Source organism: Microtus oregoni, unplaced genomic scaffold, assembly GCF_018167655.1.
Source record: "Microtus oregoni isolate MIOR12 unplaced genomic scaffold, Mior012 000042F_ref0000377, whole genome shotgun sequence".
In the NCBI taxonomy this organism is placed as follows: domain Eukaryota; kingdom Metazoa; phylum Chordata; class Mammalia; order Rodentia; family Cricetidae; genus Microtus; species Microtus oregoni.
The window spans coordinates 10,251,449-10,323,537 of record NW_024543209.1 but is presented as its reverse complement, the minus strand read 5'-3'; the positions used below and the strand labels follow the sequence as shown (position 1 = coordinate 10,323,537).

The 72,089-nt window shown below is 47.2% G+C and overlaps 1 long non-coding RNA gene across 1 annotated transcript; it reads right to left on the bottom strand.

The window, feature by feature from the left end:
• Nucleotides 1-43,524: 43,524 nt before the first annotated feature.
• LOC121433932 lies at nt 43,525-53,303 on the bottom strand. Its single transcript, XR_005972378.1, has 3 exons — nt 53,229-53,303; nt 46,108-46,279; nt 43,525-43,720 (listed from the first exon to the last, which is right to left on the bottom strand). It is a non-coding gene; the product is annotated as an uncharacterized LOC121433932 (long non-coding RNA).
• Between the last annotated feature and the right edge of the window lie 18,786 nt (nt 53,304-72,089).

The following is a 72,089-nucleotide window of genomic DNA, read 5'->3' as shown; positions in this document are numbered from 1 at the left end:
GAAGCCCGAGCTGTCAGACAGTGTCCATTTAACACCCTCCAACAGCTGTTAAATGGGATAATCACCTGTTTATCCTCATGTCACTAATTCAAATGCTAATTGCGCTCCAGACTCCCGGCTTAGGCTCAAGCCAGACCAGGTGTGCTGCTCTGGGAGAAGCTGCTCCAGGGTCATGAGTCTCCATGGATTCATTTCCAGTGACCAGATAAAACGGGGCAATGCATGCACATACGTGCGCGCACAGACACACACACACACACACACTCTGCTCATTACTGTGAAAAATTTGATATGACCTAAATATCAAATTACACTGGGGTAAAAAACCATGGAATGTGGTATTATGCAACCATTATAAGGATGTTTATGAATATGATTAAATAACAAGTAAAAGTACTTGCTTTTGTTGAATGGGGAAAGCAATATGCAAAACTATTACAGACTAACCAAGATAAACAGAAAGAGAAAACGGCCTGGGGACACAGATCTCTGGTGTTGTCTAGAGGGTGCATGTGGACATAATAGTTTTGAAACTAAAAAAACAAAATATCAATTTAAAGTATTAGGTACTAGGGAGATGGCTCAAGGTAATTGCTGCAAAGCATGAGGACATGAATTCAAATCTGAACACCCATGTAAAGCCAGGTGTGGCTGTGTGCTGTGACCCCAGGCATATGCCAAGCAGATAGGAAGATTGCTGGGTCTCTTATTGGCCACCAGTTTAGATTCGGGTTCAGTGAGAGACCCTGCCTGGGGAAAAAGAGGGAGAGAAATGGCTCAGGGTTCCTGATAGGCTCCCTTGTCCTCCGCACATACACGGGTCCTAATACTCATATGCATGCACACGCAACACACACACAACTTAAAATAGAAATAGAAAATTAAAATGTTGACTAAGAACTAAGACAGTTTTAGAGCCGGGCGGTGGTGGCGCACGCCTTTAATCCCAGCACTTGGGAGGCAGAGGCAGGCGGATCTCTGTGAGTTCGAGACCAGCCTGGTCTACAGAGCTAGTTCCAGGACAGGCTCCAAAGCCACAGAGAAACCCTGTCTCGAAAAACCAAAAAAAAAAAAAAAAAAAAAAAAAAAAAAGACAGTTTTAGGACCTGGAGATTGCTAGTTTACTAGTGTTACTAGTTTCTGTTCTCATGGACTTTGCATTCTGGAGGACAACTTAGTAAATCTTGTTAGTGATAGTCTTAAGAAAGGATGCTCCTACAAAGGCTAGTGGGGAGGAAGGACCAGAGACTTAGCTTAAGTTGGGTCATGAGGAAGGAATCCTCACATGAAAATAAAGCAAAGAGAAGCCCCGGGGAAAGTCGTCAGATGAGAGTGGGTTTGGTATTGTGAAAGAGCAGGCCTGAGGGCCAGACACTGGTGGCGCATGCCTTTAATCCTAACATTTACAAGGCAGAGTCAGGCAGGTCTCTGTAAGTTTGAAGCCAGCTTGGTCTACAAGAGCTAGTTCCAAAACAGCTAGGGCTGTTATACAGAGAAACCCTGTCTCAAGAAAAGGAAAAAAAGAAAGAAAGAAAAGAACAGGCATGAAAAAAATAGTAAGCGAAAGGGGGTTGGAGATAAGAGGGAGTGAAATGAAGCTCAGGGTTGAGGGGAGTGCAGAGGAGAAAGGGAGGTAGCAGTAAGGAAGTACTGTGGGGGCACTGTGCCATGAGAGGGCTAGGATACAGAGCACACGGGACGACAGCAGAGAGATGGAAGGTAGAGTTGGCATATCGTACTCGTGAGCATAACTTAGGGTGAGAAAGTTGAAAGACACACGCACATACACACGCGCATGCATGCACGCACTCACATACACACACACACACGCATGCACGCACACACACACAATTTACATATCTCTTGAATTGGGAACTTCAGTAAATGCATTTGAAGTTCCTCTTATTGAGCTCACAATGCTTAGTGAAGGAAGTTTGTGGTGGAAAACTGTACGTTTGATGTACCTACTGATTTCCTGTCTCCATGGGGATGTCAGGTTCGTAGCTCTGGAGTCGGGGCTCTAGAGTCAGGGGTGACTCGCATGTTGAAGATCATCATAGTTCATTTCACTCCACTGTAACAAGACGCCAGAGACTGGGTAATTAAGTTATTTCTTATGTTCCTAGGGGCTGGGAAGTTCAATATGAAGGGGACCCTACCTGATAAGAGCCACCAGCTGCGCCACCCTAAGGTAGAAGGCGAAAGGGCAAGGACCAGGTGAGAAAGACTGGAGGAGCCAAATCAATGCTTCTGAAGCTCCCTCCGCAGCACCGGGCATTCATTCCCAGGGGCAAGGCGCTGTAAGCTAATGGCCTCTTAAAAGTCCCATCTCACAGGCTGCCAAGATGACTCACCAGGTAAGGGCACTTGACGCCAAGCCTTCCAACTTGAGTTTGACCCTAGGACCCACATGGTGGAATGAGAGCATTCTCTCCTGCCAGTTGCCCTCTGACCTCCACACAGGTGTATCCATGCATTTCACAGGCAGACATGCGCACAGAGATAATAGATTTTTAAAATGTGAAGAAAAGAAGTCCTGTATCTCATTGCATGCGCTGGAGATTAGCTTCCCAACACATAAGTTCTAAGCAGCACACTCAAACTACAGCAAAGGTATTGAAAGTAAGGAAATCATCTCGAGCACTGGTTCTCAACCTGTAGGTCACAACCCCTTTGGGAGTCACATAGCAGATACCCAGCAGATCAGATATCGACATTATGATCTATAATCACAGTAAAATTACAGTTATGAAGTAGCGATGCATTTTATAGTTGGTGGGGTCATTACCAACTATATGTAAGGTTGAGAACCACTGATCTAGAGAAAGCACATAGAGAGACAAAAGACACCTCAGAACAGCGTTGGAGGGCAGCTTCAGGAAGAGACTGGAACGGAAGGAGAGATGAGGGGATATGACGCACCAGCACCAGGTTTAAGACAGAAGGAGCTATCGACCGTATTCCACGTTGCTCAAAGACAGCTCTTAGCAAAGAGAAATCACTACCGATTTTGGTCACAAGGCAACCAGTACTTACAAGGCCCAGTGGAGTGGTAAGCAAGCAAAGAAGGAAGGGGGCGGGGCTGTGACCACAGAAACCCCTGGTGAATGTCCCTGGGAGGAAAGCTGACCAGATTGGGCCAAGAGAGGATTCTTTGGGGGATGGTTTTAAGGTTTTGTTTGCTGCAATCAGTATCTTATCCTTTTAAAGGATTGGTCACCAGCCTGTGGTGCTGCCTTGGAAGGATGGAAACTTGAGGAGACTGAGCCTAAAGGGACCTCTTCAGCTTATTTGTGGTGCACCCCCTAAAGGGGATGGGGGGACTCCAGCAGCTGCTTCCCTTTGTGTTTCACAGATGATGCAGTGAGAGTCTCCTCCCACCACGCTCTGCCACCATGTGCTGCCTCGACACAGACCCAAAGTCACAGGGCCAAGCAGCGGTGAACCAAAACCTCTGCAGCTGTGGGCCAAAATAACCCTTTTCTCTTTTTGACTTGCCAGCATCGTCTTGCTATTTATTGTCTGACTGTGTCTGACAAACACATTTTGAAACTGGCCAGATTGATGAAGCAGAAAAGAATTTTTATAATATAGTGGAGGAGAGAGAGAGAGAGAGAGGGAGAGAGAGAGAGAGAGAGAGAGAGAGAGAAGAAAGAGGGAGCAGAAAATCTAGAAGGGGGTGATCGAGAGAAGGTGGGGATGGGCCTTCTGTGGAAGAAAGGAAATGTCACCCATAGTAACAGCAGAGAAGGCCAGGAAGACCCAGGACAGACGCTGGTGGCCTGAGACATCTGATGGGCTGAGGACAGGGGCTCCTTCCTGATCACTTTGACTTTCCTGGTGTATCACGTGACAAGCTAGCAGGCAGGGAGTCCTCATCCTGGCCCCAGTACAATGAATGCAGCCCCATAGAACTGTGTGCCAGTCAGCTTTATTTATAGAGGCCAACATTTTAATTTCATGTCATTTTTTGTGTTTGTAAGCATTCTTTCAATTGCTTTCTCAGGGGCATTTAAAAGTGGAAACACTTTTCACAGTTCACGGGCCATGTAAGGGCAGGTGCTGAGCAGCTCTGCCCAAAAGTCATTGTCTGCTGGCCCTAGTTGAGACCTAAGTGTGCCCAGCATTCTTTGATCAACTGAGAAGTGAGAAGGGGTCTTGACTAGGGTCTGCTCCCTCAGACAGCGTGAGGTAAGTGGCTACAGGGAAGGGGGACCTTCTCAGGCAGGAGAACTGATGAGCCTTTTTCTTATCTCCTACCAGCAGGCGTTTGCTGCCTCACTCAACTAGTATTTTCTAACGTGTCTTTTAGAAATGATGGGTCTAACACTGAGTAGACGGGGAAGAAACAATTGGTGCTGTTGTCTCTAGTTGACTCCGTCCTTCATGCTGACCCAGGTGCTGAACACAAGGACAGCTTTGTGGAGGCCCTGAGGACCAGCTTCCCCCAGAGCAGGCTTCACATTGTGAAGGCCATTGCAGCCAGGACATTGAAATTCCCAGACAGTTATATACCACTGTTTGGAATTAAGCAATTATCGTGGTGTGTTTTAATAATAGAAGTGAAATACTGAAGTAATATCGTTTGGGTATTCTAACTTACCTTTAGATTTAAAAATTAAACAAGCAACAAAAACCGCCTGAATTATTTTTGTATTTTTGTATCTCCCGGGTCTTCATGCGAGAGGGAAAATGTGAAAATGTATAAAAACAGATGGAAACTGGAACCATAGGAAGTTCAGAGATGGAACTAGGGAGACCGAAATGTCCTTGAAGAATAAAGAAATTGATACTGAAGATGAATTCAATTATAAAGCCAAATGAAATTAACCCCGTGTCCATCTGTGACCAATTTAGAAAATTCTCAAATGTTTAAACTAGATTGATTTTTGTTTCCAATGCACCACAATTTTTTACATTCTTTTAAAAGATAGAAATTGTATCTTTTCAGCCGCATTTACATGTTTCAACTTTTTTTCTAGTTAACAATTGAAATTGATTTTATTTACTACGTGAATAAAATGGAAGGGAACCTTTGAAAGGTTAATTATTAGAGTGGTACAGTGTTCTCCTTAGCTCACTGTCAGAAGGGCACATCTGGGTTACACTGCCTTCCAGGTTAGATCTGTCTACACTGGGTGTCCCGCCTGTGTGCCTGCTTCTGTGCACAGCTTTGAAAAGGACTGCGTAGGAGCTGACACCATATACAGCAGCTTAGGGTGACACACCAGATCACATGATTTACTAATAACCATCTGAGAGGGCGTCCTTCCTGGCCGTTCTGCTTGCTAGATGGTCGAGCTGTCAACCCTACATGGGGAAACACAGCTCCTAGCATTCAGGGTTGCTGATGCACTGAGTAGCCTTGAAGAGTTCCTGGAAGGTGCCTGGAGCGTGGGCAAATTCTCCGCACGTAGAGACTCTCGTCTGAGTTCCCAACTTAAACAGGCACATGCCCACGAGGCTCTAACAGCCTCTGCACATCACGGTGAAGGGACAAAGCAGGGCGCTTGGCACACAGTCAGCACTCGGTAAACATATGGAGGTTGATGAGTTAATTAGCCGGCTAATTAATCAATATAACCAAGGCCCTTCCATAAAAGAACAACACACTCACAAAGCCGTCCTTCTGCGGAGGTTTTACAGTCTCCCCATTGAGTGAGTCATGTCTAGAGGGCCACCGATTGCACAAGCAGGAGGGAAAACGGAGCAGACCAGTGCCCAGGGTGTGAGCTGGTGGAGGAGGCTACTCTTCCACCCAGGCCCCTTGGCTCTTTCCTCAGGTTGGTGTTCCAGCCTTGCTTTATCAGCTGCCCACCGAGGCCTGTATAAAAGGGAAGCCGACATTCCATAGGATTCCCACCAGCCTCCTCCCACCTTTCCTGCTCCTCCCCTAGCCACACCCCTGCACCAAGATGACTCAGATTGGACAATAAGTTCACAAGCTTTCCAGAACCTGGGTATTCACAGCACTCTGAGACCAAGGATAGAGCATCACAAGTTCAAAGCCAGCTCGAGCTGCATTTCAAGCTTCTGTCTAAAACAAAGAAAACTTGTCAGCGAACACATCTTCCAAATTATTGAACTGAGAGGTGCCCATATAAGTGGCCAATGACAATGAACTCGGAAGCCTTTGATAGGGTTGTGGCACTACTGAGGTATTCAAAGTAAATAAGGAAAAGAAGTGAATTGAATGAAAAGCAGAGCAGATATTTAAGGGACAGCATCATGGGAAGCCACTGTGAGCAGCAGGGGAACAGGACAGTTGCCTTAACATCAAGGTGATCCAGGTCCTGGTATCAGGTCCCAGATCACAGAGACCCTAGGTTCTATAGTTAGTATCTACTCTTTTGGTAGAGACATGAATGTGTGTGATTCTGGCTGGGCCAACAGGCAGACTGTGCTATAAAGATGAACATTCCCAGCAGCAGCGTGGAGCCTACATGAAGGTCTATGTTCCTATCAGAGCTGCATCACCCTAAAACATGGAGGGGAAACAGAAGTCACACTCACTCTCCTAATGTTCACCTCGGCTCATTCAGTCTCCTCACCAGTTCAAATCCCAAGCCCTGAGATACCCAAGACAGCAAGGCTGGACTTGCAGGCTTCCCTCCCTTTTGCACAGCCACAAGGGGGTGTTTTGTACACAGCTCCCTTCTTGACTTCCTGGTGCCCATCTGGGACAGCCCACACCTGAGCGGTGGTGGCCACGCCTTCCTCTTCTCATGATTCTCTGCTCGTGAACTTGATTCTCACAAGCACCAGAGTTTGGAAAATGTATAAGGTATTCATTCAGAGGACGCACAGTACACCAAAAACCAAAAGTAGGGCAATGCAAAAGACCACTTTCACATGAATCAACTTAAATACAACTTCTCTCAAGAAGACGTTAGCCCGGCAAACTCGACAAGTCCTTGGTTTGCTGGGGAAAGCGTTAGGTGAGGCTGTTACGGGGTCTTACACTCCACCTTCCTAGAGGCCCTACTAAGAACAGCCCAAAGCAGAGCGACCCAGGAGCCCATGGACGTCGGGATAAATGAGCACTGGCATATGCACTCATGGGCTATCATTCCTTCTAAAAGAAGAAAGGCTGACTCAGACCACAATGAGGTGCAGTTGGAGAACATTTTAAGAAAAACTAACCATTGGCTAAAGATCAAATACTGCGTGAGTCTGCTTATGAGGAAGTACCCAAGGAGTCAAATTCACAGAGATTGAAACAGAATGGCTCAGTTGTGGGGAATGGGGGAGGAGAATTGGGGGTTCACATTTAATGGGTACACTCTGAGTCTTGTGAGGTGGAAATTCTGAAGGTGGGTGGGGATAGGGGTGACTTACGGTATGGATGTGCTTAACGCCATCCAATGTGTATTTAACAATGGTGGACTTGGTCAGTTTCATGTTGTGTTTGTTTAAACACAATTAAGAGCAGAAGCTCCAAGGAGGGTATTACAAAACCCTGCGCCTACCTGCATCTATCCTGATGATAAGAGGACTTACTTTAAAAGTTTATTTTCTTTTTTTTTTTTTTTTTTTTTTGGTTTTTCGAGACAGGGTTTCTCTGTGGTTTTGGAGCCTGGAACTAGCTCTTGTAGACCAGGCTGGTCTCGAACTCACAGAGATCCGCCTGTCTCTGCCTCCCAAGTGCTGGGATTAAAGGTTTTTTTCAAAGAGCAAGACCCTTTGAAAAGGGCACAGGACCTCCCGCTTGCCGCTCTGACACCCGCAAAGCCAGCCCAGGAAAAGCACAAATCAGGCTTGAATCAGACAGGGCCAGTTCCCTCATTCCCTTGGCTCAATCTTCCCCTTCCTCCACCTCTTCTCTCCATACAGGACTGGCCTGGGGATCAGACATCTGCCCTGGGGCCTGGGCTGATGTCCTTGGCAGGCCTCGGAAAGGAGCTTCCTTCTTCCCAGGACTGCCCAGCTGGCAGGTGGGATAAAAGGAGTTTTGTCTGAGGTGTACACTGTAAAAATCCACCTTCGAATAAAGAGCTTTCACTTGAATGTGTTTGCATTTTGAAACGCAAGGTGGAAAAGGTGGAAAGTTCTCACCCTATCACCCTATAAAAGTGCACTTAGCAGTTTTAATCATTGCGCTGCTATTGCTTATGTATACTAACCTGCAGTTGCTAGAAAGGGCTCGAAACTTTAAGTAGGAATCATCCCCACAGGGGCGTGCTTCCTGTGCTGCACAAATGTTCTAAGTTATGGCTTTTTGGAGTTTTGGTTTTTTTTTTTTTTTTGCTTGCTTGTTTTTGGTGTCTCTCATCCTGTACAGTTAAGTACTCTCAAATCAGGATTTCAGAGCAGAGCCTCCAACGGTAAGGATGAGGGAGGGGAACCTTAGGGTCTCTGGTGCTTCAGAGGCGCCGTGGTGCTCAGGAGCCTCAGGCTTCTGTAGATACTGTGACTCTCTCTACCGCTCTCTTTCTTGCGGAAAGAAATCCCGAACGGATTGGCAGACATCTGGTCTTGGAAATTGCTGTCGTGTATTGGCACTAGGTTCAGATCTCTTACCGGTATCTGGAGCATCACCTCCCTCAGATACCCATCTTATACCTTCCCACCCTACAGCCCCACCCCCTTTAACTCTCAAAGCATATGGGGGAAATTAGGGCTGTAACTGTGATGCAGAGCCAGTTACCTTGTGAAGCAACCAGGTCTCCAGGGAGCAAACTCAAGTGTGTTGACTAGTTTTCTGTCACCTCAACACAAGCTAGAGTCATCAGAAAAGAGGGCTCAGCGGTTCCAAAGGTCCTGAGTTCAATTCCCAGCAACCACATGGTGGCTCGCAACCATCTGTAATGAGATCTGGTGCCCTCTTGAAGAAGAGACCTGGTCAGTCACCCTCATCAGCTTAGACCACTGTTTGTCTTTAATCAGTCATTGTTTCTTTCCCACATTTGCTTTGGTGGGGTTTTGCACTTCTTTCCACAGACAGTAGAAATCTGCGATTTTATGTAAAATTTCAGTGTATAGTGTGGGCAGTTTATTCAAATGTTTTGTTATGAAAGACTGAACTATGGGATCCATGCAGACAGCCAGCAGTGGGCTACCATTTCGTGCTCACTGTCGGAGAGCATGAGGTCCTACTGGGAAGACGGAAGAGAACACAGTGAAGATAGGCACCATTTCCAGACTTGCTTCCTAGGCCCCCAGCACCTGCTCCTTTCCTACCCCCCCAGCACCCACTCCTTCCCTACCCCCCATCACCCACTCCTTTCCAACCCCCCTGCACCCTTCCTTACCCCCCCCCCCCAGCACCAGCTCCTTTCCTGTAAATGCCCATTCATCCCTAACAACAGCCAGAGGAGTCCTTGAGTAGTTATCACTAGTTCTCTAAACTACACTCTTATACTACAATTGCCTGAAGATTTTGTGGTTTTAATTTTAGACACCTGTAGACCTCCCACTCTGGGAAATCCCCATGTAGCTGGCTCACTCTCATATGACACCCTTGATACATACAGACCCATAGATACCCACACAAAGAGATACACACACAGATCCATGCACATAAAAGACACACAGAAAGACTCACACAGAGATATATAGAAAGACACACACAGACACACACACAGAGACACACAGAGAAATACAGAAAGACTCACACACGGAGATATACACAGACACTCACACAGATATATAGGAAGACTCACACACACAAACACACAGATATATAGGAAGACTCACACACAGAGATACACACACAGACACTCACACAGATAGATATATAGGAAGATTCACACACAGATATATACACACAGATATAGAAAGACTCACACACAGAGAGACATACACAAATACACATACAAACACACAGATATATAGAAAGACTGACACACAGAGATACAAACACTCACACAGATATATAGGAAGGCTCACACACAGATATATGCACACTCACACAGATATATACACACAGACACACACACAGATATATAGAAAGACTCACACAGAGATACACACACAGAGACACACACAGATACACACACAAACACTCACACAGATATATAGAAAGACTCACACACAGATATACACACAGACACTCACACAGATATAAAGACAGAGATATACACACAAACACTCACAGATATAGACTCACACCCAGAGATACACATACATTCTCTCTCTCTCTCTCTCTCTCTCTCTCTCTCTCTCTCTCTCTCACACACACACACACACACACACACACACTATTACTCACTTTATTTAAATCACCGCCCACTGCCTACACCTTCACACCTGTGACAATCCCATTCACAGCTGAGCCACAGAGGATGGTTTGAAGATGGTTCCTCTCTTCGTCAGCCACATTTCCCTAGAAACTAATGTTTATCTACTCTTTCTTTTCCTCATGTCTTCAAAAGACTTAGAATAAATTCAAATTCCAAACTCTCAAACAACTTTCTAACCTGCTTAACACTTCCCGATGGTACAGCAATTTCGTCGCGGTCTCCTCTAGAGGCTTCTGATATCTGATCCTTTGCCCTGGCAAAGAGAAGGCCGTCCTCCCAGGAGGGGTTTACTGTGGGAATTCCCTACAACTCTTTTGGTTCCCCACCCCCCTCTCTAGCAACTGGCCCCACCTTCTTCTTAATTCCTTTGTTGTGGAGACACTCACACCCACCTCCAGTGACGTCTTCACTAGCTTAGCAGACAATGTCTGAGTCTTGTGTACTTAGAAGCTTTTGTTCTGCCCCACCCTCCTTAAGTGTGTGTGTGTGTGTGTGGGGGGGTGATGGAAGGGAGAAACGGGTTTCCTTTGACTGTCTTAAGTGTCGAACAGCACCATGGAGAAGCCTTTCTGTCTCTTCCACAAGCCCTTTCCTCTCCCCAGCACCCTAATTCTCTCCAGTGGGGCAATCTTTTATTTCCGTTTAGTAAATATTGGGAAAATATTCACAATGTCTTTACTTGGCCACCTGTCCCTGAAGCTCCAAGCACACACTTCGCACCTCCCTGCCACATACACACATACAGACACGCACGCCAAAGCAAGTAAGTAGTTACAATTTTGAACATGATGCAGGCTGTTTGGATAAAGGCAGATGAGGTATGCTGGCTTATTTATTTATTTATTTATTTATTTATTTATTTTTTGTCAACTTGATACAAGCTAGAGTCATGTGAGGAAAGGGAACCTCAACTGAGAAAATTACTCTATCAGACTGGCCTGTAGGCAAATCTATAGGGCATTTTCTTGATTAATAATTGATAAGGGAGGGGCCCCCCAGCTCACTATGGTCAGTGCTGCCCATAGGCAGATGGTTCTAGGTGGCATCAGAAAGCAAACAAAGCAACCCACGGGGGCAAGCCAGTGACCAGAGTTCCTCCACAGCTCTGCTTGAGTTCCTGCCTCGGCTTCCCTCAATAGACCCAGAATTCTATATATTAGCCGAAATACACCCTTTCCTACACAGGTTGCTTTAGGGCATGGTGTTTATCACAACAATAGAAGATAGAAGAGGAGCAAAGGGACCAGAGAAATGGCTAGCTGTTAAGAGTACTGAGTGTTCTCCCAGAGGACCTGGGTTCAATTCCCGGCACCCACATGGCGGCTCACAACTGTCTGTAACTTCAGCTTCAGAGTACCTGACACCCTTACACGGGCAAAAACAAAAGTGAAAAATAAATAGGGAAAAAGAGAGAGATGAGCACAGACTGTCATACTGAAAAATAGGAAACGATTCTGTACCAAAGCTTCACAATGAACTGCTTTGACCCTGGGACTCAGCCTTGCTCTTTCCCACGCTTCCGTCTCAGAGGTGGACCCTGGGTCTGTTTTGTAAGTCTGCAGGGTTTGTCCGGCAGCTAGAAGGTCTACCTCGCGAGTGTGGGTGGGTGACCACGTACATCAGTTGGTTGGGTTCTGTTCTTCACATTGTTGAGTTGTCAGAGTTTGAATGTACATATGCATGTGTGTGTTTGCATATTCATGCATGTGCTAGTACACCATATGTGTGCAAGTGCACATTAACAATCTCAAATGTCATCTTCAAGAATGCTGTCCACATCCTTTGAAGACAGGACTCTTGAAAAGATCTAACAGCGGGAGTAGAAATGTGGACTGTGTGGAGAGATGTTTCTATATTAAAAGATTGGAATTTTAAGAGGTTCAGCAATCAAGTTTGGCTTGATTAGACCCTGATTTTGAGCTACAACAGCTAATAAGATGATGAGAGAGAGGGGGGGGGGGTAGAATGCATAACTGAAACAATCGGGACAACTGAAATACAGACTGGATATAGGATGATGACAATGACTTCTCTTCTTGGTTTGTGTACACGGATGCCTGGGACACGTTGGTGTTTTATTGCACCTGTGTGCAAACAGATACCTGGGAAAGGTTTGTATGCTGTTGCAGCTGTGTGCACAAGGATGCCTGAGGCATGTTTGTGTGTTGCTGTGTGTGTGTGCACACAGATGCCTGGGACATGTTTGTGTGTTACTCTGTGTGTGTGCACACGGATGCCTGGGGTATGTTTGTGTGTTACTGTGTCTGTGTGTGCACACAGATGCCTGGGACATGTTTGTGTGTTACTCTGTGTGTGTGCACACAGATGCCTGGGGTATGTTTGTGTGCTGCTGTGTCTGTGTGTGCGCACGGATGCCTGGGACATGTTTGTGTGTTACTCTGTGTGTGTGCACACGGATGCCTGGGGTATGTTTGTGTGCTGCTGTGTCTGTGTGTGCATACGGATGCCTGGGGCATGTGTGTGCTGCTTTGTCTGTGTGTGCACACGGATGCCTGGGGTATGTTTGTGTGCTGCTGTGTCTGTGTGTGCATACGGATGCCTGGGGCATGTTTGTGTGCTGCTTTGTCTGTGTGTGCACACGGATGCCTGGGGTATGTTTGTGTGTTGCTATCTGTGTGTGCATATGGATGCCTGGGGCATGTTTGTGTGCTGCTGTGTCTGTGTGTGCGCACGGATGCCTGGGGCATGTTTGGGAATCAGAGAACAACCTGTGAGAGTCTGTTCCTCACTCAGATCAGTCATCCTGAACGAGTGTTGGGTCTCTGACTGGCTTACCTTTCTCAATTTTTCTTTTTCTCCCTGGATTAACTTGGTTCCTATTAATTTTTAACTTCATATTCACCCAGGCCTCTTCATTCTGAGCTCACCTCAAACTATGTTTTCCACATGACCTGTGAGAGCTGCATTCCTTACCCATGGTGCTCTTTCTTCTTGGTCACCTCTTCTTACTCATTCTAAAGATTCACATAGGAGTGCTTACATCTTAAAGGAAGATACCAGTGGGACTTCCCTGTCTCTAAGAGAGGAAGCTGGGTGTGGCAATACACACTCTTGATTCGGCCACTTGGGAGACAGATGGGTAGATTGATGTGACCTCCAGGCCAGCCGGGTCTACACAGTGAGTTTCGGAGCAGTCATGGCCACATAGTGAAACCCTGTCTGAGAAACTTAGGGGCTGAAGACATGACTTGATAAAGAATACTTGCTGCTCTTCCAAAGGACCCAGGTTCAATTCCCAGCACACAACCATCTGTAACTCCAGTCCCAGTACCCTCTTGTGGCCTCCACACAGTCTACAGTTCTACTCCTACTGTTGGATAGAGTCCAGGAGGACACATTTCCCATATTCAATCTTGGTTTGATCATTTCCTCCCACCACTATTTAGCTTGTCTTGTCTCTAGTTTAACTCCAGAGGCTTTGTTGGACTCAGGTCAAACATTTTGGCAAGGACACTTCCCAGGGAACACTGGGCGCTGCATCTCACGGGTAGGATGCTGTGTCTTCTTGCAGTCACCTTAGCCACATGGCAGTGACCAGAGGTCTTCATTATAAAGACACTTGTATCACATGCCAGTAATAAGGAACTTTGGAAACATGCATTGCACACAAGTGTCCTGCACGACAAAACCCTTCCACCCCATGGTCTGCCCTAAACAGGTGATACCTCCTAATAACGATGAACAGCTCATCAACTCTAAAATGGCCAGAGGTGACTGGGAGAAAGAAAGACAGAGGGAAGGAAACAGAGATGGAGGCAAACAGTGAAGATGGAGCCAGAGCTGGGGCTGGCTCTGGAGTTGGTTCTGGAATCATTGTCAAGGCCCTACCCTTTTTACAGGCCGTTACTTCCAGAATCATGAGCTCTCTCAGCAAATACCAGCCTGAAACAAGACTCCCAGATGGTCCAGGGCTGGCACCGGAGTGAAAAGTGAATACATCACATTTCATTGACCATCAGAATATTCACCCTTGACCTCAGGCAAGGAAGAACTAACAAATGGGGAGTTGTGAAGCCATGTTCAAAGCCAGTCCTTTGGACAGTGGGTTGTCACATGACAAGGAAAAATCAGCACCAGCCCGGGCCACCCTGGTTGGCTCCGTGAGGGAAGTTTACAGAATACGCTCACCAGCAGGCAGTTCTCCAGACCACCCAGGACCAACTGTTACATCTTCCGAACAACCTCTTGCTGCACTGCTCAAAAACAAGTTCTTTTGGAAGCCACAGGACGCACTCTGCCGACCAGTTCAACCTACACCGTCTCTAAGCGAGATCGTTCGCTTTCAGGATTTTAGGAAATGGAGCTATCTCCGTGAAACATTTTGGTGCCATTTTGTCAAAAAATACCTGTTATCAACTCAAATGTTTAAGTCACTTCAGGGTATCTCAAAAAACACACGTCTTTATGTATTTTGTTTATTTTTTGTGTATAAGTCTTCACCTGCATATGTGTGTGTGTGTGTGTGTGTGTGTGTGTGTGTGTGTGTGTGTATGTGTGTGTGCGCGCTTTATGTGCTGGGTGCACACACAGGCAAGAAGAGGACACTGGCTCCTTCAGAACTGGAGTTACAGAAAGTTGTACATTTCTATATCAGTCTTAGGGATGGAATCTAGGTTCTCTACAAGGATGATGAGGGTCCTCTGAACCACTAGGCCATTTCTCCACTCCTCCCTCTTTTAAGAAACAAATTCCAAGTCTCCATAAAGGCACTTGATATTGAATACTATTTTGACTCTGGAATTCTTATTCTATTAACAACAAGCAAGAGCCTCATGTCCTGGGGCAGTCTAGAGCAAGAGCCAGCAAAGGCCCTCTAGTAAAAAGATGAAAATGCAATGATGAGGTGGGTTATTATCTTCTATGTTAGAGAGAGCAGGCTTGAGAATTACAGTCATGGCGTGTGCGCGTGTGTATGCATGTGCTTGTGTGTGCGCGCACATGTGTGTGCATGCATGCACATGTGTTTGTGTATGTGCACTGTGCATGTGTTTGTGTGTGCATGTGTGCACGTGTGTGTATGCATGTGTGTGTGTGTGTGTGGTATGAACACACACCATTTCAGGAATCAGAGACTGGGGACTTCCCAGAGACAGAAGATGATTCCCCACAGTGGGAATGGACTCCTGGATGGCGGCCTGTGCTGAGTCACCAGGTCATGGTGACGCTCTGAAGGCAAGCTGTCCTCTGTAAGCCATGCTGTCCCTAGAGAGAACTCTGGTTATTTAAGGATGGATAAACTCTGAATTTATAAAGTTAAGTATTTTGAGGTTATGTACATTTAAATTCCCTTGGCTATCATTTTAATGCATGCATTAGTTCTGAGGCGAGGGAGAGAGAGGGCTCATATCATTAAACAAACAGCCCGTCGGCTCCTAATTAGCTGGGCGTTTGGAATCTCTGCCCCACACAGCAGATGCAGAATAAATGCTGAATTGACAAATTCTTCAGATTTTCTTTTTCTTTTTCTTTTTTTTTTTTTTTTGTATAATCGAGGGACCACAACTCTCCTTGCTCCTCCGGCCTCCTGGACTCCTTCCTTCTTTGTTTTGTGTGGTACCCATTACCCGCCGACAGCTCTCCATTTCCCTCCTGCAGAAGGACGTATGAATCTGTGAGATTAATTAATTTCACAGCGACCCACCTCAACAGCAGGAGCCATTGCAAAGGGAGCTGGCGAGAGGGCTCCATGGAGACATCTGCGGCAGTTTGGTCTTCTCTAACAGCAGCCGTGGGACACCCCCGTGCTGGGAGCCTGCACTGACTTTAGAAACATAACCCAGGGTTAAAATGACGGCCAGGAGCTTCAGGTGTTCACTCAAGCCACACAAACCGCTTCTCACAGCACAATCAGAAGTCTTATTTCTGATAGCCAAGAGAAACAGTCTGAGGGAGGCTAGAACTGGAAAATTCTCAGGACAGGACAGGAGTGGAAAGCTGTTTAGGAGGGTCTTGCTCTTGACCTTCTGAGAGCTTCATTTTCCCAATAAACACAAAAGCCAACCTGCACCAACTTATGCTGCGTGCCACACCTGACTATTCAACAAAGGCATGTGCTGTCTTATTCTGGCTACTGAAGCAGAACCAACCGCTTAAGTTAAAAGCCTCCTTCATTCTAGTGAACTTGAGTGTTTAAAATGCCAAACACAGCTTTGGACAAGTGGATGGCCTTCCAGCTCCCTTCCAAGGGCCCCACAGCAGGGAAGATCGCTTCCTTTTCTTCTTTGGGAACACCACAGTGGCTGCCCAGTGAGCATCCCAGTGCCTCACCCACCAAACACACGTCTCTGGATGAAAGCACTGCCCACTGAAGATAGGAAAAGAAGAGACGCCGGCGATGCAGGCCGCCCTAACACGGTTTTAGTATTGCTCTCCTCTCACCGTGCCTGTCTCTTGAAGCATCCTGGGCTTGTGTGAAGTTGCATTGTCCAATTCAGTGAGATGTCCTGACAAGATGGGGTTCCCTGTGCAACCAGTACAAGAATAAGAAACCCTAGGAGGCCATTGTTCTGCACTGAAGTTCTACGCCAGGTTCCCAGAGAGCAGTCCAAAGCCAATGAAGCTGGGGTTTCAGTTCTCCAAACTGAAGTCAGGTTGTTATCTGGCCCTTGGAAAACCAGCAGAGATTGCTATAGGGTGACATTAGAGTCTGGAGGGTGCTCTCTGGGATGTCCAGGTTCTTGTGTCCAGACACTAGGAATTGGACCAAGATGTGTGGTGGTAGTGAAAAGAGACAGTTTATTTAAACATCAGACACTGTAGGATGGGAAGTGGGCCAGGGAGCCCTGAAAGAAGGCTACCCACTCAGCGACACTGTGGGTAGGCAGATTGGACCCTTTGCACAGGGAGCACTTGTTGGGTGGATGCTGTCACTCATCAGCCTCTGAGGGGCAGGATCTCCAGTCCTTTCTGTCATTGGCTTCTTACATCTGCTAATTTGGATGCCTCTCCCTCAGCCCCACTCTTCAGCCACAAGACCTAGAAGAAAAACCGAAAGCAGCTGGCTTCAGTCAGCCTGACGAGCGTTCTAGCTGCTTTTCTCCTTACCAAGAAGTAGCAGGCAGTGGCCTGCCTTTAACCAATTAGCTCTCTACCTGTCTGTGATTTCCTCCTAACAAGAGCTGCAGCGATGACCGGTCCTGCTTCCAGGTTTGCTTTTGCCAACAGCCCTTTTCTGTGACACCGGACCTTCCTCTGGTCTGCTTGGGGTGACGTTAATACTAGTCCATGTCACTCCATTTGATGTTCTAGACTGCATTACGATTCTATTTTGTATTACTGTGTTTACTTTAGTCAAAGGCATGAAGAGTTACCAGAGTCAATAGTCAGAAACAAAGCCAGGCCAGATCTTTACAGTAAAATGTTGCGGTGTTTAATCTTTTGATAATGCAAATGAGCAAGTGCTATTATAATCGTCACAAACCACCTGAAGGAGGCTTACAGACATAGAAAACTCATGTTCAACCTGAGTTATCAAATAATTAGGGATTCATCAAAATGTGTTTTATTTTTCTGTCTGCTTCTGTTTCTACTTTTTCTATTTACTGTAAAGGCATGTGCATGCATGCACGTGTGCTCTTATGTATACACACACACACACCCTTGCAATCTTCTTTTGGTTATATCTCTGGTACCAAGAAATTTCTGGGGCCTTTGAGATGGCTGAAATGAGTAAAGACTTTTGCCACACAGGCCTGGCAACCTCATTTCTATCCCCAGAACATCCATAAAGGTATCAGGAAAGAACCAACTTTACATGGTTGTCCTCTGACCTACACACACACACCTACACGCACGCACACCTATGCATGTGCACACCTACACAAGCTCACACACCAGCAAAACAACAACAAATACATTAATGAAAGGAGAAAGTTTCCAAGGCATGGACTTCAAAGGCGTGGTTCTTGCCCATGTATGGCATCCTCCATTCAATTCACACAAAACAAGTGAGTGAAAAACTAAAAATCCCTGAAGAATGGTTACAGCTGGCAAGCTTCCAGGAGCAGTCAACGTTCAGACCGATTGTGGTGGAGGTCAGTTGACAGCTCTCACCTAACCATGGGCCTCAGTTTCTCCATCTGCAATGTAGGGACAGCAAAGGCACCTAGCTCTCACTGTATAGATAAAATTAAAGGATGCATGTGAAGTGTTTGGCTGAAGCCTGGGTATAGATCATAAACAATTGTCTGTTGGCCAGAGGGGCATCGTCTCCCTGCCACTCTTGAGCCAGGCCAGCCCATCCCTGCACAACTGAGCCTTCTCTGCTTCTTCTGAAGACCTCTGAACTAGGACCCAAGTTTTTCTCCCTGAGAAACCTTTAGCTATAAGATAAATAAAATGCTAAAACAAACAATTAAATAACATGCTCACAACAGAGCATCAGCATTTCTGCAAAGACAGTGCGAGGTGTCAGTGCAAGTCCTGTGCTGGGTATCAGTTTCCTGTGACTGCTAACATTCAACCAGAGTGTTCAAAATAAAGTCACTTCACGGGTTTCTTCGCATTGAAACTTATATAGACTGAAGAAAAGGAAAAAGAGGAAGGACAGAGGGGCCTGTCTAGGTAAGAAACCGGGAACATTCCGATATCCAGCAGAAACCCCCTAGTGTGAGGACACTAAAATTTCTGTTCCACGGAGAATTGTTTTTTCACTTGTTTTGTTTGTTATTGTCTTCCAGTAAAATGTTTTAGGTTGTATTTGTAATCTTTACATGCTTGTCGGTCATATATCTGATTGATTGGTTGACTGACTGGAGACAGGGTCTCATATAACCAAGGTTGGCCGCGAACTCCTGATCCACCTGTTTTCTGCCTTCAGAGTGCTGGGAACACAGGCGTACACCACTGTGCCCAGCATAGAAGTGGTTCTTTCCCTGAATAAATTCACCAACTGACTAGTTGTCATAAAACTGAAGTTGCACAAAACTGAGGGAAACCACAACAAAACTTAACTCTTGACTCTGTGGTGGAGCCAGTCCGCATCCCAGCACCAGCGGGCTGCCCGTGAATCTTCCTGTATTCCAACCCCAAAACCCAGTCTGTTCCCATAAGGTCCCCAAGTTTGCAGCCTCCCCAGGTAGGGCTCAGCCATTCTGCAAAGGACCTGTTTCATGTTTTTTATTTATTTATTTATTTATTTATTATATTATGTGTATAGCATTCCTTCCACGTGTGCCTGCAAGACAGAAGGGGGCGCCAGGTCTCATTACAGATGGTTGTGAGCCACCATGTGGTTGCTGGGAATTGAACTCAGGACCTCTGGAAGAGCAGTCAGTGCTCTTAACCTCTGAGCCATCTCTCCAGCCCGACCTGTTTCATGTTTGTGTCTTCCCAAAGCCACAGGGTATTCTGGGAACAAGTTTGTTCCTCTACAAAATACAACTGCAAGGACCCTGAAGTGTGGACAGTTTACTTCAAAAAGGTAGAGAAGGCATAGTTGACATGCCAGCCACAGGAGCCCTCCGAACATCTATTATATTCGTAGTGTTCTCCTGTGGAACCACCTAGAGAGTAGTGTTACTTATATTGGGATCCTAAGCACTAAGTCATTTTGTTGTTGATTTTTATTGAGCTCTACATTTTTTCTCTGCTCCCCTCCCTGTTTCTCCCCTCCCCTTGTCTCTCTCCTCCCCTTCAAACCTCTCCCAAGGTCCCCATGATCCCAATTTACTCAGGAGATCTTGTCTTTTTCTACTTCCCATGTAGATTAGATCCATGTATGTCTCTCTTAGGGTCCTCATTGTTGTCTAGGTTCTCTGGGATTGTGATTTGTGGGCTGGTTTTCTTTGCTTTATGTTTAAAAACCACTTATGAGTGAGTACATATGATAATTGTCTTTCTGGGTCTGGGTTATCTCACTCAATGTGATGTTTTCTAGCTCCATCCCCTAAGCACTAAGTCTTGCCACTAACTCTTTATTGTGCCTTCCTGATCACTCTTTGATTCTCACACCCCCACCGGGATTTCCAAGAGCCAATGATGTAAGAATACAAATGATTCACAAAAGCCTTAGCTCTTTCCCAAACAGAAACACTCTGTCCCTTTGGGTCTTGCTTTTGATCTGCTTGCTAGTTCATAATAGTAACTAACACATGTGTGCATCCACCCCTCACTTGAAAAGGGAAATTCTAACCTACCATGCCCTTGCTTTCTTAGGCAGAGAAAGAAAGAACATGTTTTTTGCCTAAGGAGAAGCTGACAAAGTTAGGGTAAAATAGACTGAGACTTTGATGTACAGGGACTCGGTGGAGGGAAACTGACTTTGGCCACATCTGCCCCTTTCATACAATGATGCTGTAACAGCACCTGCCCGGTGAATAGAGGATCCGAGTCCCACAATGATCTTTTGTAACTCTGGATGTTAGAACAGTTTAGTGCCTTAGTTTTCCATCATTGTGACAAAATGTCTAAGACAGACCATTTCCAAGGAGGGTAGGGCTGTTCTGGCTCCTAGTTTGGGGAGTCACAGTTCTTAGCTACACAACCCTGTGGCCTGGGAAAAGGCAGCCCATCATGCTGGCGGTGCATGGTAGGAGAAGCCCTCCCCTCGTGATGATGACCAGGCATTCCCTGGACAGCTGCCTGATTAGGTCAAGGCAAAGGCCAGCTCCATACTTGTGACAGCCACTGCTCACATTGTGCGTGCTGTTTGTACAAGTGACTGAGCTTCCTTAACTGTCAGTGTTAAAAACATCCCAATGCTGGCTGAAACGATAAGGGAGTTTTTCTTCAAGGCTGTGACAATAGGGATATTGTAGCAGGAGCAACAGAGTGGACTCAGTACTGACCACAGTGAAGACAGCTGGAACAAAAAAGCCGGTAAGAAAGAGTAGAAGGGAAGTCACTAAGTGGACACTGGGCTAGGGAATTTTTTTTTTTTTTTTTTTTTTTTTTTTTTTTTTGCCAGAGAGGATGATGCAGACTTGGCAGTGGAGACCAACATCAAGACCTTCTCAAGAATGCTCGGAGGAAGTTGGCTGTAGCTGAGAAGGGAAAGGGTGTTTATTGCTAGCTGTAGTTCAGGAAGATGGGAGTTGTTAACAACACTGCTGGGTAAAACCTCTCCTAGCAGATACCAGAGCTGTCTCACAGAAAGCAGGATTGCCCAACGGTTCGCAGGATGGCCTTTGAGACTTCTAAGTAAACACTGCACGTGGACCATCCGAGTCAGAGGCCAAGGGTGATGCTCTGGGGAACATTAACCCAGATTCTCTAGACACCGGAGCAAACAGACAGTCACAGTTCACAGAAAAAGGTAAATACAAAGAAGAGAACAAGGACAGGTCCACACAGAACAGAGAGTCCTGTAGACATCTGCACTCCGCTCTCTCAACCTGCTACAAGCATTTTACCAACCAGCAAAAAGAGGGTTGCTTAATAGTTTAGATATTAAAAGATGAGAATTAGCCCTGAGAAAAATGTCCAGTTCAGCACTTACCACACTCTAGATACCCACCACTTAAAAAGGCCACCCTCGGAGACACAGAGCTACCAATCTCGGTATTCCCAGGCATTCACTACTAAAACTCCAAAGTGGAGAAACAGGAAGAAACACTAAAAACAGGAACTCAGATAAAAGTTAAGGAACTCAATACCAACTCCTTCAGAGAGACTAAATATGTGAAACTAGAATAAAATTATTTTCAAAATAGAAACATTCAAAAATAATGAATAGAATTGTTAACAATTTTAATAAACATTTAGAAGATATAGTCAAAGAAATCTCCCAGAGAATAGAAAATGAGGACTTTAAACTCAACCCACAAATTCTAAATCAAGTCATATATATATTCCTAAGATAAAATATATATTAGAAAATATGATACTTATCTCTGGAAAAGCATTTCAGACTATTCTAGTTTACTTTCTCTGTTGCTCTGTTAAAAACTAAAACCAAAATCGTCTTAGGGAAGAGAAGAATTGATTTGGCTTAGAGGTCACTGTCCATCATCGAGGGAAGCCAAGGCAGGAACTCAAAGCAGGAACCTGGAGGCAGGAAATGAAACACAAACCACAGAGGAATGATGTTTATTTTAGGCCCACCTACTGGCAGGATGGTACCACCCATAGTGGGTTCCCCTCTTACATCAGTTAGCAACTAAGAAAATATTCCTGAGACCTGTCCACAGGTCAGTCTGACAGAGGCAATTCCAAAATGTTTTAAGTTGACAACCAAGATTAGCCATCACACAGACCCAGCTAGATACACTCTAGAAATGACATAGACTGTAGAAAATCCAAAGTCACTAAAAAAGAAGGAAAATAGATTGTGCAGAGCCCCCTCCTGTATAGAAGATGGCCACAAAATCATGGTTACAATGCCTACTTTTGAAAAGCTGTGTTCAATTTTACCCATTTTAGGCTTAAGAACACTCATAAGCATTGTAGTTAAAATGTAAAAGAGCATTTCTTTTACTAAAAAGTCACAGAGACAGACCTATGACCTCCATTCAGCTTACAGTCAAGGCAATCATGTGTGTTCAACAGAAGATTTCTGGCATGTCTTATCTCAGACAATTACACCTTGCTGTCATGAGAAAAACATCACTGAAGTTTCTAGCATGAGCTGCAGGGAGCCAAGCTTGTGAAACACAGTCACTGGGGCTGGCATGATATTCAGTAAAGTGGATTTCATAGGCACTGTCTTCACCACCCAGCAGATTCCACACTATGAAATGATAACCCCAAGCTGAGCCAGAGGTGAAAAGGATGCAGGATGCAATGTGCCTTTTGTGGTGGTTTGAAAGAAAATGGCCCCTATAGGATGTGGCACTATTAGGAGGTGTGGCTTTGTTGGAGGAAGTATGTCACTGTAGAGGTGGGCTTTGAGGTCTTCTATGCTCAAGCTGCACCCAGTGACTCAGCTCACTTCCTATTACCTGTGGATCATGGTGTAGATCTCTCAGTTCCTTCTCCAGCACCTTGTCTGCCTGCATGTTGCCATGTCCCTCCATGATGATAATGGACTGAACCTCTGAAACTGTGAGCTGCCACAATTCAATGTTTTCCTTTATAAGAGTTGTCATGGTCATGGTGTCTCTTCATAGCAACAGAAACCCTAGCTAAGACAATGGCAGACTCATTTTTTAAAGCATCCTTCCTGCTGGTCCCTGTTGGGGAATTAATGTTTACTTTCCAAACCTGAATGAGGCTTGCTGACTTGTCAGGGCTGTCCACAGCTATCCCATCCCATCCTCGGTGGAAACACTCATTCACAAGTTAAAAGAAGAGAATTTACCTGATCCCTGCTTTGTGCACTCAACCTGTTGCCATGTCTTAGTCTCTTTACATCAAAGCTGGCAAAAGAAGAGTCTAGAAGCTGGATTGACTGACAATTGAAGTATATACTATTGACTTTTTCCCTCACTGATACCACTTTGTTCATAGGCATCCCCAGCCAGGACTGCTTTCTCCATTCCTTCCCTCCCCATGCTGTCTGAGAGAAACAAAGTTGGGAATACTCTCTTGACCTCCACAGCATCTTTCCTTGGACACACCCTCCCAGCCAAATAATGCATCTCAGTAAATAACTGCTTGTCTTTTGTGGTGCTAAAAAGAAGTTGCAAGGATACTGTGGTTCTAGAAAAAGGCTGCCAAGCAGAGTAAGTCCCCTCTCATCACTGCCTCCAGATAGATGGTGACTTCTGTGTGGCCTCAGAGCAGAGGGCCATTTAGGTGAACTCAGGATCACTGAGAACCTTGCTCCATCTGTGAAGGGATGGGTGTGACAAAGACCTGGCCTAGGAGTCCTAGACAAAGAAGGGGGTAGGGACACAGGGACCAACAGCCCATCATAACAATTGATGTCCCCTCTACCTGAGGTCCTCTGCTGCATCCTCTCACAGACATTCAACCCATCCTAAAGGGCAAACACAGGCAGTCAGGGTTGGAATGTGACATGTCCTTCACAGACTTGGGTGATGGGGACAAGTGACTGAATCCTTGGGGCTCTGAGATAATCAGGGAATTGACCCCTTGATAGATTTATAACTGAAGGCATGACTTGGAGATGCTAAAAAGTAGGAGGTTGACACTAGCCAGAGTGTCTGGTCACTGTGGGTGACTCCCTGGGGTTGTATCTTGCCCTGGTCCCTTCCTATACCCATTTCTTGGCCTCCAGTCTGCCATGAAGAAACTTCTCATCACACACTCCCTCCATTATGATGTTCTGCCAGGAGAGTGGGGCCAAGATGCCATGGACTGGCCACTTAGAACTGTGAGCCAAAGCAAATCCTCCCATCAGTTCTTTATGTGGGGTATTTTGTCACTACCACAAGAAGAATAGCTAATACATAGGTCAAACCATCTCCTCCTGGGGGGCTTCCATAAGCCCTTGCAGCCAGCGTTAACTGGTTAACTGATGTCTTTCTCACCCTCCTCCAGCTACAGGCCTATTCTATACTGTAATATTGTTCTGTTAGCATGGTAGACCCCATACTGGACAGAAATAATGTCCTAATCCTTATATTTCTTGCACATTATCCAAATGAACTCCCTCTCCCATCCCCCATGGTAGTTAGGGTTTCTGTTGCTTTGACACAACACCATGACCAAAATGAGTTGGAGAGAAAACGTTTATTTTATTTACATTTCCATATTGCCATTCTTCACTGAAGAAGTCAGGACAAGAATTCAAACGGCAGGGAATTGGAAGCAGAAGCTGATGCTGAGGCCATGGAGGAATGCTGCTTACTAGTTTGTGCCACATGGTTTGCTCAGTCTGCTTTCTTATATAGAACCCAGGACCACCAGTCCAGGGATGGCCCCACCCACCATGGGCTGGGTCTTCCCCCATTGATCATTAATTGAGAAAATGCCTTACAGCTGGATCTCATGGAGGCATTTCCTTCCTCTCTGATGACTCCAGCTTGTGTCAAGTGGACACACAAAACCAGCCAGCACAACTGACCCCTGGTCCCCTTGATATGTAAACACATCACTATCATGCCACAGCCCTTCGCTTTTTATTCATCCCCAAGATCTCACATTAGAAACATAAATGACTTTAAAAGTTAAACTTGAACACATTAAAATTTCAGTCCCTTTAAAAGAGCCAATCTCCTTTGAAATCCAGAGTCTCTCAACCGTGGGCCCCAGTAAAATGCTTTCTTCCTTCAACAGGAAAAAATCAGGACACAGTCAGAAATCAAAACAAAACCAAATTCCAACTGTCCAAAGGCTGGGACTCATTCACTCACCATTTTCTGCACTCCTCCAAAGAACTTGGGTCACTTCTCAGGCTCCACCCTCTGCAACATACACAGCTTGTCTTCTAAGCTCCAGCAGGCTCCACTCCACAGTTGCTCCTGTTTCTGGTGGTCATCCCATGATTCTGACATCTAAACGCTGGGGTCTTCTGCTGCAACTGAACCGCACTTTCACCAATAGCCTCTCATAGGTTCTTTCCACAGCACGAAGCCTTGACTTCTTTCCATGACCCCTTTAGTCCTGGACCTTCACCAATAGCCTCTCACAGGGTCAAGCCTCAGCTGCTCTCCATGACCCCATCATACCTTCAATGCCACCTGGGTGATTCTTATACATCACCAAGTCTGGCTGCCAGTGTGAGGTACAACCTTGGCCACCTCTGGAACACAGTGTCTCTGTGCTCTTAGGAAACACTTCCAGAAGATTTCACCCCAGTGATTCTGGTCTCTTCTTAATCACTCCAATTCTGTAGCTCCACCGACCAGCATCAAGCACCCCAGCAAAGTTTCACTTCAGTAGTTTTGGGATCTTGTTATTCACAGCTGATTCTTCAGCCCCAGCTAGCCAGAACCATAAAATCTTATCTCAAAATAACAAACAGCCCCACTAGTCTCTAAACTTTCCTCTGAAACTTCACAAGCTAGGCCTCCAACCTCTGCATGGCTCTCAAGAATCTTCCAATATCCCATAATATCTCCCATGCTCCCACAGTCCATCCCACAGACTTCTTAACACTCAAGGGCATTTCTAGCCCGAAGTTCCAAAGTCCTGCCTCAAATCTCCCAAAGACATGGTCAGCTCTGTCACAGCAGTGCCCCATACGCTGCTTCCAATTTGTCCTAGTTGGGGTCACTGTTGCTGTGACAAAACACCATGACCAAAAAGCAAGCTGGGGAGGAAAGGGTTTATTTGGCTTATACTTCCACATCGTTGTTCATCACTGAGTGAAGTCAGAACAGAAACTCAAGGAGGGCAGACCTGGAGGCAGGAGCAGATGCAAGCCATGGGGAGTGCGGCTGCTTACTAGCTCGCTCCCCATGGCTTGTTCAGCCTTCTTTCTTATAGAACCCAGGACCACTAGCCCAGGGATGGCCCAACCCACTATGGGCTGGGTCCTCCCGCATTGATCACTAAATGAGAAAATGCCTTACAACTGGGTCTCATGGAGGCCTTTCCTCAACTGAGACTCCTTCCTCTCTGATAACTCTAGCTTGTGTCAAGTTGGCACAAAAATACCAGCCAGTACACACACACTCTCTTCATCTCTATCTCTCTCTCTGTCTCTCTGTCTTTCTCTCTGTGTGTGTCTCTGTGTCTCTCTGTCTCTGTCTCTGTCTCTGTCTCTCTCTCTCTCTCTCTCACACACACACACACACACACACTCGCACGCATCACTACTACTATACTAGAGATTCTTTGTTCCCCGCCCCTTCCTGCTGCTTTCCAGGTCTGCTTCTATAAACACACATACTCCACATAAGCTAGACCAGTCGAGAGTCTATTATACAAAAGCAGATATTCTGGACCTGTTTCTAAATTTTCCCAGTCACTTCTGAAAATAAAATTTGCATTGGAAAAATCAGAGTGGAGAGCTGGCTCAGCAGTTAGGCGCCCTCGCTGCCCTTGCAGGGGACTTGAGTTCAGTTCCTCTCACCCATATGTCTATGTGCAACCATCTGTAATTCCAATTCCAGGGGTTCTGACACCCTCTTCTACCTCCAGAGACACCAAGCATGCAAAAGATGCACAAATACATACATGCAGGCAAAACATTCATGTGCATCAAAACTTAAATAAAATAGATAAAGCAAATAAAAGAAAAAAAATTGAAGTAGGAACTGGAAATACAGCTCAGCAGAGCATTTGCCTAGCACCTGCAGGGCCCCAGACTCAACACTGTAAAAAAAATTAAATTTTAAAGATTAAAATAATCAAAAACCAAGCAGAGTGATACATGCCTCTAAACCCAGCACTGGGGCGGGGGGGGGGGGGACAGCGGCAGGCAAATCTCTATGAGTTTGAGGCCAGCTTGATCTATATAGTAAGTTCTAGGCCCCTTAAAGCTACATAGAAAGACTATTTTTCAAAACAAACAAAAAGGGAATTAGAGTGATTCCTTTGCTCTTGGTGTCTTGCTGTACAATATATAATCTGCAAACACTTTCATAACTGTCGGCAACAGAGTATCGAAAATCCTTGGAGAAGTATCAGCCACTTCACTGAGTTTATAAGCAAGAACTTGTAATAAAAACCCTAAATCAGCTGGGGCAGAACTGGCCTTCGCCTTCTATGCCACTGAATGTTTTCTGTCCTTAGGCAATGAGTTTGGTTGGTTTTCCATTTAAAAAGCAGACTTGAGGGATCTGGGGGAACGACTTCATGTATAAAGAGCTCACAGGATCCCCAGCACCCACATCCACATAAGGGCTAGATGTAGTAGTATATTCCTGTAACCCCAGCATCTGGGATGAAGGCACAGAGGACCACTGGGGCTCGTTGGCAAGCTAGTCTATCAAACTGTCAAAAAAGTAAGAGGAATAGAACTGAAGGTTAAGAGCACTGACTGCGCTTACAGAGGACCTAGGTTCAAGTCCCAGCATCCACATGGCTGCTCACAACCAGCTGTAACTCCAGCTCCAGAGGATCCAGTGCCCTCTCCTGGCCACCAGGCAGGCAAATGGTGCAAAAATATGCAAGCACGCAAAGCACCCATATACATAAAATAAATGGGTTTTTGTGCTGTTTTTTTCTTTTTCTTTTAGTTTTTCAAGACAGGGTTTCTCTGTGTAGCCTTAGCTATCCTGGAACTTGCTCTGTAGACCAGGCTGGCCTTGAACTCACAGAGATCCACCTGCTTCTGCCTCCTGAGTGCTGGGATTAAAGGCGTGCGCCACCACTGCCCATCTAAAAATTTTTTTAAAGGAGGAAAGTGGTTGAGGAAGGCATCCAACATCAATTTCTGTCTCCCCAGGCCCTCATACACACATACACAGGCATGCACACACATGTGCTCACGCAGAGAAGTAGATCTGAACATATGAGTGCCCACCCATGGGCACTCAGGGCTGCTGCAGCTTGCACTAAACCACCTATTCAACCAAGGCTTGCAGCTGCAGCTCAGTATGATGACCACAGCATGGGACAATGAGGTCTCGGTCCACTCCGAAGGACAACTCTGTTCTCTGCCTCCTGCCAGCGCCTGATCTCAGGAGAAACAAGGGAAAAATATAATGAGGGTCAGCTTAACAAAGACCCCAGTGTGACTGAAATTTAGCACCACAGGAGAGATGCAGGGGGAGGAAGGGGAGCCCAGAGCCCCAGGCTCCGTGGAAGAAACAAGGGAGAGTAGGAAGGGAACGGGAACGAAGCCTGACCCTATCACTACCCTACAGTCAGACTGTTGGAGACTCCCGGAAATGAAGAGTATCAGGCAAGCATGGCGGTGAGAGCCTGCCACTCCTGCAGCTTGGTAGCCCGAGACAAGGGGAGGATGAGTCCCACGTTTGGGGCCAGCCTGGTAGCGCAGTAAAAAAAGGTTTATTTAAAAACATATATGTGGGCCGGAGAGATGGCTCAGTGGTTAAGAGCATTGCCTGCTCTTCCAAAGGTCCTGAGTTCGATTCCCAGCAACCACATGGTGGCTCACAACCATCTGTAATGATGTATGGTGCCCTCTTCTGGCCTGCAGGCAGACATTGTATACATAATAAATAAATAAATAAATTAATTAATTAAAAAAAACATATATGTGCGGGGGCTGGAGAGATGGCTCAGAGGTTAAGAGCACTGGCTACTCTTCCAGAGGACCTGAGTTCAATTCCCAGCAACCACATGGTGACTCATAACCATCTATAATGAGATCTGGTGCCCTCTTCTGACATGTAGGTATACATGCCAGCATAATAAATAAATCTTTAAATACGTGTGTATGTGTGTGTGTGCACTTGCATGTGCACATGCATGCACGCACACACACACACACCCACAGAGGAACAGCAAGGCTAAGAAGACTTCTATTTGGGTACAAAAGGATGATTAGCCTAGGAATTATTATACTCAACCTTCTCTTGCCTCCATTTATCATCTGAAAGCTACCCTAGGCCCATTCTCTACCCAGGGATAGAAAGGGGTGCTGGGGTGCCGAGTAGAACCCAGGTGGCTAGCGCGCAATCCTACACAAAGACAGACACGATCCGCAGTGTTCCCTCCCTCTGGCCGTGTCATCTTTCGCTTCTCCCACTCCAGGTTCACTGGGCCTCTCCTAATTCATCTCAAAGGCAGATGCACAACTTGGCGTCAGCTTCATCAGCTGACTTCTGCCTGCCACACTTCTCCCACGATGCACCTGTGGTGGGAAGGGCCTTGCTACCTGTCCCACTCCAATTCAGTCCTGTCCCCAGCACCCCATCGCACCTGCAGGGCACCGAGCAGCCCTTATATGCACAGGTACAGCATTTGGCTCATGGACATGTCATTGCTGGTGCTCACACAGGCAAGGAGCCAGCATAGGGAAGTGGCATGGGTTTCCCAGGATCTGACAGGTCCCCATAAGGTGGTATCAGAGCAGGGGTCATTATATAACAGCTCAGCACGCCCTTTTCATCCTTGAGCATGGAGTTGAACTAGTTCTTTGCTTGAGAAAAATCAAAAGTGGAAGGATGTTGTTCTTCAGTTGAAATGAGACACACAGGAAGGCTAAGATGTCAGAGCAGTGGGAAGAAATGAAGAGAATTTTAACTATGGCATCCGTCCACTGGGGGCTGGGAGGGAACACCTGCTTGGAGCCAGCCTTGCAATGGCCTGCAAATGAATGCGAGCTATGAACATCGTAAGCTCCTTCTCTCTTCACTGCGCAGCCATGGGTCTCCCTGAAGGATCTGAGGAGCAGGTGACACAGAAGGCTCGAGGCTAGCCAGCAGCTGAGAAGAGCATGGGCCAAGTGAGTACGCTGACCCAGCCCAGCAGCCATAAGAAAAGGCTCTTCAAAATCTTTGTTCCCTGAGCCCTGCAGTAGCCCTAAGGCCCCATCCGGCTGGACAAACTTCATGGCAGAGGATACTTTGCTTTATTGTTGCTGTCAAACAGTAGAGGGAGGCAGCTGCCAGGGGCTGCTCATCACAGAGGAGGAGGAGTAAGCTGCTTGGCCCTCCAGGAAGGGGGGGGGGGGAGGGGAAGGCACCATGAGCTAGTTGGGGAAAACCCACAGGACTCCTGGTAAGAAGGATGTCTTTCCAGCATGCTCTGTTCATCCTCCCTCTAACCAGGTCAGAGCTACAGCTTAGCGGCATTTTTCAGCTCTGAACACACAGACCCAGAAAATCTGTCTTGCACTAGGTTGCAGTGCTGAAGAAGGCAGCATCTGAACCAAAGACTACCAGGCCCCTCCCTGCATTCCCCTCCTTTTCCTCCAGAGTAATCCTTGGGCAGACCCACTGGGATCCAGCATCTGCAATCAGTCAGCCCCTTCCCTTCCGTAAACCCCCTGCCTTGGGGGGACGGACACCCGACCACAGTAGGTCCTTTTCCAATGAGTGACATTTCCTGTGACTTGTCCGGGTTGACAAACACTCTGTCACAGGACTTGACAGTTGAGCTGAGTCCTCCCTTGAGGAGCGGGTGCCCCTGCGGCTGGTGGTTTTGGCTCTCCCAGAGATGGGGAAACAGGCTAGTTTCAGTTCAGTTCAGGCCACCACTAGGTAGGAAGGGTGCCTCTCTCTCTTCCTGGCTTTTTTTTCGGTCCCTGGTACATGTTGTCACATGAGAAACTTCTGCAGGGGTAGAGGCCGTCTGCGCATGGATGCTCTGCAGACTGGAGAGGTCTCCCTTTGTAGTTCTAGTTCCCCAGAAGCTTTTCTGGAGTGAAGAAGGCAGTGCCAGTGTGCTGGGAGCCACCCACCATCCTGAGGCAGAGCCAGGATGACTAGATGCACCCAGTCCATAGAACCCCTCCCCACTCCCAAGCACGTGGGAGAGGAAAAGTGTGGAATGTCTGCCAACTGGTTGGGAGGGGGGCATGTTGAGGTTGAGGGGAGCATGATGAGGTCAGCCCTGGCTGGTAGAGGCTGCTGGCAAGAACCACCCTCCCACTCGCCCTCCTCAGTTACCTATTAGAGGGTGGATGGTTTTGATGAGCCCACTCCGCAGGTGGAGCAATCTCCTGCATCGGCCCCCTTCCTCACTCCCCTGCACACTGGCTTCCCCCCCCCATGTGTCCTCCCCACCTTTCCCTATCTTGTTCCCTGCACCCTGATGTGAAATGGGGTCACACTGGTTGAGCCCACCCTGCAGCTGGCTCAGGGCTCCGTACTCTGGCTGTTGTAGGACAAGCTACCTGTTTACCCCCATATTCTCATCTACGTTTATGATACTTTGTTAGCTGGGCACAAGGCCAGAATAGAGTGAAACATCGGATATGTTATGTCCAGCTTTCCAGAAAGGGCTGGAAGTGGAGGAGAAGTGCCTTTCCTTTCTGCAGTTTGGCTGTTGCTGCTGCTGTTGTTAGCAGGAACGCATGTGCATCATGACTGGGGCTTGTGCAACCGTTTTGGCCTATGAAATATATGTCAGAGGCATTTCGCATAGCCTAGCATCTAGTCAAGCCACTAATGAATCTTTGAGAGAATCGTTTGACCACAACCAAAGTCTTTGGTCAGGGAAAGACTTCAGTCTAATTGAAATGAGTCTCACCCAGTTTCCATGCCGTCTTGCTGCCGAGGTTACAGTGCCCTGACATTTTACCTGCTTGGCTAGGTAATGTGCTAATGTTCCTGCTTCCAGTTGCTTGCAGGCACAGCCCCCAGCAGCTCATTGCTCTGTGCCTTGCATCACTGGGCTCTCACTGACTGCCTGCCCCGGGGCTTCCCTGTTGTTGTAGAAGACCAAGACACCGTGGGACCCACTACCTTAGCAGGCACACTGAGTTCAGGTCAGATGTGTGGGGCCACGGGCAGGTGGGCAGAGAAGGAGGCCTGCTGCTTCGTGGGTGGCGGAGCACATAGTGTAGATGCTTCTGCAGCTATTTCTTCATCTGGCCTCCCCTCTAAGGAGCAGACTGAGTGGGCATGCAGGTCCTACCAGCCATAAAGCCACCAGAGAGAGTTGACCAGGCAGACAAAGTCTCCTCCTTTTGTGTGCCTCTGTGACGGAGCCCCAAGGGGCTTTCCAGGTGGCACCACATGAAACGAAACAATTAGTTTTACTTGTGAGAAGCTGGGGCTAGTCCAGTAATCACCCCCCTTTTATCCTGCACCCTGGCTCCTCCCACAGAGCTTCGATATTCCAAGAACCCTAAAACAGGGAGACATATGGAGAATTGAGGAAAGCCCAGAGTCTACACTCCTGGGGCTTTATCCTCATGAGAGCAACACACACAGTTGAGCTGAAGTTGCTGCTCTTTGGAGCTATCTTACCTGAAGCCTTATCCTACTGCAGATACAAATCTCTTGGCTGCGATTCCCAGAACACTCTCTACCCTGTTATTAAAATACTTCTCTCCCCTTTCATTCCCACTTCACTTTTCCTGGCGTGACTGTGTGTGCATCCATACGGCATTCCTCCCAGGAACGTCTAAGAGGCATAATTAGCTCTCCACTCGCCACCCCTGCCTCCCGCACTTGCAGCCACGGATAAAGAAGCAGAATCTAGAAGGGGTTAGATGATGTACCTACGGGCAAGCGCTAACAAGAGAAAACCTCCAGCCTTGTGGTTTCCCAGTCCATTCAACCAAATTGCACCATCATCTCTCTTCCCACCCATCCCAGACTGTGCAATTTGGAAGTCATCAAATCTCTTCCTGGGGCACTCCGCGATGGGATGGGCAGAGCTGGATATGGCGCCAGCTCAGCCTGGTCCTGAAATGAAATTGAGGAAGAGAAGGGCCCCAGCCCATCCATATGGGTGTACAGTGAAAGTAGGTAGTGCACGAGTCTCCCATTACTGTTTCTCTACTTCCTTCTAGAATTTTCAGTTACTTGTGGCCAATAGCGGTCCAAAATATGGAGTGGAAAATTCCAGAAAAAGAAACAACTTGTAAATCCTAAATTGCTCGTCATCTCAAGGAGTATAGTGTCCTGCTTCATCCATTCAGCCTGGGATATCCATACTTCTTCTGCCTGGAGCATCCATGCTGTATTAGGAGTATAGTGTCCTGCTTCAACCATTCAGCCTGGGATATCCATACTTCTTCTGCCTGCAGCATCCATGCTGTATTAGGAGTATAGTGTCCTGCTTCATCCATTCAGCCTGGGATAGCCATACTTCTTCTGCCTGGAGCATCCATGCTGTATTTGCCACACACACCTACACACCCAGTCGCTTAGCAACCATCTTGACTCCCAGGCAGGTGGTCATGATTTCACAGTGCTCGAGTTGTTAGCCTTGTTTTTCTAAAAAAAAAAAAAAAAAAAAAAAAAAAACAGCCCCAAAGCACAGGAGTCATGGTGCAAAGCAGACACAGGGGCAGAGAACATATTAACTCTGGTACTGTGTGGCAAAACTTTAGGGAAACAGGCAGATAGGGAAACACGTAGTGTGCCTAGGGTTCAGTACAGTAGTCTTAGCTACATTCTCATTGCTGTGACCAAAGACTCGACAAGAATCAATTTATAAGAAGATACGCTTCAGCTCATCACTGTAGAACAGCCCGTGGCGACAGGCAGACGGTGGCAAGAATGACCCCACTGTGGTGGCAGGAGCGGAAGGGAGGCTACTTGCTCTCATTTGAGTGGGGCAGGAAGCAGAAATGGGACGGACAATAATCTTCAGGCCTGTCCCTCAAAGATCCTCTTCTTCTAGCTGGGTCCCACCTCCCAGAAGTTCCGCAACCTTCCAAAACAGCGCCACAAGCTGGATCCAAGTCTTCAAACACATCACATTCAGACCCTAACAAGAGCCATCTAGAGTTTCTAAAGCCGCTGGGGGTTTGAGCATGCCTATTCTGCAGATGCGAGGCCTGCTATAAATCTGTGAGTGTTAGGCTGTTTATGGAGATGTTAGTTTAGCACAACATAACACAGCCCTATCTGACTAATACACGCTTGAAACAAGCAGATCTTATTCGAGGATTCTAACCCATTTTGACTCCTTTTTAAAGGGGGCAACAAATCAAAACTACTTTTATTAAAATATCAAAAATATTCACAAATTCCAACAGTCTTGAGAGCTTTGGGAGGGTGTGTCTGTATTAGCTGAAGCATTCACATCAAGGGTTCTGAAATCCTCAGAGATGAAAGCCAGGGGGTGTGCCTTTGTTTCTGGGTTCACAGATCTGGGCCACCTCAGAGTGTTTCCAGGACTCTACTACCAAACTTTTCCACATCCCTAAGAGTTAAGCTACAAAAAATGCTTTTGCTTTGTTTTCTTAAAAGGAGCTTTCTCGGCCGGGCGGTGGTGGCGCACGCCTTTAATCCCAGCACTCGGGAGGCAGAGGCAGGCGGATCTCTGTGAGTTCGAGGCCAGCCTGGTCTACAAGAGCTAGTGCCAGGACAGGCTCCAAAGCTACAGAGGAAACCCTGTCTCAAAACACTAAAAAAAAAAAAAAAAAAAAAAAAAGGAGCTTTCTCAACATGGAAGCAATATATAGTTTTATACTAGAGACAGAGTGACCCACAACTACTTACCTACTCCTTCCCTAACTGTTACAGGACACCGCTACACAGAATCCCATCAGCCCCTGGACTAGTCAATCTCCTTAAAATCCCATCAGCTCCCGGGCTAGTCTGTCCCTTGAGTACTGACTACCAGTAAGCATTATGTTGAACAAAATAGGACTTATATAAAGCCATCCCTCTACCTATCTAGATGCAGCTGACTTCCTGGGGAAGGGAATTGGATATGTCCTGGTTTGGTTTCCATTGCTGTAATAAACACCGCAAATACAGAGAGCATGCATGGTCTGTGGGCTATAAGGCGCTTGGCAATTAGGACATCCACATAAAATTTCTTTTTCGAATATACTCGGTTTGCTCACAAAACCCTTCTTCATAATGCTGTGCTAATGTAAAAGTTAAACAGACATCTCAGCAAGGGGGAAACAGCTGTCTGGGCAGAAATGCTGCTGAAGGGAGTCTGCTACTGGGAAATCTTCTCCGGTGAGGACCTTCAGAAGCTTGCAGGCCCAGTCCACATTCGCTGTGCAGTCCTTCAGCTAGGACAGTCCGGGATGAATGAGTATCAACACAGGGGTTCGCTGACCATTTCCAAAGTTCCAATTTGTGTATCATTTCGTTGGGTGGTAGCTTTGAGTTATCAGGGTTCCCAGCTTGGAGCTAGTTCACTAGCCTATCAAGGCTTGGCCCCGGGCTAGGTTAAATCGAACTGTTCGGCGGTCTTGCTCGAGGACCAGCTCTTATCAGCTCGCCCAGTGGCAAGCTCAGGCATTGTATTATTTCAAGTCACGTAAAACGGCGGCGTTTAAGTGACATGATGGTTTTTCAGTTACACGAAATGGTTTCTTAAGTTGTATTCTTCACAGTGATTAACTTGGGAAGAAGAAAAGGGTTGATTTCACCTTACAGACCATCGTCAAGGGAAGCCAAAGCAGGAATGGAAGGCAGGAACCTGGAGGCAGGAACTGAAGCAGAGGTCATAGAAGAACACTGCTTACTGGATTACATTCCATGGCTTGCTCAGCCTGCTTTCCTATACAACCCAGGACACCTGCCCAGAAATGGCACTGCCCACAGTGGGCTGTGCCCTCCCACATCAATCATCCATCAAGAAAATATCGTATAGGCTTGCCTACAGGCCGATCTGATGGACGTAATTCCTCCACTGAGGGTCCCTCTTCCAAAGTGACTCTAGTTTGTGCCAAGGTGACAAAAAGTAACCAGCACAGGATTTATCTTAGGGGATCTGTTAGTCAGCAGTCGGTCACTAGAACAAACACCAATTTACAAAGAGAAAAATGTTCTCCCGTTCGTGGTTCTGAAGGCCTCTGCCTAGACTCAATCAGCCTGATTGTCCTGGAGAAGTAATTTGTCATGGAAGGAGTGCGAGCCCAGCAAAGCCACACCTCATGGCTGGAAGAGAGATGAGAGAGGAAGTAGAGGGATGAGGATGAGGGCTTCTATGTCCTCAGGAGGAAGCACAGAAATTACAGTGGAAAAAACCAGCTCTAGTCCAGCTCTCTGGCCTGCTCTCAGGGGCTGTCCCACATTCTGGGAGCAGAACTGTACCTGGGAAAGCAGGGTGTTCATGCCGGAGCTCTGTGGGAGTAAGTTCCCAGGCTCCTCATGAACCAGATGCAGGGAAGGCTGGAAGCCTGGCATCACTGTAGCCCAAAGCAGTTGAGTCTAGAGAGAACCTCTGAGCCAGGTTGGAGGACTCAGTTTACAGCAGAAAGGAGATGCTAACCCAGATGCTGAACATGGATCTCCAGGCTCGGTTCTCTGCCAATCAGAGACCTGACCCAGCTGCTCTGTAAACTCAAGCGTTCTTTGTTTCCACCCAGAAGCTCCCAGTGACTCAATGGGGAGTAAGCTAAATCACACCATTGTGCTTCGGTCTTTCTTGCCGCAGGAAGGTAGAGTGTTAAGGAAGAGATACTTTGCTTTGGAAACAAAACCCACAATCAAGCCCCTAAGAAAATGATCTGGCCAGGAGGAAGACAAGGAGGGAGCCCTGTGGTTTGGAGGCTGGGTGTGGTCTAGAATGTTCCAGTTAAATGGTCCTTTGCGGCCAGAGGGACAGGTAAGGTCAGAGTGAGCCTTTTCTTAGTCTGCTCCTCCCTGGAAATGACTCTGTCCCTCTGGACTCCTTCCGTCTTGAGGCTTTGTTTTAGCCAGGGTTGCTTTTGAAATGGCATCTTGGAAAATGGAGAACTTGTGGGTCTGCAGGTTATGAAGACTACAAAAGGGAGAGAGGAACTGGGCGGGAGGGGGACCTGAAAAGGGAGGGGAAAAGGAAAAGCAGGGAAAGGACACAGAGAGGAGAGGGAGATGAGGTAAAGGGAGGGGAGGTGAAAAGAGGGGAAGGGAGGTGGAGGCAGGAGAGAGGAAGGGTCAGAGGAGGAGAAGGGAGAGGAGAGGAAAGAAGAGGGAAAGGGAGTTGAGGGGAGGAGTCAGAGGAGGGGTGAGGAGGGGGTGAGAGGAGGGGTCAGAGGAGAGGTGAGAGGATGGGAGGGGAAGAGTGGGGAGGGGTGAGAGGAGGGGAGAGGGTCAGAACAGGCATTTCTAGCAGCCTTATCACACTGACTACTAAGCCCAGGGATCCAGTGACAGGGAAAAGGGGGGTGTCCTGGGGATGGGGTAGGACAAAGGCTCAGTTGTTGATGCCTGAGACACACCCTCCTTGCCAACGTCATTTCTTCGTTTGAACTAGCATTCACCCTCAAATGTACCATGCTGTCATTAACAAGGGCCCAGCACACTGTGAAAAACCAAGACATCCCCAGGGCTTCCAAGCACCCATCCCCTTTCTCAACACTCAGCAGGGATGGCTGCCTATGTGTCTCTGTCTTACACGGCTAGACATTCTCAGCCTCATTGGCCATCTTTCTCTCCGCTGCTGGATTATCTAAAGTGGTTCATAACATCTGTGTCCTGGTTTGCTCTTCTGTCTTTCTTTCTCCAACGCATCCACTCTGTGCTCAGAAATTAAAGAAAAAATAGAGTGCTGGCATTTATATCCCGGGTACTTCTGTAGCTGGCAGATGATAAGCCAGGTAGCTGGACCCACAGCACAACAAGAACATCCCGTGATGAGGCCTCAGTTACCTGATTGGTCAAGCCAGTCCAGAGAACAAGGCCGGAAGTCACTTAAGCAGGTTTGGTGTTGCTCCTGCACCCCACAGACTGAGTGCCAATGGAGTGGCCATCTCCTGTCCTGCTCCTCTGATCTGCAGGTCACTAAGTCAAGAGAGACTTCCTAGGCCACTCATCCACTTGGGCTTTGATGTCAAGTTTGAGTTGGGTCTGATCCAGAGGTTGATTCTGAGCTTCCGCTTCTTTTGCTACGAAATTAGAAGTGGGCACAGAGAACCCGAAAGGGCTTGCTGTTGTAGAGGCATGTGTCGCCCGTTTCCTTGAGGCTATGGAAGGGTAAACTGAGGCATAAACCTCAGCTTGTTGTCAAATAGCAAACCCAGGCTCTTGGTTAATGGCACAGTGAGTCTGAGATATTTTTTTTTAATTAATGCATCGATGAAAAACTACTGAAGGGTATGATGATGGTGATTGTTACTGTCATTGTGGAGCGAGGGAAACATGGCATGAGCATTGACTGACTCCAGCCGCCTGCCAGGGCATCCCTGGCCTTAACAGGTTGGGACCCTCTAGAGGAGGGGCTGTGTGGTCAGAGTTTAGATACAGTGCTGAGCTCCCTGCCCTGAGAGTCATGTGGTGTTCCACCAGGAAGAAAGCATTAGTGGCCCTGGGGCCCATTAAGACTGCAAAGCCAGGCAATTTGCCCAAGACCACATGATGAATGAGTACCCTATGCTGGGACTTAAACCTTATCTCCTGGTTCCAAGCCCAGTGCTCTTTAGTCTGGACTGTGGTCCCCTTCCCCCCATACACCATGGCCCCTGGGGGGAGGGAAAGTGGAAAGTAGGAGGATGTGGTCCAGGAACAAAGGGAATTCCTCACAGTAAAAAGGACTTGAGTTTCTGTGGACTGCCTTGAAAACATCAGGAGGTTTCCGTATCAGTAGCCTGCAGATCCAGCCAGGTACACCCATGCCCAATTATGGGATTATCTCACTCCTAAAGGATATAGGCTTATGGGCTATAAAGAACTAAAAAGGGGGGGGGGCTCAGTAAAGAGCATTTGCTACCTGTGCCCATGAACAGATTTCAGTTCCCAGCACCGACATCAGATGGCTCACAATGGCCTATAACCATAGCTCCAAGAGATCTGACACCCTCTTCGGACTTCAACAGGCACCCACACACATGTACCTGTGCACATATATGCATAGACATATAAAATTAGAATATAACTTAAAAATCCAAAAGGGAATAGTTGTTCTTGTTTTAAAAGAAATAAAAAAAATAAAAAAGATAGTGACCACATTTATCACATTCTAATGGTAGCTTTCTATTCCTGTAACAAACGCCCGGGGTAATCAGTGTGAAGAGTTGAAAGATTGGTTTGCCTCAGAGTTTTGGGAGGTTCAGTCCCGGGACAGTTGACCCCCTGGCTTTGGGACCTCTGTTGAAGTCACTCATGGTATAAAGAGAGAAGTTGGTGAAACAATATCCTCAGGGGAGCAGAGAAAGGAGAAAAAGATCCATAGCACGCAGCCCTACTCAAGGGCATACCTCCAAGGTATCAAGGACCAAGTCATCGCACTTGGTCCTTCCTCCTAAAGTTCCTACCCCCTCCCAATAGCACCACTGACTGGTGACTGGGCCTTTGGGGAATAGTCCACATCCAAACTACATCACCAGACACGTCCCAAAAAGCCTAAACAGTCTTCTGCTTCATTCACATAGATGAGAGAGAGACAGAGAGACAGACAGAAAGACAGACACACAGGTAGAGAAATCGCCTGAGGGAATTGGAGGGGGTTGCAGATCCTGGAGAGCTGTCCCCAGATATCTGTGAACATTTGCTTCCAGGATCCCACAAATGCCCAAATCTACAGATTCTCAAGAGCTTGTATACAGCGACAGAGTATTTACGTAGAACTTGCTCACAACATTTTACCTACTTCAAATCAGCTCTAGATTTTTCAAAATATCTGCTGGAAATGGATTTAAATCATTTGACACTACACTGCTCAGGGAACTATGAGAACAAGCCTAGTCCTGTCCAGTACCACTGCAATTTTCTTTCTCAATGCTTCTGATCTGTACTTAGTTGAGGTCAAGGATGCGGAACCCACGGGTGCACAGGACCTACTGTACTCGGAAAGAATGGGGCAGGGAACTGTTCATCACATCTCTTGGCCTCTATGGTAAGGAAAGAACAGAGGTGACACTCAGTCCTGCCAATTCAGTCTTCTCCATTTTCTCTCCCCTCCTCCCTCGTTCCTTCCTCTCAATGGCCATGAACGAATCATGCATGTATGCATTCCACAAGCACTGTGCCCTTCTGGTCAGGTCCCCGAGTGCATAGTAGACCAAAGGGGTTTCCACCCTCTCAGAAATTATTGTCTGCTTGACAATACATCACACACACACACACACACACACACACACACGCACACACACACGCACTTGCACGCTATTTGCTTGAGTGACAGCTGGAGAAATGGCTATTTCGCAATCACTGCCACTTCCTTGCCAGGAATAGTCCCATTCGGATAGGCATTTCTCCATCAATACTCATAAGTAGTCTCCGTCTTCCTCTGGGGAGACCAGCACACAGCAAAGTCAAAGGTACAGAATAGAATTCCCATCCGTCAGTGGCAGAGTAGGGATGATCACCTCCAGATCTCCAAACAACAACGGTGACAGGAAGTTGAGGTCCCGTCACAACTGAATGTCACCTGTAAGGAAGAAAACATAGAGCTGGGCAGTGGTGGTGCATGCCTTTAATCATGGCACTCTGGAGGCAGAGGCAGGAGGATTTCTGGGAGTGAGTTCTGAGACAGCCAGGACTATTGCAAAAGAAATCCTGTCTCGAAAAACAAAAGAAAAGAAAGCAAAAAGCACAGAAGGAACTGGGCAGTGGTAGCACATGCCTTTAATCCCAGCACTGAGGAGGTAGAGGCAGGCAGATCTCTGAGTTTGAGGCCAACCTGGAACTGTATACAGAGCAAGTTCCAGGACAGTCAGGGAGAGAAACCCTCTGGGGTGGCGGAGAGAGAAAGGGCAGAAGAATCCAATCTACCTTCATATCATTGTATCTCTAACACAAATCTGTCCTGTAAAGAGTTGACAAAGGCTGTATCTGCATGGGAAAATTGATGCCATAACATTGGAGAACAGTGATTTAAAACATGACATTAAGGCATGATTGCTAATTTTTCTAGAAGCAACCTTAGTGCAAATGTAATATAAGTCAGGACTGTGTGTTCTTGGGTCAAAAGAATTCATAGCTTTCAAAATGTCAGTAGGGCAGAGGGCAGTGATGTTCTCTACTCTATACAGTCTGACACCAGCAGGCAGCCTGACTCCAAACTTCAAGGGTTCAGTGGAGATTGCTCCTAAGGGCTGTTACTGTTCAAGATTAGTGTGACCTAAAGCACACTCATAGTGTAACCTGTAAAAGGAGACTGCACTTTAGTTTCCCAGCTGCCCAGACTCCAATAGTCACACAGAAACTATATTAATTGCAACACTGTTTGGCCAATGGCTTAGGCATATTGCTAGCTAGCTCTTATATCTTAAATTGACCCATTTCTATTAATCTGTGTTTTGCCACTAAGCTGTGGCCTACCAGTAAGGTTCTGGTGTCTTTCTCCCTCAGCAGCAACATGGTGCCTCCCTGACTCTGCCTTCTTTCTTCCTCTATCTCTGCTTGGATTTCCCACCTTGCTATATTCTGCCCTGCCATAGGCAAAGAAACTTCTTTACTAATCAATGGTAATAAAGTATTCATAGCATACAGAGGGGAATCCCACATCCTCAATCAGAGAAGGCAGCAAGAGTCTAAAGTCCCTGCATGCACAGAGACTGATCATGGCGGAGGATTTCCCCATGGCTATGTGGCTTCATTCAGCTCTCTGTTTCCTCCATCATTCAGGCCTCAGCTCTTACAGCCTAAGAGACAAGGCATCTGTGCCAAGAAGATTGCAGGGCACATGGGGCCTCGTGCTAAAGGTCCTCTGGATGCTTACTGTGCATGACTATTAAGAACTCAGAAAAGGCTGTGGCAGTGAAGCCTGTCCAGCTCTATTTAATACTTCATCTTCTATTGATCATGAAAATCTTCCTCTCAAATCCATTCATATCTCTTGGATTCTTTGAAACACTGTCTAGAAAAACCCTGAGTTCAGGTCTCTCTCCTTATTGCAAAAGGTGCACAAGAGTGTTAACAGGGTAAATGGATATGCTCTAAATTAAGAGGTGAACATGAACTGAAGATTCTAGATTTTCCACAGCCCCCACACACTTCATTAGAAACCTTGTCCACAGTGAGCCAAGCACTTGCTACCCATTCTCCCTCTCCCATGTGGCCAGATATGCATGGCAGAACCAGGAAAGAACATCGGGATCATCACCTCCAGGTCCAGACTGTGTAAAAATGTATGTTGCTGATGTTTTGATTCTGACATAGGGCAGACAGGAGAAACTCAGAACTCTGGGATTCAACAGGGGCTAGTCACTTTAGGCTCTGTGTCTGTGTGTTCATTTGGACAGGCTTTCATTATGTAGCCCAGGCTGGCCTTGAATTTACAAGCCTCTGCAACCTCCTTAGTGCTGGGTTTACAGGTATGCACAGTGCATTGCACCTTAGACTTTGTCAGTTATAAAGAACTGAGACCACCTGACAAACACAGCCATCTGGTTGCAAACCATCCTCCACCACCCATCCTCCCCCAAATATGATGCTGATGTTTATGCAGTAGGGGGAAAATATGTGTTAAGTGTGTCTCAGGTCCACAGTCCCTTCTCTAAACTCTTGGGACAAGTGTAACATCAAATTCTGCCCTTCAAAGAAAGATAATGAGGTGTATATGGCACGACTGGGTAGTTCCCCTCTCAAATCTACAAGGCAAATATTCCCACAGTGAAGCGTGAATATCCACAATAAGTGAGAGAATACAATCCATATGCAGCTTACAAACATGTCAGGTCTGGCTTTGCACACATCTAGAACCTAATTTATTTTAGAATCTCCTTGCTGTCTGGGCTGTGGACCGGATCGTGCAAGCCTTTACTGGGCCCCGAGTGAGGACACTTGCTACATAGAAAACCACTGAGCTCTGTATCGCTAACAGATGGGAGAGCTTCTCATCAAGACAAGGAAAACTCACATCTCCAGCGTTCCAAGTTCGATGTTCTGACTGCGAACAGTGTATTTCCCAGTGTGAGCCGGGCCAAGGCTCTTTGGATATGGATATGGAATTTGCCATAAGAGGAATCTGCATTTTCCCGTGAAGAACACACTGCTTCATCTTCCACTCCACTGACCTGAAGGAGGGAGTTTCCAAAGTAGATGCTAGAAGAACAAAAACCCACTGCGTCGTTCACCAATAAATTTCCCAAGTCACTGAAAAGCCTGCTGTGCTGTGTGAACTCAGGTTCAGTCACATGATGGTGGTCCAGTGGCATTGGCACAGTGGCGGGTTTCTCGCCTCTATGACTTCTGTGAACTTAAACAGCATTGTGTCTGACTTCTGGCTTGAATGCTTCAATGTCTAACCTTAAAAAAAAATTAAATTAAATTAAATTAAAAAAAAAAGCCAAGCGCAGTCTCCCATCTTCCAGTTTTCAAGGGGCCAGCACAATTTTATTACAGTTCTCATAACACATTTGCCTTAATTACTAAAGTATACACAGACACAATAGGGAATCCTTGGCCAGAGTACTAATCACACAATGATAGGTGTCCCCACTCCCACTGTGAGACCTGTAACTATACAATCTACTGTGCTATTGCAATATAATACTGGAGGATTTTGCTTATAAAATAGCTGTGGTTTATCCATTAGTATGGAAGCCAAGTTGAAACAGCAGGATGGTAACTTCTCCGTACCAGACCATAGGCACCCTGACCCAGCTCCGACACAGGTGTGACCCTGTGCCTCGCCCATCAGCCTGATTATATCCCTGAGTGTTTTCAGAGACCTGCAGACTTAACAGCTCACTGGTACCTGAATCATTCACGTCTGCGTTCAAGTCCTTCAGAGCCAGGTCATGGCAATTCGGCCCAGACTTCTCAGATAATAGGCCAATTATATTATGTCACCCGAAACCGAATCTCACCAGATCATTGGGCCTATTAATCTCAAAGGGGAATTTCCTGAACCTCATACCCAGCTGGGGCTTTTGGACAATGAGTTCCTCTCCATTCATCTGTAATTCCTGAAAAAGCTAAGGTGCCAATTGTGGCTGCGTGTATTTCTCTCTATGCAAGGCAGCTGTGGTTGCCCGGCAAGGTGATGTCAATCACAAAGGCAACTTGCATCCAGCAACCAGGTGACACTTGCTTCTAGGAAGGGGTGGGCATACGGATAATACAAAGAGCATCTTCAGGATGTAGTAGTCATCTTCTAGTTACTGTAACAAATGCTTGAAGTCGTCAAATTATAAAGACACTTTGGGAGGCTTTAATCCATAGTCCAACGGCCCCATTGGGCCTATGGTGAGGCAGTATCTCATGATGGCAACACACAGAAAGCAAAGCAGCTCACCTCCTAGTAGGTAAGCAAAATAAAAGAGGAAGAGGAAACCCAGGGTTCCAATATCCTATTTAAGGGTGTGATCCCAATGACCTAACATCTTTCCACCAGACACCACCTCTTGTTATTTTTTGTGCTTTTGTTTTGAGACTAAGTCTTTCTATGTAGCTCAGGCTAGCCTCAAATGATGTGGGATTCCCCTCTGTATGCTGTGAATATGTTTTATTACCATTGGTTAATAAAGAAGCTACTTTAGCCTATGACAGGGCAGAATGTCACCAGGCAGGAAGTTCAAACAAAAATACAGAGAGAAAGACGGCAGAGTCAGGGAGATGCCATGTAGCTGCTGAAGGAGAAAGACATGAAAAGTTGCCAGTAGGCCACAGCCTCATGGTGATACATAGATTAATAGAAATGGATTAATTTAATATGTAAGAACTATCCAGATATATGCCTGAGCCATCAGTCAAACAGTATTATAATTAACATAGTTTCTGTGTGATTATTCGGGTCAGGGTGGCCAGGAAACCAACATGCAGTCTCTGTTTACACTCATACTTGAAGCTCTCCAACTTCTGCCTCTTTGTCCAATTTTGTTTGTTTGTTTTTTAGTTGATACCACCTCTTAAAGAACCCACTGTCTCCCAAAAGCATCACCAGAGAATCATACTTTGACACATGGGCCACTGAGGTCACTCAGCATCCAATTGTAGCAGAAAAGAATCTAAAATGACCCCTGAGCAGCCATAGCTTGTACTATATCCAATCAGAAGGGAAAAATCGGAGCTGAGCAACTTAGTGAGTGGACCTGTGGGTCATATCTGGCTCTCTGTAGCAAGACGATACTCCTGTTCTCAGGGCCTGGTGACCTGGTGGGAACATGCAGAGAATACAGAGTGTATATTGGGTGATGGTGATTAGAACCCCCAAAGAAGAAGGACTTTCTAAGACAGCATATATATGTGGGATACGTAAAGCCTTAACAGGGCATCTAGAACACAAGAGCCTTAGATGATACCACCCTGGCTTCCTGGCCCACCTACCAACTCCTTCATCTTACCATCCTTCGTCTCACCACTGGGTGTCTCCTAGTCCCAGTACTATATTTAGAAATGCTTGTTTAGAAACCTTAAAAATCAGAACTTGGTATTGAAATATCTAATAAAAATGATTGACAGATTTCTCAGGTCCTGACTTTAAAAATGAAGGAACAATGATCAGGCACTAGGGTTGTGGCCACAGGCAGCCTGGCAGTTATGTGAGCTGCAACTGATGCTTACACAGGCCTAAGGCTGTTTCAAGCTCATCACAATGCTCCATGAGGACAGGTTCCAAGCATCGGTGCCAGGGTTTCAGAGAAACCTGTGAGAGTCCCATGTGAAGCCATGTGACCCTGTTGCACACCCACCCTATCCGCTGGGCAGTGGCAGTGGGATGCAGCACTGAGGAAGACGGCAATCACGAGAAGAAAACGCGCTAGGATGGGCTGCTGGGCTCGGCGGCTGAAGGCATTTCCAAATCGTCAGCATCTGCTTCTGATGGCTCCTCCATGTATCAACCCAGCACCATTTGAGGAACACCTGTGCACATAAAAATGTGTGCAGATGAAATCGGGAGACCTGGATGACCTCTGAAGGGCACCAAGGCCAGGGACCAGGTTTGACATCATTCTAATTCTGTAAGATACTACCTGGGGGAAACTGGGTACAGGTTTACAGGACCTTGTCCATCATTCTGCAACTTCCTGTGAATCTGTAACTACCTCATAATAAACATATTGAAATGGCTGAATCTATGAATGAATTGCCCTCGTGATTTGACCAACAGTCATAGTAAGCACAGATATACAGACAAACTACAGCTACTATTAATATCAGCCGTTGTGATCTGTTGTTTATTCTCCACATATCTCGCTATGGATTAGGCATGTTCCTATATTATAATCATCATTTTGTGAGACTCCAATCGCAGCGGTTCTCAACCTTCCTAATGGTGCAACCTTTTAATATAGTTCCTCATGTTGTGGTGATCCCCAACCATAAAATTATTTTCATTGCTACTTCATAACTATAATTTTACTACTATTATGAATTGCAATGTAAGTATTTTTGGAAGAGAGATTTGTCAAGGCTCAGGCCCCACAGGTTGAGAACCACCGCTCCAGAGCTACCCTGCGTGTTGTTTCTAGAAGGAGCACTTCTGGGGTCTGCACAATACTCAACCCATGCAACAGCCCCTCCTCCGGCCAGGCACTGCGAAGGGATAAACTTCAATGTCTTGTTGCTGGTTTTCTTATCATTCTAGTTTAATGATTTATTCTACTTTGCGAATGGTTCTGCCTTTCAAGCTAGCCTGGTTTAGCAAATACCAGCATTGATATCTCGATTACAGAGAACGCGCAGGTTCTCAATCTGCAGCTACTTGAGGTTCAGGCTCGAAACAGCTTTTCTTTATCAACTGACCCTTTATTGACCACTTAGTACTGGCCAAATGGATTGCTTTCTGCACACGCAGTAACCTCAGCACTAGGAAGCCTGTGGCAGGGAGAGTTTATGAAAACACAGAAGCCACGTGTGTTGAGGCCAGCAGAAGCTTCTTAGTGATGCCAAATCTCAAGTAAATAAATAAAGCTCAATTTCTGCATAGGAGTTACTCTAACTACAATCAACCCTAAGTCACATGATAATTTGTCCCTTGATGTCTTTAGGGTTGGTCCGTGAACCCACACAGTCACCAAGATCTGAGATGGTCCAGTCTCTTCTGTAAACGTATGTGATTTGCATATGAGCTACGCACATTCTCGAAAATACTTTAAACCACCTCTAGATGGCTCATGATAAATAACACAGGGAAACGTTATGTAATTTTTCTTCTGGTATATCATTCAGGAAATAATAACAAGGGGAGAAGTCTGTACATGACCAGTACAAACCCAGATTTGTTCTGAATATTTTCCATGCGCAGCGGTAAAATCTAAGACAAGACCCAGTGCACAGTATCCAACCATTGCCCTTGGGTGGCTGGGGACATCTGTTGTTCAATCCGTTGTTGTGTAGGCTACTTGTGATTATACAGTTCACAGTGGAGTCAGTCACAAGAGAAACCCCATATGGCCCAGCAAGGAGGTACAGATTCCTTCTGAAGCAACTGAGTCATGGCTAGGATGGGGAAGAGGTGGCAAGGGCAGAGAGTAAAAGGTCTGGACAAGAGAGGCGGGCTTGAGTGCGTGATTCACACGGGGCTCCCCTTTGTCAAGAGGGTGGGGCACATAGAGCATGCCCAGGGCAGCAGAACCCACACCCAACAGCAGCTCTTCCCTGCTCTGCTCCTCCCACCCCAAATTCGCATCAGACACAGGTGTAAGGGATGCATACAGCTGCTTCTTCAACAGCAAGTTGGCACAACGCCTCCGGTGAGCTCAAGCTTGGCACTTTCTCCACACTCATAACAGGAGCCTCACCGTGAAGGGTTTGCGAATGAATAAGAGAGGGTGGAGCAGGGTGACCTTTAAGGTCCAGGATCTGGAGACTTTCCTGGAGCAGCTTTCATCTCAGCACATGCACTCACGCCATATGAGACACACACCATACACATACATACACACTATATGCATACGCACATCCACACATGTACAGACACACATACAGACTACATGCCATACACCTTACACACATACTTACACACACACAGTATATATACCACATGACACATACTACATATATACATACCACAAACAACAAACACACACACACACACACCACACACACACCACACCATACCACACCAAGATGCTCACACACTCCTGGAATTTTTCTTATGAGCCCATCCCCCTAGACTTTATGATTTGGCCTCGAAGATGAAAGAAAGACACATTATTTAAGAGACAAAAAGAAAGGGGAACTGGACCGGGGACTGGAGGAGTCTCTTTAGCCTTCCTAAACTACAAGAGAAGTCGGCACCACAGCTGCACATTTCCCAGCTGTGTGACCTTGTCCCTCTGCGCTGTGTGACCTTGTCCCTCTGTGCCTTAATGGCCTCATTTGTAAATGAGGTCCATTGAAAATGAGGCTGAGGAGGAGATCATGATCTCATGGGATTTGGAGGAGGCTTGGGGATGTCGGTGTGCATGAAAAACACAAAGAAGTAAATGCACACAAGAGTGCTCAACACTCCAGAGACAATCTTACACACTCTGGCTAGAACCCTTGCACACGCCCCAGAAATTCAGCCCTCCCCCCTACACACACACACACACCACACACACACACACACACACCCTCACCTCTTTCTTCTCCTTCCCCGCCCAGCATCTTTGTACTCCTGCCCTTCCCTGTCAGGAAGCATCCTGGCTCAGGATCGAGCACAGGGCTCCAGAGTTTGGCAGCTCTGACTTATGTCCTCCCCATACCCCATGGGCACGTGTGTTAAGAACTGGTTCCCACAATGCTTTGGAAATGGAGCCTGGTAGGTGAAAGTGAGGTCATTGAAGGGGTTTACTGAGATTCCGGCCCTTCTCCTTCCACCTCCTCCTCTTCCTCCTCTTCCTTCTTTGCCCCTCCCCCCTCCGTGTGTGTGTGTGTGTGTGTGTGTGTGTGTGTGTGTGTCTGCTATAAACGGGGTAATCTCCTCTGTCACGCACTCCCTTCATGATGTGCTGGCTTGTCACAGATCCCAGATCAATGACCCAAACGACTATGAACCGAAAGCTCCAAAGCAAAGACGAAAACAAACCTTTCTTTTTTGTACTGTGCCTGCTCTCAAGTGCCTGTCTACGGCAATGGAAAGCTGGCCAACACACTCCCCACGACAAGCTAAAATCTCCGCTGCACCCCTGTCTTGCTTAGCCGAACACTGGCCCTCCTGTGCCTGTGGCTGCCACCCTACCTCCGGTCCACAGCCACTAGGATGTAGAAGCAGGTGGGCAGGCTGTTCTGAAACCAACATAGAGCGACAGCCCACTCAGGAACGAGATTCCTACACACCGGATTGCCTAATTCCGCAGTCACTCGGGTTTCTTCCCCAGTCCTCCATCCTCCCCATGGATAGGCCGCAAGGGCTATCCGGAAATGCGCATTTACGGTCTCCCTCCCGAGCCTGTGTTTGGAGCCCTCCTCGGGTTGGTCACCCCCCTGACAACCCCATGACTCCTCATCTCTCCTTGATCCCCAGATCTCTGGCTGCCTTTCCCAGGAGCGTGACTCAAGGAACAGTGAGCTGCTGTGCACATCAAAGGCAGCAGACACACAATGGGGAAGGAAGAGGAAGAGAGGGAGGAGCATTCGGAGCGGAGGCCCGCCTTTCTGTCTAGCCAAAGCTGAGGGACAGTTGGTTTTTCTAACAATTCAAGATCTAGAATGCCCAGGGTCCCCAGAAGAAAAAAAAAACCTGCTGCTGATGACCACAGGAGGGAGATTTACTTGAGTTTTCTGGGCCTCCGTTTCTTCACTGGTAAAGCAGGCTTCTCACAGAGTATAGTAGAGATGGAAAGGCCCAGAAAAGGGCTGAGCATCTCCCAGGGCACCTGTCTCTCAAGGTGAGCTCTCTGTGAGGGAGTCAGCACGGAGGCCTGGAAATACCAGGTCTTGTCAACTGATAGCCACTGACCAGGTCCACTTCCTGGCCCTTTCCAAAGCAGAACTGTCTGAAGAAGAAGGTAAAATGAGTTGCAGGAAACTCGTGTTCTGCCCTTAACTATTAGAACGTCAAAAGACTCTGGTCAGAGGGAAGGATGACCGCAGAAGCATTTTGCTGGAGTCCTTTGCACAGGCCTGTGGATAGACAAGGTTGTCTCTCCCCCACCCCCCACCCCCACACACAGAGTTTTTCCACAAGAAGGAAGAGAAGAGAGCCCACAGCATAGACCAGCAGGAAAGCCCCAGTCCCTCCACACTGGCCAGTAGTCTGGGAAGTCAGTTGAACAATGGTGGAACTCATCCTGCAAAGGGCAAGCAAGGGAGGGTGACAGAAGTCTACCCACCCCTATGTCCTACAGCTCCCAACCCCCAGAGGACAGACATGTCTGTGTCTAGACCGAGTAGAGCCGACTGCTCACAAGAGAAGCAATGGGGCAGCCTACGCCGTTCCCCTGCTTGAACAAAAGGCAAATATCCTAGACATGGCAATCCAAACACACCGGCCTTGTCCATCCCACTGTGACATCAGCGTATGAGCCAGGTAAAGGGCAAACCCACGCCTGGCTTGGCCTCTCTCTAGAGTCCCTGACTCACCCAATCAGGCCTCACCAAGAAGGAACCTTTGTGACAGGAGTCCCAGAGTCACAGGCTCTGATGTTACTATTTTTTTCGCATTTGTTAAATGCCATGGCACACTGAGTCCACGGGGGAAGCAGGGGTGGGTAGGTTTGGTGGGCCTGGCACGGCAAGAGATAAACAGATGCATGGCATTCCAGAGCTCTGAGCGAAGCCACCCCTCCAAGCCAGGGAGCTGCTCATGTGTGTGCTGTCATCTCTAGCACTGTTCTCAGAACTTTCCACCCGGCACTTGGCAAAAGGATAAATCAGAGCCTGACGACTTCTTGGCTACGGTAACACTCTGCCATGAGTGTCAGCACTGCCAGGCACTCCCTGGTGACATGTTTGGCTCCTTCATTCCAAGCACACAGTAATAAAAAGACAGCTGGAAGCAGGGAGATGGCTGGAGCCTTCTTTCCAGTCGCAAACTTGGACCAGCCTATCCCCTCCCCCCCCCCCCAGGGTAAAGCCAGTGAGGGTTTTACAGTGGCACAGAAGAAAAAACCATTGGAAGGAACCAGGGAGGTGGTGTATGAGTGCTTGGTAAAGGAAGGGGATGGAGGGGTCAGAAACTGAGCCAGAGAGGTAGCATTCCTGGGTCCTGTCGCCTTTCATCACTCACTTCCCCTCATGCCCTCTCCCACCACATGCTTGCATGGCTCACCCCTGCTCAGGAGCAATATGGGGTTGCAGGGGTATGAAGCTCGCATGGCTCACCCCTGCTCAGGAGCCATGGGGAGCTGCTGCAGGGGTGTGAGGCTCACCCTGCTCACCCCTGCTCAGGACCTGCAGGGGTGTGAGGCTGAGGGACCTGAGACTATGGAAGGAGACAGTCTTCACTTCTGCTTCCCTTCTGGCTTTAGGTTCCTCTCTAGTAAAACAGAGTTTGGGTTTAGTAGGTACTCAAAGGTGCCACGAACTCTCAGTGTGTGAGCGGTCTAGCCATGGGTATGCCTAAATGCAGGATGCAATGCCCTCTGGATGCAATGTAACACCCTGGGTGCAGCGCAAGACATGCTGCCTGCAAGGAAATGAAATAATCTGACTTTAATACAACACCCTCTGAACCAATGTGGGGCTCCTGGATGCAAGGCGGTGCCTCCCAAGCACATTGTGATGCCCACTGATTTCAGGGTGATGTCCCTGAAGACAAGGCTAGCTCCCTCCTGAGGTAGTGACCTGTAAAGACAGCAGGGTTGTCTGTGATTCTCCCCCTAGCTGAGCTCATCCCCACCCATCCTCACGCACAGGGCCTTGCCACGTTCCCTGGGTTGGCACCAAAGATATCCCCCCTCCCTTGCTCACCCTTCAAATGACTCATAGCGGCTGGGGACAGGGTGCCCCAGAGCAAGCTGGCAAGTCATTGCCCATCCACCCCTTCCCCAGGTGCCACCGCTAGGAGCTGCCGGCTGTCAGCTGTTCCCGAGCTCAGGAGCTCCTTGAGTTACAAAAGCAAGAGGACATGGAAATTGAAACAGGAGAAGGCATTGGCGGGGGCCAGAGCTCGCGGGGCAGCTATGGAAAGACAGCCCTACCAGAATGGCAGCGTTATTTATTGATTCTCTTGGGGGAGGCATATATGGTTATAAAAAGAGCCTCTTCCAAGCCCAAACCACTCACCCAGTTTATTCATGGGTCTCCAAAGAACACCCACCACCACCACCACCCCTGTTTAATCAAAGGCCACAGCCAGGGTGGGAAGTACCTCACAACTGCCTGCCAACATCACAGTCATTGTTTCCCACCGGCTTCACAGGACACAGAGCTTAGCAGGCAGGGAAGAACCCCACTGAAGGGAGGGGCCTTCCCTGGGCCCACCCAGCAAGCCCCGGCCCCACAAGCTGCTGCTTTGCTGTCCTCAAGCAACACGGGGTTAGAGGCCTGGAGATGTTCAAAGGCCCAAGGCATTCCTAGCACTCTGCAAACCACCACCCTGCTGCAGGCAGGGGTGGAGGAGGGCTGGCCAACTGAAAAAAAAACGATGTCCTGAGGCCGGCTGTTGAGTGCTGCGATGCAAAGGCCAGAGCCGTGGCTGGCGAATGGGTTTCACCAGGCTGGATCAAGTGACTGCCTTCCTGGAAACTGGCCTTCTGTTGCTAAGCTGATAAGGCAGAGAAATTGCTACCCTTGGTGCTCATGGGAAAACATGTTGATGCTAAAGAAGCGCTGCCACCTGTGAGTGGCTGAGACAAAACAGAGCACCCCTGCCCCTACCCCGCCCCCGGGGTAACTCAGATCACCCAGGCAGGGGTGCGCTGAGAGAGCTGATGAACCCGACCTTCAGTAACTGCTCCCGAGACTGCAGTACACAAGGATGCCGCTTCTGAACATCCTACCTTCTCCATGTACTCCCAGAGATCAGCCTCCACCCTGGATAACAGTGGACCCTTGTAACACACACAGGGCAGTCTCTCCTGACCATGGACCCCAGTGTAGCAGCCTCGGGAGGCTGTGGAGGGGCACAAGATACAAGAAGCCGCCTCCTGGGGGGACAGATCTTGTACCATCAGGTGTGCGTGGAAAAGGGCTGGCCCAGGGCCTCACTGTTTATAACTGTGATGGAGGAGGGGCGTGCCGAGTTCAAAGGGTTTAGTGGTCAGGAAATGAAGTCCTTTGGCAGCGCTCCAGGGACAAGTAGCTTACACTGATTTTTGCCCCACCGCCATAGTGTAACAAGGCACCTCTATGTTGTAAGGCGCTGCGCTCACACCTCGCCTGCAAAGTACCCTCTCCTGGACTGTTCAAACACCCTCCCTCCATCATCTACCTCCCATGAGGCAGCCACCTGCCCTTACATAACCTGTCACTTGAAGTTTTCTCCAACATTCCGTGCAAGTAGCCATCAGGTGTCAGGAGGAAGTGAGTGGAGACTTGCAATGAGGAGACAAGAGACCCCCTAAAATGTCCCCCTCTCACAGGCCTGCTTCATAGCTGCTCCCAGGAGCCGGGATGTACTCACTTATCCTATTTCTGTTCCCGAAGCGAAGCAAAAGCCAATGGGCCCCAGACTCTGCTCCCCACAGATCATTCATGGAGAATGGTTTGTGTTCCAGACAGGAATAATGAGGAGAGGAAAGGAAAAAAGAAAAGAAAGGAGGCCTGCAGCCAGCAGGCCGTGCAGACAGCAGTACGGAAGTAGAAGAGCAGACTACAAAAGGCAGCTGTTCCAGTAACCACGTGTATGGAGTTGGCACCATCAACAGATGTGTGATTCTGGGAGCCTTGGTTCAAATCTCCCCTAGGCCTCATATTGCTGTATGGCTCTAGGCTAGTCCTTGAGAACTCTGGGCCTTGTTTGCCCCATCTGCAGAAGATGGTAATAGTGCCTATTCAGAGGTGGGTATGCAAATTCATCAGCAAACCATGGAAAGTTATAAGAGCATCTCCTAGCTTGCCATAGAGACTTGACAGTAACAGATGCCATTTATATTGCATAGGGCTGCATGGGAGTGAGAAGTAGCACTGACGGTTGCACTTGCTGTCCCCTCTAGCTGAAGTTGAAATCAGACAATTTTTCAAGAGGTGTATCTTGTCTATGCAGAAAGGGGGCCAGACCCTCTGGGAAGACTCAAACTGGAAGCCAGGAGGCTCCAGCCAGTCACAGAAGTGAGTTTCAGACAGTCACTCTGCACACTTACTATGCTTTTTCTCTGCAGAACACTTGAGCTGCTGTGTCTCCCTGGGATATCGTTCTCTCTCTCTCTCTCTCTCTCTCTCTCTCTCTCTCTCTCCATATCAAGCCTCCATTGGAACAGGTGATGGAGTGGTTAACCACTTTTAAGAGATGAGGGCATGGAAAAAGTAGGTCATCCCCGGAAGGCCCAAGGCTGGAAGCCCTTCCTTCTCCTGTTCCTGGAATCGCTGCACCAGGGCTGGAGGTGGAACCATAATTGAGCGGTAAGAAAGCCACAGCTCCGTGCTGCACGGCCCAGCCATTGCATGGGTAGGTTCTTTGTTCTTATTTGACTTTTTGTAGCTCTAAAGGTTGAAAGCATTCTTTACCACTGAACTACTCATCCCTAGGCTCCTTTGGAGGTTTTATTTATTTATTTAGGTTCTTCTTGAGACAAGATTTCTCTGTCTAACAGTTAGGAACTCTCTTTGCCAACCAGGTTGGCCTTGAATACAGAGATCTTCCTGCCTCTGCCTTCTGAGTGCTGGGATTAAATGAGTATGCCACCACTGCCTGCCCCCCTTTTGGATTTTAAATTTTAAGATGCCAGCTTTCAATGGTTGTGACGCACGCCTTTAATCCCAGCACTAGGGAGGCAGAGGCAGGTAGGCCTGTGAGTTTGAAGCCAACCTGGTTTACAGAGAAAGTTCCAGGAAAGCCAGGGATACACAGGGAAACCCTGTCTTGAAGAACAAAAACAAACAAACAAACAAACAAAATTCATGTTGCCCCAGCTGGCTATGATTTTACTTTGTAGCCCAGGCCAGCCTGGAACCTTCGGTCCTCCTTCCCCAGCTTCTCAAATAGCTGGATTGCAAGCCTAAACCATCAGGAGACCTAACTCATAGTATTACATAGTCTTCCTGCTATGTAACCCTGATAAAGGGATGGTCAAATGACTCAAACCAAAAAAAAAAAAAAAAAAAAAAAAAAAAGCTCCCTCTTGAGATAAAGACCAGCAGTAGAAGCATGGAAAACCATGCAGACGAAGCCAGGTCATTTGCCCTCTACCTTGCCCCTGGGGCTCAGCCTGGAGATCCCGAAGCAGCCTGAAAGTGCTATAAAGCAGGTAGGAACTTGGTGAGGAACCAGGAAGGGACCCAGAAGGCATAGGTAGACTACACTAAAGGCAGGAATGGGCTGGGCATGCAGGCCTGGACATGACTACGATCAATAAAGACACATTGCATAATGCAAAGTAGTTGGAAGAAAGGAAGCCTCACCAAGAAGAAATGATAAATGCTCGAGGTGATCTGTCATCTGTTGGTTGCCCTGACTGATGACCGTTAGATGCATCTGTCTATCCCCGCATCACAGTATAATACTCAAATCTGTAAGTTTAAAGGAGGAAGAGGAAAAAGAGTGGAGGGGGAAGGAAAGGAAAGAAGGAGGGTTCAGGAGCGAGAATGTCTTGTTTATGTCTCCTCTCCATCACCAGACCTATCACTAATCACAAACCAACCCTTTCCGAGAAATGAAGCCCAAATAAACAGACTGGCTTCAGAGCACTGCCAGAACCTGTTGGGGTCCCAAAACACACAGAGAGGACAGATAAACTCCCCATTCTTCGTGTGTCCACCTCTCAACATCCCTGCATCCCGCTTCAAGCTTCGGGTTGTCATAATCCAAGGAGATAAAAAATGGACCTCCCAGGCAAACTGATGGGGAGCTGCTGTCCGAGGCTCTCCCTGTCCTGGAGGGTCCCCTAGCTCCATCTAGTCATTTCTACTTCTCCCTCAAGCCCTGTACTTACTACTACTTCTCTCAGCTCTGAGGATGGCACAGTCTAAGGACTGAGAGAATGTCCTTCTGCTGAGGTTCCCAATATAGCCTCGGTAGTTGATAGTCTAAAAGAATAGGAACCCAGAGTGGGAAATAACAGAGATACACTGAATGGCATTGTGTGTCCACTTGACACAAGCTAGAGTCATCAGAGAGGAAGAAGCCTCAGTTGAGGAAATGCCTCCATGAGATCCAGCTGTAAGGCATTTTCTCAATTAGTGATCCATGGGGGAGGACCCGGTCCATGCTGGGGGACACCATCGCTGGGCTAGTAGTACTGGATTCTATAAGAAAGAAGGCTGAACAAGTAAGTCATGGGAGCAAGCCAGTAAGCAGTACCCCTTGATAGTCTCTGCATTAGCTCCCACCTCCAGGTTCCAGCCCTACTTGAGTTCCTGTTCTAACTTCCTCCGATGATTGAGCAGTATAAGCCAAATAAATATCACAGCCACAGGGACCCTAACCAAAACAAGAGGAAAACAAACAGAATGACCCATGATGGATGTAGTCACAATGATAAAAAAGGAAACAATAACTTAAAAAGAACTGTCATGTTTTAACTTTAAAATAAAAAGAATAGAGAATTTGGTTACAAGGAGCAAGTAACCATAAGTGAAACCCGATTTGACACTGAGAATTAAAAACAAAGAGTTGCTAGACAGAACCAACAGTCGAAGGACTGGGGATGTAACTTGGGTATAAGCCTCTTGCGTAGCAGAAGGCTCTTGGGTTCCAACCCCAGGAACATAAGGCAAAAAAGAAAAAGGGAGAAGAGCTAGGTGAACCCGTCCTCTTAGAAAGTAACTCTGTACCCTTAAGCCAGCATCTGATGCTGACGTGAACACTGTAGGTAAAATTTCCCTGGATACACTCAATCATAAGAATCATCACATAAACCTACCAATCCCAGCTCTCATTCCATCTCACATATTATAATCTACAGAAGGGCCCTGGGGTGTGCTATGCATGCCTGATAGGTAGACCTCATTCTCTCCCCTCCCCATCCTTAGAGTGACAGCTCAAGACATCTGCTGTGGGGAGATTCTCGCCTAAAACAACAGAAATGCACGTGAGGCTGTGTCACTACAGTGACCTGTGTAGCCAGAACTGAAGGCAGAACAAGGTGACCATCTCCAGGGAACTGGGTTTAAAGACTGCTGTGGATAAACACGTGCAAAGGTATAAATACCACGTGGCAACTTATAACCACTGAACTAAATGTCCAAACAGCCCCACAGAGACAGCTTTAGATGCATCGGACAGTCAGAAAAGAATTGTGCAAGGATTCAATGCACACACATGCTTTCCATCCGTGGTTATGAATTTAAATCAAGGCCATAAATCAACTTCATTTAAAGTGGTTGTCTTTGGGGAGGAGAAGGAAGGGATGTGAAGACCAAATAAAGGAAGCCAAGACAGTGCTCTGCCAGACCTAAGAGGACAGATGTCACAAACTGAGAAGACCTAATTTAATTCCCTGCAAGTACCTGAGGGGGGAAAAAAAGCCCAAGTAGATTCACTTCTATAGTAAAGTCTGAGAGAATTTGTTTCTTTCTGCCTGGATTGCCCAAGCAAGGTCTGTCTCCTTTAGTTCTGTGATTCCCTTCATCCTTTCAATATGTACCCATTCCACACCTCACCCTATCACCATGCCATGGGAAAATCAGCTTGTGCTTTTGGCCACTAACAAATCCCTCTCTGGGCAACACGGGGGTCTGCTTGGTGAACTGCCATTTGGGTAGAGATAAAATGGCCATTGTTCTCCCCAGCCAGTCTGCTGGGCCATCTTCTACTCTTTGACTTTGGTCCTGGGTTGCATTAGAAAGCAAGCTTCGTTTCTTCCCTCTAGGTTCCTCTCTTGGATTTTTTTTTTTTTTGATGAACTGTACCCTGGAAGCTAAAAGAAACCCCTTTTTCCCTGAGTACTTTTGGTCAGGGTTTCCTCACAGCTACAGAGAAACTAGGATGTCATCCCCCAGGGCCCTACTTCCAATAGGTTCCACAACTTCCCCAAAATAGGGCCACCATCTGGGGACCAACTCTTCAGACACAAGGAGCCTATGGGAGACATTTCACAGGCACACCACAAGGAGGTCTTTAAGTCGTTAGGACATGACATCAGCTGGCACTATGGGCCCTTGTTCCTCCTCATACTCTCCTGCTTCTGGGCCACGAGATGAGTGCATTTGCTCCAACGAATGCTTCCGCCATGATGCGCTGTGTTGTCAGAGACCAGCAACTGCCACTGTCCCAGATAGGCTCTCAAGTGACCCTTTACTTAACTCCCATTTCAAAAGACAGCTCTTGGGGGTCACCCTGATTTGGCACCATTCTCTGATACTCAAATGCTTTCAAGCCATTCTCTAGCAACCCCCAAAGCCTCTTAAACACAGGATACTCTGAGATCAAGTCTCCCTTCCCTGGTACGCGCTCTAATCCCATCCCTCTGTTAAGAAGTTTCCTGATTTTCTTAATTACTCTTTGTGCTTGCTGAGTTCATTTTCCTAATCTCTTCCAAATCAGCACACATTATATCTTCCCCCCCCCCCACAACTCCTCAACCCCTCCCCCTTACTTAATAAGTCTCCTGGGTATCCCGCAGAGCTGTTCCCATTTCCTGGCCTCCCCGACGCCTGGGGGCAAATACTAGCATTGAACATTTTGATAAGCAGGGCCCTGTTCTGATAGACTCTGCAGCCACCTGAGGTGGAGGGGAGGCAGAAGCATGGCTTTCTATAGGATCAACAGGCCTCAGTTTTGAATTCCTATTTGGCCTCAACCAGAGCCGCTGTCACATTCCCTTTGCCACAGCCAGTAATCACAGTCTCCACACACCTCCCAGGGGTTCAGGGAACAATCAGCAAATTGTTATTAGTGAATGGTGCTCTTTTTACTATGTATTAGCCATTCCAGGAAAAACCAGTTATTCTATCACGCACAACCTCTTACAAGCAAAAAGAAAAGGAAAAAAGAAGAAGAAGAAAGTGGGAGGGGGTATAGGAAAGGGCCGATAAAGAGGAATTTCAACACCAGGAGAGAGGGGGAAAAAGATTAAATTTGTACCCAGTTTAAGATTTCATTTATCTTTCATGAAAATGAAACTCAACCCATTCCATCAGATATGAAAAGCCTTGAAATAATTTGGTTCATGAAGAAAAAGACGATGGCGACCCTTCAGTTTGCTTTCTGCATGGTTCAGCTCTGACCCTGGGATGCCTACTCCTGAGCATTCGGATGCTGGCATTGGCAAAGCCCAAGCAACGTACCAGTCTAAGGGCAACATGTATCCATCTGGAAATGGACCCCGTTGTGATGAGTCAAGTGTTCAGTGTCCCCTCTAAAGGAAATTCCACATGCTGTTCCGCATTTGCTTTCTGCTGCTAAATGCCAGCAGCAGTTTTGTTGACTAAGCATCTTTAATGAGCCAGGCAAATTAGGCTTGGTCTAAAAAAGAAGGCAAACACTGAGGTTAGCTTGCTGCTTGCTTGGTCCCTCTGTTTTCTGTCACCCATTGGTTTTATTTTGTGGATGTCCATCTAAGTATCTAGACAGATAAAGAGAAAAGAGGTGCAGACTGCAGGGTGGTGACAGGATCATGTGACTAGGAACAGTATTACATCACCCCACCCTGGCCCACAAGACTACCCCAATTGTCCTTCACTTGAAAGTAACGGTTCTCCAAACTGTCTAGTGCAACCACCTGCTCCTGTCACGTGCCTGATGCCACCCAAGGATCCCATCTAAGGACAGAAAAGGGAAGTAAGTCCTAGTAAGCCCTATGTTTAGAGTTCCCAGAGCTGCCTGAGCCTTTTCTAGAAAGACATGAACAAGTATCTCCTCATCCCACATAGGGCACCCATGACAGACCAAAGAAGCAATTCCACCACAGTCTAACTTGGCGAACCAAGGAACGTATTGTAGTTACTAGGTAAGGGCTTACTGATGGAAGTAGAAACAAAGGCAGCTGCATCACTGAAAAGCCCACCCCAGCACCAGTGACGACTAAGGAAAGCCTTGGAGCTCTCTGCACAACTTGCTGGTAGTGCCTTTGAAAACAGTCTTCTCTCCCCCAGAAACTTCCAGCTTGTGCAACTTTAGGGAGAAGCCGTACGAGTCCACTAACTCTGAGTTCGGGGAGGCTTATTAGTTTCGTGAGCCTTTTGAACTGCATAGCCTCCTTCCTCCCTCAGGAGGGAATGTTGAGCTTTAGAGGAAAGAGCTACACAAATATCCTCCCTTCCCATTCCCTCTTTAAATTAAGTTTGTCCATCAAGCAAGCTGTCAAAAATTCAACGGTACCTCTTTCTGCTAAAAACCCCAAACTCATTCTTAAATGTGGACTTTCGCCCTGTAACAAACTTCCTCCTGACTCCTGGCTTTGTCTCCAGTCTGAGTTCTTTGATGCCCACAAGAACCTGAAAACTGAGGGCTCAGTCTGCTCCCCGTATCTTTGGGAACTCCCCAGCCCTAGGCACAAGCGACACTGTGAGGATGGGAGACTTCTGACTGGATGTCATAGGTCTAAGCAGGTGCCATCGGACCAGACAGAGATGTGTGCTGAACCTGAGAACAACAGAAAATGCAGTTCCGAAAAAGTAAACGAGCTACGAAGTCTCAATGTTTGCTTTGTCCTCTACAACTCACAAACCAACAAATTATCCAATCCACTTTCATAAATCATGATCCAGTATCGATCGATCATCCCCCCACAGTCTCTCTCAAACGTAAACACCAAAATAAGCTTTATGAAATGATACCTGCTTTATGCAAAAGCATTGCTATTTTCTATTCTATCCCATTTGATTTATTTTTAATACATTAGCCATCCATAGTCCTTTAAACTGATTATCATGACTTTACTCCATGCTGAAGATTGTCGGCTGGTGTTTGCCTCCACCTCTTCCTCCCAGGGCCTGTGCTCCTCCCCAAGATCTCAGGGCTAGACAAGCTAAGAACTTCACTTCCCTGGCCACCTCCTTAGCAATTTCATTTAGTTCCTGCCTACCTAAAGAAAGCTTTGGTGTAGCCACAAGGCAGAATGCAGTTGCAATCCATCCTCCCTCCGGTGCAATGGTTCTCAGCCCTTCTAACACTGTGACAATTTAATACAGTTCTTCATGTTGGGGTGACCCCCAATCATAAAATTATCTCACTGCTACTCCATAACTGTAATTTTGCTACTGTTATGAGTTATAATATAAATATCTGATATGTGACCCCCAAAGGGGTCACAACCCACAGGTTCAGAACCACTGCTCTGGCAGGAGCAGCCAACACTTCTCTTGTGCTCACAGCTGAAAACAGCTGTAGCAGAAGTCTTGTGTTGCCCTGGACCACAGCCTAGGGCATCATTTCTAGACCTCTGGGCAGAGGGAGCAACTTCCTGAATATCATAGCCACACAGACAAACCAGAAAAGCAGAGTCTTATGTCAACTTTTCTTCCCAATTGTGCCTATAATTTTATTTTTATCTTTATTTTTTAGATTTATTTATTCTACTTTATATGTATGGGTGTTTTCCCTGCGTGTGTATCTGTATACCACGTGTGTGAGTGATGCCTCCTGAGGCTGGAAGAGGGTGTCAGGTCTCCTGGAACTGGAATTATAGATGGTTGGAAGCCGACACGTGAGGGCCGGGAATCAATCTTTACCAGTCAGATAGTCACTCAGTGAAGTTGCCAGGTTTTACTTACATAGAGCTATACTGTCGTGTATGAATTGTGGCAAAACAAATTTGTCTCGTGTTTTTCCTCGTTATCGGGTTAAATTTCACTCTTTTGTGCTTCCTCTGACCTCTCTACAGATGGCTGCTCTTAGAATCTTTGAATTCCGTTAAAGAATATGATTATTTCTTGCCCAATCAGTGCACACTGTACAGTTGCGGCACTGACAAATCCTACAGGTGAATCTTTTAGGAGGTTAGTGGACTTCTACCTACTGAATTGCTCAAGTGAGAAAGTGTGTCAAAAGGTGACTTCTTACTCAAGTCATAAAATTCAGAGGTCATTGACTCAAAATACCAAGAAGACGCAGTCAGCCAATATATGGAAGAGCCGACATAATTCTGCAGAGAGGGCGCACTATCCTTACTACAGTCCTACATCTTCAGTTTCCCTTAGTCTGTTTCCTTTCAAATTCGGTCACTTTATATGGTGGCCAGTTTTACAGATAAACACAAATCCTCTTGTGAAATGAGTCAGTGTTTAGCTAACGAAGAGTTCCCATATACACCCACCCTGCACACACGTCAAGGTCTAGAAGAAGTTTGCTGTCCTTGGGGTTGAGTTCAGACCAGCTCCTAACTTCAAGGTCACTGTCAGGCCGATAGCACCAGTTTACGTGGAAATCTGCCAGACTACACACTCTCAGGCCCCACCCAGACTGCCTTGGAAACTCTGGTGGAGCTGGGCAGGTACCTGTGTGCGTGCCAAAGCTGGAAGAATCTTTACTTGAGATGTTTGAATCAAACCAGAAAAACTTTTCCATCCCAAACTCACAGCCACTTTATCCATCACCCTAAACCATATAAAAAGCCAGGACACATCAGAGTTAGATAGGGGTTGGGCTCCCCAACCCAAAGTCTGAATTGGTAGCAGTATTCAGTCATTGGTAGTGCCCATTGCTTTCGGAGTTACTGCCCTGCCTGTCCGCACACATAGGAAGCTGTGCTCTGATCTGCAGCTGCTCGCTTCTTCCCTCCATGAAAGCTGCAGTCTGTTTCAGTTGACCCACAAGTGAGGAAAAATGCAGTCAGCACAAAGTGCACAGAAGGCAAAAGCAGGCGAGGGAGGGAGGGACAGAGGGAGGGAGGGAGGGAAGGAGGGAGGAAGGAGGGGTGGAAGAGCAGAGAGAAAAAGGAACAAGCCAAGTCAGAGATGGGGAGAGAGGGTGTTTGGAAAGCAGATGAACAGAGAGAAAGAAGCAGAGGCTAAGGACCTGGCTCAGTCACTAAGTGCTCACCATGCAGGTACAAGGACTTGAAGCCAGCTCCAGGTTCAGTAGGAGACGTTGTCTCAAACAATAAGGCTTTGATCCCGGCACTCAGAAAGCAGAGGCAGATGGATCTCTGAGTTTGAGGCCAGCCTGGTCTATAGAGTGAGTACCACACTGGTATTCACAAGCATGAGGACATAATTCAGATCTCAAGACTCCCATAATTACTTGAGTGGGTGTAGCCTCCCACCTGTCTAATCCCTGAAGGAGAAGCCAGGGGTCCTCAGAGCAAGCTGCTAGTCATATTACAGCTCTACATTTGATTGAGAGACCCTGCCTCAATGAATAAGGTGGAAGAGTCCATAGAGAATGATCCCCAACTTCAACATCCATGCACATACATGCATATGAACCCACACACATGTACACCCCCACACATGCAAAAACATACATGCATGCACGTACACCATACACACAACGAAACAATGGAAAAGTAACTAATAATAAGGTAGAGAAGTAGTTGAGAAAGACATTCAGTGTCTATGTTTCACTCATACCCATGCATATACGCACACACACAAGAGTGTGTACACACGCACACACCACAAAGAAAAAAGTAAAATAAAGCAAAAGAGGGGAACAGATAACTGGAACAGAAGTGAGGCTGCAGAAGAAGGGATTACAGCCCTCAGCCAGGAAACAGCTTTGCTCCCAGCGTGAGGTTTCATCTAATTGCCCTGTTCTTGAGCTGGAGGGGTGCTGTGCTCCGAAAGGGCCATAAGCATCTTACAGGCATATGTTCCATCTAATCCGCCAGTGGGGCCTGTGTGCCTGCTGCAGACCGTAGGCTCATGCCAGCTGCCAGGTGCTGTGGCAGCCACAACGGATTCCAGACGGCCAGCAGCCAGACAGAGGCAGGGAGAGGCCCCCATCCTCCTAGACCCCAGACCCTGGCCAGGAGCAGGGAAAGGTTTCTTGTCCCATTTAAAAGCTGGATGGAAGCGGGTCCAGATTCTTGCTGATTCCAGGCATCTCGAATTCTTTGCTCTAAGCTTTTCCTCAGAAGTCAGTTTGCCAGGATGAACAAATACCCAGTTCTTTCAGCCGGAAAATGAGAGGAAGGTGGAGAAGAATGGGGGATAGGGCAAGAGAGCGAAGAAAGGTGATGACAGGAAAGACTTGGTCCTTGCTTCGGTTTCTAACTCCCACGTGGTCTTGATATCCACGTGCACATGCTTTTTTTTTTTTTTTACAAGTTTCTGTCTTCCTCCCCCCCCCCTTTTTTAAATATCTCCTTTCAAAGCAGGAATTAATTTAATTTAGGAACATCACAAGGGAGGTTAAGTAGGCCAGTCAGGAGAAGGACCATCCTGTCTGGGAATTGCAGGAGGGAATTAGAAGAAACCACAACTTCACCCACCTCACGCTGTGGCGTGAAACATGTTAACACTTGGGCTAAAAACAGGTGTGGAGAGAGGAGGATTTTTGAAACCAACTCACCTGTTCCTGGGTGCTCGCCCAGATCTGCCAGCCTTGGAGGGTGCCCTCTCTGTGTCCTCCTGGGACCCCGTCCCACACCCTCGTCTCCACCCATCATGTTAGACAGCTCCACAGAACGACAGTTTTATAACCACCCACCCTTTGGACTTGGAGAGAAAATGTTTTAAAGAATCAGGGGAAGAAAAGCAACAGAGAGAATAGCAAGGCCAGCCTTGATTCAAACCATGATATCAGGCCAGCCTTCAGTGAAGGGCGAGAAGAAAAGTAGGGTCACATGACCCACGGGGAGTCTGGAGTCATGATCCATTTACTCATATTTCAGCTTGAGGACTGAAGAGGCTCCTGAGAGGTGAGAGCTTAAAAGTGGCCCAAATATTATAATGAAATGGTTGGGTGGATGGGATGGGATGGGATGGGATGGGGTGGGGTTGGATGGGATGGGATGGGGTGGGATGGGGTGGGATGGGGTGGGGTTGGATGGGATGGGGTGGGATGGGATGGAGTGGGGTGGAATGGGGTGGGGTGGGATGGGGTGGGGTGGGTGGGATGGGGTGGGGTGGGTGGGGTGAGGTGGGGTGGGTGGGATGGGGTGGGATGGGGTGAGGTGGGTAGGGTGGGATAGGTAGAATGGCATGGCCTGAGAAGGCATGGATGCAACAGATGAGGTGAGTTGATGGGAAAAGGTTGAGATCTGGGAAGGAAGGGTCTGTACAAAAGAGGAAGTCCTATAAGGAAGGAGGTTTTGTTTGTACTGAGGATAGCAGAACATTCTTCAGAATTTCCTGTCCTCCTGACCTTCCCAGCTAAGGTGATGACCTTATGGCTACTCCTCCAACAACACTGGAAACTGTCTTGTTCTACGCAAGCAGTTTAACCACGGGCACGGTGTGCTGGGGAAACAGACTCTCCAGGCTTCTGGTTTAAGTCTCCCCAGGGAAGGTATTTGCAAATAAATCAGGATGATAGGAGTCACATAAAATGCTGCCTATGCTTCCAGTTCATTTTTTAAAGCAAAAAAGTCCAATTCCTTTAAGAGCTGCCTTTAGAAAGGACTGAAATGAAGTCCAGCAATGCTACCCGACCTAGTGGTCTGCATAAACAATGATTATTCTAGAATCTTAATCCCCTAGGCTGCCTTTCCTCCCTCCTTGTTCCACCTCACTAGCATCTGAGCCTCCTTGTGTCACCTGGCTTATCTTCTTCATTCTTCTTCCCTAGAGCAGAACACAGGGTGTGGGTGCTGCACAGTGCAAATGAATGAATGGCAGTGTCCCCAGCAGACAGAAAACGCAGCCCCCAAAGTCACTGAAATTCTCTGGGGCGCCAAAGCTGCCTCTCACGTGAGATAGACCTTTCCATGATTTCTACATTGCCAGATAGCACTCTCACCACGCACACTGTGCACCTGCTCCTGAAGAGCAAAGATGTTTCCAGAAGGCAACACACGAGCCTCCTCAGTAAATCTAAGTTCAATAGTCAGGTGGTGGTGGTTCACACCTTCAACACCATCCTTTGGGAAGCAAAGGCAGGTGGATCTCAGTGAGTCTGAGGCCAGCCTGGTCTACAAAGATAGTCTCAGGACAGCCAGGACTGTTACACAGAGAAAGCTTATCTTAAAAAAAAAAAAAAAGGAAAAGAAAAAGAAAATCTGAGTTCAGGAATGGCTGAGGTAGTAGGGTAGTTAAGTTTGAGGCCAGCCTGGGTCACATAGTAAGACTTTGTCTCAAAGAAGAAGAGAAAAGCAATTCATTGTGGAAGTTAGAGTGCTAAGGAGTGGTTGGCTTCCTAGCATTATCTTTGAGGTAACTCGACTTCCACCAGAAACACGCTGTTCTTCAGCCCCGCCCCACCCCATGGCACCTCAAGGATCCAGTGATCAAGTACTGATGTCTTCCTAGCATGACCGTTGGTAAAATCTCACCATGAACATTTCACTTAAAAAATATCAAGGTGGAAACATGATTTAATAATTGTACAACTTGCTCTCTCTGCTTGCAGATGAGGATGGGGCAGCTCCCAGCGATTTCTCCAGCACCATGCTTGCCTGTCGCACCACGCTTTCTGCCGTGATGATAATAACTAAGGTCCTGTAACTACTGGATGGGCGCTTAGATCAGGCAGAAGAGGGAAGGATGCCCAGATTCGATCGGTTACTGAAAGCGGAAGACAAAGTTCTCCCAGAGGTGCCAAAGTAGTCCTAGATGGCAGGGATTATTTCTTATTTACACGTGGTGACATCCGTGGAAATTATGACACTGGTGAAATGGTGTCACATCAACTAGCTGCCCATTCTGAAGTTCTGAACTGTTCCACTGTGTAAATCATTTGCATGCCTCCCTTTCATAGGAAGCTGATGATACCCAAACAAACAAGAAGGAGGAGGAGGAAAGAAGGAAGAAAAAATTGTACAAGTTGATTCAGTTTGAAACCAGGGTGTGTGTGTGTTGGTGAATTGGTCCTCAGCACAGCAATGCTGGGGTGTGCTGGGACCTTTGAGAGTTAGCGATTAGCACAAAATAAATAGACCATTGGAAATGTCCTATGGAAGGGAGTCATGTAGTTCTGGGGAACACAGTTAACTGTTGAGAAGGTAAATTGTTAAAGAGAAAATGGGGGGGGCTCTACACTTTCTCATATCCTGTCTTGCCACCTGACCTCTTTCCTCCTGCCATCATGCCATCTGCCATGACATTATATACTCAGGAAGCCCTCTCCAGAGCAGATCTATGGTACCTTCCAATCCTGGACTTTTGATTTCCTAAACAGTGAACTGAGAAAATTTTTCATTATAAAGTTCCCAGGCTTAAGTATTTTGTTATAGCAGCATAGACAGATGAATTGTAGTAATAGGGGCAGCGGGGCTGCGTTCCCAGCACCCCGGCCGCCTGCCCGGCTAGCTTATGCCCCGAAATAATTACACGGACACTGTATTCTTTTAAACACTGCTTGGCCCTTTAGCTCTAGCACTTACAGGCTAATTCTCACATCCCGATCAACCCATCTCTAATAATCTATGAGAACCGGTCTTACCGGGAAGATTCTAGCCTAGTCCATCCTGGGTCGGAGCTTCATGGCGTGTGTCATCCCTGTCATCCCTGGTAAGCACTGATCTTTTTTCTTTTTTCTAAAATGCCATTTACTTAGGCTTATTCAGGGTGAGTGTGTCTGTGTGTTTTCAGAGTAATCTCTGCATTCAAGATTCCCCCGCATTCTTGGGTGTCTAGTCTGTTTTTCAATCAATTAGCAGTGGGGTAGGTGAGCAGCCCTGATCTGTCCCTTCTTCTGATTTTCTGCCTCAGTCCAAGTTGGACCCCATCATTTCCTCCACAAATTCAGACATCATCCCTTTTAAGGCCTTCCTGGCCACCTCAGATACCACTGCAGACCCGGGCTTTTCTTCCTCCCTGGCTCTGTTCTTAGCACTTTCTAGCCCAGCTGCATTTTAGCTTCTTTTGTTTGATGCCAGTCTCTGCAAGAGCAAAGAGCATTGCTGCTTTATTCTTTATGGCTTTTTATCGTCTGGCATAGCGCTGACTCACAGGGGTAAATACTGGCTGTTTAAAGCCAATGAAGCTAACCATTGCCCCTACACCCCCCTCCCCAAACACACATGAGAAGGGGAATTTGTGCAAATGTGTGCATCACACCTGGCTTGCTCCTCACCTCCAGAGAACAGCAGCAGTGCAGGATGGGAATGGGGAAGTGGTGACTAGCTCTTGCCCCTTCTCCTACTGTGTGCTTGCTATGGTGCCTGTATTTTCCATTTGAGATTAATTTATCTGGGAATCTTTTCTTATTAAATTTTTGGTTTTCAGTTTAAACTATTTAATTGAAATTTTTGGCTGCTTATTGGGTGAGTCGAATGATGTAGAAAAATAAGAGGCCAGTTAGCCACCTTCTGCATTCCCTGCATCCCACTTAGACCTGAGCAACTGCCCCACGTCAGACAGACCCCTTAGGCACTTCAAGGTTAAGGACCTTGTGACTTAAGATTAAGGACTCTGTGACTCTCCCAGACCACATTCCAAGTCACCAGACTGACAAATTCTTTGTCCCAGTAGCTTCAATCTCTCTTCTAAGGTCAAAGCAGGAATCTGTCTGAACCTTTCTCCTAAGGGCAGACCTCTGCGGGAGGCATGCTTCCCCACACCCTGGAGCCTTGGACAGAGCAGAAGCAGAGGTGCTGAGGGCAGCTGATGTGTGAGCCTGAGACCTACAGGTGCATAGGGACCTAGAGCGGCAGGTCTAAGTGACAGGGCCACTTCATTTGTCCTCCAAGCCTGGAGACAACCCTGATTCACGAAGTCAAGAGCAGGCTACCTCCCGCCCTGTAATCCCATTGACAATGAATGCTACCTCGCACCTGTCTCTATGTTTATAAACTACAAAAGAGTCTGCTGTGGGATGGGTCTTTTTTTTTTCCTGACGTTTTAGCATACAATATAATGTCGGCCACAGCCTTTCTCTTTCCACAGCTCAGGTCTACTCTTTCTAGCTCACGTATCCATGCAGATTCCCTTATGACTTCATAGTGCTTCCGTCCTGCCCCCAACCTTGAACAAACCTCCAGTCTGACTACTATGCTGTGTTTGTTTTGTAAACTATAGCCTAGATTCCTAGAAATAGGGTTAGCATTTTTGAGTCAAGAGTATAATGTTGTTTCCTAGCTGTTTCCAAACTTCTCTAACCAGATGCCCATCTCACCAGCCTCCCAGCTCTGTATACTATGGGTTGTTTTCAATTTTGAAAATTGAGTTGCTAAAAATCAGAATGCCTGATTAATTTTGCTATATTGTTCCTCTGGCTGCTGGGGGGTGAGGGGGCAGCATTGTTCCATGCCTCTGGCCATTGGTTCTTTCTTGCCTCTAAATCACCTGGTTTTATCCACCTTCACTGAGATAGGAGTCAGTCATATCAAGTTCTGGCCATTTACCCATGTAGCACTTCCCCCTGATATCTACCAAAATATATTTCTCATGTAGCTATTAGATAATCAAATATTTTGGAGTTGGGGTAACCTTTTCTACTTTCTGTCTGATTTATAAAGAAATCTCCACCCATCCCAAATCCTGCTCTTCTCCTTTTATTGTCATTTGCTTCTCTCCTCCCTCCGTGGTGGAGCCAAGTCAGGGAACAAAGCCGCTCTCAGAAGCAAAGAGGCCTTGGAATCTGTTCTCTGGGTCGTTTCTTCTGCCTCTGCTCCCTATTAGGGCTTTCCCATTTCATTTCTTCCAGCAGCCCCTCTTAAAACGTCAGCACAGCTGTGGTTGGAACATCTCAAGGCCGCGTCAGGGAACAGAGCTGGCCTTCATGAGAACTTTCCAAGGATGGACATCTTGAAAAAGAGAACAGACAAAAACAAAAAAAAAAAAAACCAGCAGTAAGACAGGAGGGAGGAAGAGGAGGACAAGGAGAGGGGAGAGGAGAAGGAAGAAGAGGGGTAGGGAGTAACCCATGTACCCAACAAGGGAACTAAGTCCGTCCTCTGCTTAAGTCAGGAGAGTGGAGAGGGGCTTGAGGAGAAGCCAGAGGCAAGGGCTTCCCTGTCCCTGACACCCAGGGACAGGTGGTTGCTTTTAGGAGAGAAAGCTAGGCCCACAGAGAAGCCCTGCAGTGAAAGGCCAAATATACAAAGGGCAAAGAAGGAAGAAAATTAGGGACGGCTTCAAAGAGGGGATGGGTGGTTGGTTACTGGTGAAGTAGGGGCAGACGCAGGAGGAGGCCCCTCCGAGGAAAGGGGCATGAGCGAGGACAAGCAGGACCAGAGTTTTCAAGCAAACAACTTTCCAAACAAGTTGCGTCCAAACTGACGCAAAGTGCGTGCAGAAGAGAGGTGACAGCAAAGCTGGCAAAGTGACTGCAGGCCTTTGTCCTGCAGGCAATGGAGACCGAGTTTCAGAGCCAGTGCTGGGGCAGGGATTCATCAGAGCACGCTCAGCTCCATCTGATCTTCCCACTCAGGGCGGGGTGGATCTTAAATACATAGATCGCCTGACTCAGTGGGTCCCCTCTCCTAAACCTATTAAACCTAGATGTGATTCTGTTGATCTGCCAATTAGAGACATCTGCTTCTTCCTAGCTGGGTCCCCAAAGCCAGGGACCATGTCTGTAAGATCCCTTGGTTTTTACATCTACCATTTCTCCTAGCCTGGCTTCTCTGCGGAAACCCTGGAGAGGGACAGCAGAGGGCTCTACTCTGACCAAGGTCTTTCTCTTGTCTAACGATCCACAGAATGGACATAGAATACCCAAGTCCCCTGAGCAGCAGATCTGCTTTGAGAAGAGTGACCTGACACCCATTCAGAGAGCACGTGACCCAGATGTAAGCCAATCTGCATGTCCTAAGTCTCTGATCAAGAGCAGGTTCCTCATCCACTCAAAGTTGGTGAAATACAACGAGGCTTTGCCTGGGAATGCTGAAGCAGACAGCGTCTTCCTCCTTCTCCTCCCCCTCTTCCTCTTTCTCCTCCTCAGCAGAACTTGGAAACCCCTCTCTCACCTTGAGATTATTCCAATTATCTTGCTTTGTAGCAGGCAGACCCTGGGAGAAACTGCTGGGTCGGAGTTACATAATTTTAGAGCGGAAAAAAGTCATGTTTTGGTCATACCAGGCAGCCCCATGCTGCTCGCTAACCCTAGCCAGCATATCCCCTCTCTTGTTAGATTTAGATTTCTTGTCAACTGCAGCTGAAGGAATTATCGCTGTGCTGGGTACAAAGTCCTTCTCAGAAGTCTGCTCCCTCCAGGCTAGAGAGAAAGCCAGAACTCTTAGCCTGCTTTATAAGGAAAATGAGTGACACCCAGACCTCCAGGTTTTTAATCTGGACAATTTAGAAAGTTTCTGGAAGTGGCAAATATTATGTTTTCTTTAGCCACCCAAAGAATGCTGTCCCGATAATTAAACACTCCCGTCTCCTCACTTCCTCGGCTGTGATACAATCTGACCATGTCTGGGTGGTACCTTGAAAACGAACATTTTCTTACCTGTGTGATCCTAGCACTCTGGAAGCTGAGGCCGGAAGATGGAACTATCAAGTCTGTCTAACAAGATTCTATCTCAAATTATGTTTTTATTTTATATAATGTAACATAAAGAGTTCTGGAAAAGTTGGGTAGAATTGGCTGGGATGAGAGCTCATGATTTCCACAAACAGACAGAAAAACAAGGTTTTTCATAAAGAATGAGTCTAGGGGCTGGGACTGTACCTTAGTTGATAGAGCACTTGCCTAGCATGCAAGAGGCCCTGGGTT